Source organism: Ambystoma mexicanum, chromosome 6q (genome assembly GCF_040938575.1).
Source record: "Ambystoma mexicanum isolate Mex_15411 chromosome 6q, UKY_AmexF1_1, whole genome shotgun sequence".
In the NCBI taxonomy this organism is placed as follows: domain Eukaryota; kingdom Metazoa; phylum Chordata; class Amphibia; order Caudata; family Ambystomatidae; genus Ambystoma; species Ambystoma mexicanum.
The window spans coordinates 1,188,574,854-1,188,646,942 of NC_090937.1; positions in this window are offsets into that span (position 1 = coordinate 1,188,574,854).

A 72,089-nucleotide genomic window follows, 5' to 3' on the forward strand; every position below is an offset into this window, starting at 1 on the left:
GATTAGGGTCTCTGGTAGGATCTGTCTCGGCTCAGCTCCACTCGTTCAGCCCAGCCTGTGCCTTTGCTGCGGTGGAGCAGGCTCCGCCTCTCCTCGCTCCTGCCGAATTCTCTGTCCGCACCGGCACCTCCTGAGATGGTTATTACAGGTGATATAATTTGCGGTTTTGCACCAAGTTTGCTGCGGAGGTTCTCAATCGGTTCCTCTGCGTCGCTGAATGCACCAAAGTCAGAATAAATGTCTGACAGTGACGAGATAAGTGCAGGATTAATTCTGGGCACAGAGCTCTTCTTCTAGGTAGCCACCATGTTGGCTGCTCAACAGCGCCCCCATAAAAATAACTTTTTAAAAGAAATAAAACACAGACACTTAAAAAAGTATAGTCGTGGGCACGGAACACCTCTTACCCGTGGTTATAGCCAAGCATATAGGAATAACGGCGACATAGAAAATGCTTTTCTGCCCTCCAGGCCCTCACCAAGTACCCCCGAGGCCCTCACCAAGTGCCCCTTCATCTCTTCCAACTGCTGCCACTCCCCAGAGGGCCTCCTCACCTCCCCACCCCTCTCCCTTACCCCCCCCACAACACACACTGTTTTTGTGATGCAATTTGCTTTGAGATGTCAGCTATTCGAGGCTATAGTCGTGTCTAAATAAAGCTTTGTGTTGCAAACTCAGTCCCTGGACCTCCTATAACTCCCAAATTTCACTTGGTGTCCTCCAGCAGCCTCCTCACCTCTAGGCTAAACTCATTTGCAATTATTTCAACCTGCAAATAGCTTTTTAACTACTTTTCCTTTACCGTTATCCTTGGCTATAACCACGGTTATCTCTCGCACAGGGAGGAAAAGAAAATGGTGGCTGTTTCATTTCTAAACACACCTGGTGTTGGGTAAATCCCTGAGCTGTCAAATATTTAAATAACTACTGCACAGAATAACGCCAACCCATGCATTGCGTGCTTCGTACCCAAGTTGTTTCGGACATGATCCAAATCTGCCCAGCGGTTTGGGATGTGCGCTGTGACAAATATTGACCGTGTTTGTCTATGGGGAAATGAATGGGAGTAGACTGCACTTTTGGAAAAAAAAATGTTTTTTTGTCTTCTTAATAACTTTACGAAACTTTGCGGTCGGGGGCAGCAGGGGCACGATTCCTTAATCACTTTTGAGGTTTCGGTCAAATACGTTACTTGAATCAAAAGTTAGAATTTTGAGGTGTTCCTACGGGAGTCAGACTCGCCTTTACTACAGGGCGGCTATAGCCGCCCTATAATACATAATGACTACTAATATTGGCTATTCTTTAACTGATGGCTCAGCCTACTAAAAGTGTTTACACTCTGTTCTGCTACCATATTGGTTGAGACCTTTCTCCGGTGGCCAACCTGATGGACAGAGTTCTAATTGACTGGCGCTTTGCTCATCCTACCGTGGACACTTTAATGTGATGCCAGGATGCGTAGTGGGAAAGGAGAGATGGGCGGAATGCTTTGATTCCTTTTAAAGAAGTTGTCTCCTTTCCTATTCTCAGGCCAAGACCTTCATCTGCCTATTTGCTTGTGGCCTGACACTACCCCTATGTCTGGCTGCACCACGGAAATAGCAGCTGTGCCATCTAGTTGTGCCAGGAATAAATAGTCATTGTTCCGATCACCTGGTAGGGAACCACTACTTCAGACCTCATTTTCATCTATTTATTGAGTTTTCTGCTATTCAAACCCATATGTGATGCTCTGTGTGTTTATTTATTAGGAGGATGTTTGGCACAGTAGCCTCTTGCACCTGAAGATCAAAAGCTATCTGTATCTTCTCACTGCTACCAATAGACACTCATTTACTTTTAGAGTTGCATGTTGAGTACTTCTGGGAAATGTTATCCAGTGGTTTTGATTCCCTGTTGGCGCCCCCTGTCTTATAACCTATATGCCCAAGCGTCTATCTGGATTTGTGAGGTTTGGGACTCTGTGTGTAAACAGTTTCAGGATTCAGTATTTCAGAAAGAAGGCCTTTTACAGTTCAATATAAAATGGCGGTACATTGGCTCACTCTCTGCCATGTTAATTTTCTTCATGTCTATTTTATGTTCTTTGTGTATCTTGCATCGCATATTGCCATGAGTTTAGTCCCTGCCCATGTATGCTACCTTCCACTTTTACCTCTATTCGTGTCTATGCCATTTTGTGTAACCCTAGCTGGGTCTGCTCCATCCTTTTTAAGCTTCAATGTGCTCTCTACTTAGGTAGGCCCTACATTGTGTGACGCACCCTATTCTACTCTTTGTGGCAGCTTAATTTTACCTAATGTTTTTAGGTCACTTGTCATATTTGTCAACTTATACGTACATTCACCCCTGTGAACATCTGAGGGCAGGGCCACACATGGTGCTGATTTTATCTTCACCATAACAAGTGCTCCAAGAAATCCTTCCTAAATTTAAGCACAGTGATTGCCGCCTCTCCTATAGAAAAGAGGCGTACACCCATAACGTGTGCCACCTGACAGATAACCTGTAATTGAGGGGCCAGTAATGCCTTATATTTTGTATAACATTCTGTGACAGTCCATCTCTGCTGGGGGCCTCATGACTCTTCGATGAGTCAATCCCATGTTCAATCTCTTTTTTCCTTATGGGTGTGTAGAAAGCAACTCTGTAGTCAGCATATAGTTTCCTAAAGGAGTCACTCCTTGTTTCTTCAAGCATTTGTTTATCATCTGCATAGAGGGATTGGCCAGAATAGCCCCGAAAAGCACTATCAATATCCTGTTGTGTCTGTACCATTGACCCAACTGCTTCACAAATTGATGTAATCATATGGCGCCATGTCTTGTTTTCAAATTTTTCCTAAATCATCTTGTGTTGCCACATGTTATTTCTATATAAAACAGCTTCAATGCCATAAACTGTGGCAAGAGGTGACTCGCTATACAAATGCAAGTTAACATAACATATATTAGCCAACGTTGCCAGCTGGTCTAGAGTAAATATGTTTTCAACCTTTCTTTAGATAACGTGTCTTTGAACCTATGCAACTTGGCATGCAGTTTTTTCTGCATGCTATGCACCTGGGAAAGGCAGCATCAATGTTTTAACCACCTTGAAGTCCTCCCATAAAGTAATTTTAGTTCCCACTGAGCATTTTACTTGTAAAATACCCCAGTATATATGTTTAAATGTCCTCTCTAAATGCCACAATTTCATAAGACTCTGCTCTGTTAATTACCAGAAGAGAGAATTAGAGAGTGATCAGAAAAGTCCCTTTCCTGATAATGCATGGATGTAAACCTACGTGTGTGTGATTGTGTTACAAATATATAATCTAATATATGATGCAATTCACACGTAAGCTGTTATTATGAATATGCTCTCTCTGTCCCGTGCTGAGTTCTCCAAACATTGCTTCTATGAAGCTGCCTCAAAGTTTCCATCAGGGAGCTGCCTGTTATTTCTCTAGATGAGCAAGCTAACCTTGATCTGTTCAATCTCCTTTTAATTGTACAATTAAAATCCACCACCAAAATCACAAACTCATCTAGGTATTGAGCAGATTTACTTGTCAAATCAGGATAAGAGGTCTTGCATGTCTTGCTGTCAAAAATCCAGGCATTAATATTCACTATGCACATGCTCAACATCTCTAATCTCCCTATTAGAATCATATTTCAGACAAGCAAGTCCTTATCTACTGTAGCTTTAATGATGGATATTGCATTCACCACTCAAATTAAAACACCTATTCAATAGGACAAGTGTGTTGTTCCAAACTCTCTACAGTTCCGAAAAAGCATGCAACAACATACCCACACACTCATAAAAACTGTGTGATGGCCTTGCAGACCACTTCAAAACAAAATAACAAACAATCAGCAAGAGCATGCCCAAAAACACCAACAACGCGCCTAACCAGCCAATGCCGGAACCATCTACAAGACTAAACAATCTACCAATTTCGACAAACAATTCAACAGCCTAGTGAACACAAGCAACAGAGCCGACTCTCCAGTAGACCTCTGCCCACCAGACAAATACAAGACTATCTTCACCCAAAAAAACACCTGCAGAATATTTTCTCAACCCCTTCAATCATTTACTAGCAACAGGAAATGTGCCACAAGCTTTCAAATCAGCATACATCAAGCCACTCATTAAAGACCCATCGGGAAACACTGAAGCCCTAACCAACTAAATACAAATTTCAAACATCCCATATCTGGCAATACTCGTAGAAACTACATTTACAAACAAATCCTGGAACATGTAGAAAACACTTGCATACTAGACCATGCACAAGTCAGCTTCAGACCCATGACAGGAACGGAAACAGCCTTATTATCACTATGGGATGATATAAATACCAACGCACACTGCAATGGAAAATCAACACTAATACTGCTTGATCTATCAGCAGCTTTTGACACAGGCCACCACAAAACACTTATCAAAAGACTTGGAGATCTAGGAATCAGCAAAACAGTGCTACTTTGGATAGAATCCTTTATGGAAGAAAGAACAGAAACAACATGGCTAACTCCATTCAACTCAAGACCCCGCAAAACAACTTGCAGAGTGCCACAATCCTCATCCCTGTCACCACTGCTATTCAACATCTACAGAACCAATCTCATCAACCTCATGAAAAGACATGGACTCACATGCTACAATTATGCAGGCAACACACAAATCATCTACAAAATCAACACTATTGGAGAAGAAGACCCAACCTTTATCAGCCGCCTCACAGAAATAAACCACTGATGAGTATCAATAGCCTTAAACTCAACCCGGACAAAACAGAAATCATAATCATGCCCAACGACCCGTCAAACCAACACTACATTCCATGGCCTACTAAAATTGGAAATCGACTGAACCATCCAAAGTGGTTAAAAATCTAAAAATATTAATGGAGAATGACTTAACACTCGAATTGCAAGTCAATGCCGTAATAAAAAAGTGCTTCTTCCAACTACATACAATCAATCGGATACTACCCTTTTTCACCTTCCCACATAGAACACTTAGGGCCTCATTACACGGTAGGCGGTAGGGATTTACCGGCACCGGTAAAATACCGGTACCGGTAAATCCCTGCCGCCTTACTACGAGGTCCCTTAGCGGGTTGGAGTTTTAACGCCTGCTTTTTGCAGGCGTTAAATACCAACCCGCTAAGGGACCTCGGAGCTAATTACGGCACCGCAAAATTGCGGTGCCGTAATTAGCGCCTTCCCCATTCCCATAGAGCCCTATGGGGCAGAAATGGGAATGGGGAAGGGCAATGGCGGAAGGGGGATTTACCGCCCCTCCAACCTTGGAATGGGGCGGTAATTCCTTTTTCGGTATTTTACCGGCATGAGCCATGGCGCTAATAGCGCCATGGCTCACCACCTACCGTGTAATGAGGCCCTTAGTGTCATTCCTCTCGTCATGTCGAGAACAGACTGCGCCAACAGCGTCTATCTCGGAATGCCAGACTACCTTACCAAAAAACTACAATGAATACTTAACACAGCAGCAAGACTACTCCTCAGACTCACTAAGAGAGAACACATCACACCAGCACAGAGAACCCTACATTGGATACCATTCAACAAACAAATTGGGCCTCATTACGAGATGGGCAGAATGAGATTAAGGGTGCCGGTAATGGTGCTAGCGTCGTTAATCCCATTCCACCCTATTACGATGTTCCCTCGCGGGACCCGCTCTGGACGTCTGGTTTTACCAGACGTCCAGAGCGGATCCCGCGTTTGGGGACCAGGGAGATAACAACGGGCCCCTTGTTAGCTCCCTCCCCATTCCCATTGAGCCCTATGGGGGTTCGAATGGGAATGGGGAAGGACCGGGCCCGGGTTCCCTGAAGGAGGAATACCGGGCCCTCCAAAGTCTGAATGGCCCGGTATTTCCCCATTCAGGGAGCCCAGACCCGGACAAGATTTTTGGAGGCAGCCATGGCGCTAATAGCACCATGGCTATGTAGTATAATTTATTGTGTTTTGAAGTACAGCGCCACTGAATGTGATAACATTATTGCCAGCAATAATGTGGCACAGATAGCCAGCCCTATGTTGCTAGCATAACATATGGGTATGCAAATGGAGACAGGCTGCAGATTTAAAAGTACATTTTTTTTCTTATTTGAAATGCCTCATTTACAGGAGACTACATTAGCTGCCTAATTGACTGACTTAATTAACAAATACTAACACTAGTACTAACTCAATAACATTATAATGTGCTCTCCATGCGGAAAAAGAGGCAGAAAAGACATGCTCCGAGAGTCATTTTAAACGTGCATTTAGATTTTTTTTGTTTGCTCTCTCTGTTCACTGTGTTTGCAGGAGGCAAAATCTGCATGCCAGGAAATGAGTTTAGATACAGTTCCTTACTGTAAAAATCAAGCTATTGTGGAAGGAAGGGGGATATGTTTTTTTTAAATTTGATTGGTGCAGAGTATCTGCAGATAGGATGCGTAAGCAACGGAGGTCTGCTGGACAAAGTCTAACAGAAAAAAGATCAGATCGCTTTGGCTGAGCTGCCGTGAGGAGTTTGCTTTGGCTGAGCTGCTGACACAGACCTTCAGAGACTAGGCATTCCTGGTGTCACTTGCACCGGCTTGAGAACTGCAGATGAACTGCATGTTCTTGCTGTGCACTTCAAACTTCAAGATTACGAGGGCAACCCTGGGCCCATTTCTCGGAGACGGCGAGCTAAGGGAGGTCGCGTGTAGGAGAGCTACAGATAGCTGGTAATTATCTAAGTGAATTGAGGTTGTGTGCAGCATGGATGATTTTCTATAAATATCAGTCAGGGAGAGTAGCGATAGGGAATCCCCTGTGTTTAATTGCCACGTTATAATGTGCAAAGTGAATGTTGTTCTATTGCTGTAATTGTTTTTCCTTCCTATTGTTACAAATAATGTGGAGTGAATTTCGTTTTATAGCTGCATTTGTTTCTCTTCTGTTTGTTACAGACAAGGTGGCAGCCAGAAGGGTAAGGTGTTATTTTGAAATGTAACTGTTATAATACAAGTGTAATGTACACAAACTGTGTAGAGTGTTTTTGCTTTTGTCTTTTTCTTTGGTGCATTTAGAATAATATTTTGGGAGAAAGGGAAGATTTTTTTTTTTAGGGAATACCTGTGTCATGTTTCCCATACAGATGGAATAATATCACTAGCAATGAAAAATAGCTGTGTGCGTGTTTCCACTCAGTGTGTGTGTGGTGTCTGAGTGGAATCTAATACAATAGACATTGCTGGGCGTACATGAATCAGCAAAAAGAGGCCTATGGAAACATAGTTCACTAATGTATATAAATTAGTGATAATACCACAGGTTATTGATAATGCTATATGTGAAATTGTGGTATTTCTGAATGTAGGTCCGAGGCCTCTAGAGATCACATGAACAGTCTAAGCAAAAGAAGGGGGGTTTGTATGTTGGGGCCACAAATAAAACAGAACAAATATGCTCACCAAAATACCACCAACAAAAATGTATACCACCAAAATGATCCTGTGTACTGTAATAAGGAATGGTCCCCAAAAGGAAATAAGGCCAAAACCAATCTAAATGCAAGGAGTAGTCATTGCCAAGTTACCATTATTTTTGGCGGTAAGAAAATACCGCCAGGCCCCAAATCTACACAAAATACCCAACAGCTACCTCCAAACTCGTAATTAGGTCCATTGTATTTAAAACACTCTGCATAACACATAGAGCAATCCATGACCTAGGAGCGGTATACATGCAGGGAATATTGTCCATCTACAAACCGAACACTGAGGTCCAGCAACAACATTCACCTTGAACCTAAACAATGCGCAAAGTGGAAATTTGGTCAAACAGCGTTGGAACTTGATCCCAGAGCAAATATGATTAACAGAAGATCATCTAAAGTTAAATAAATTGCTAAAAACATGTCTCTTTAACTCACACAGCTAGACAAAAACATAATTAAAGGGAAACTGCCAACATATCACAATAAAAGCACCAAAAACAAACGAAACCTGATGAACTGAAACATGGCCACCCAACAAAATAAAATATTCTTCCACAAATCACCATAGAATAATATGAACGTGACAGATTAACATAAACATGGAACAAAAGGACACAGACGACTCTCCAGTAACCCTACTAAAAACTCTCCAATATCTTGCATATTCACCCTCAAACACCAAACAAAACACACTGATACCGGCACCGCAACAAAATCCTTAACACCACCATAAACTGCACACACTCCACAATATCCTACAGGAAATGTAACCAATTACACATGAATCACCCCATACATGCTCATAGACCAAACAGCATGTAACGTTTACCAACTAGAAACAAACCAGCGCACAGTGTCTGTTTTTTCAGAACTGAAATAACTAACAGCACATCAAAGCGCTCTTCTGCTTTCCTTCCCCTGACTAACTAAGCCATGCCAGACCCCTTCCTTTTCCGATTCACCAGAGCGCCTGGAGAGCATGCAAATGGCAGTGGTGCACGGTATAAATCACAATAACACATCATAGCACATAATACATGTTTTTTTTTGTATTAGTGCAATATGTATTAACAAAAGAATCAATGTGTGACCTGTTCACATATCTGGCTAGACCTCAGATGTTCCACATTAATACTTTTTTTTATTTTGATGTGATATTATATGATAAGGCATTCATAACGCGCGTATACACAAATGTTTGAGGCGCGACACAGCAAGGGAGGGGGAACAGAGGCAAGACAGAGGAAGCGATCCAACTAGGCCAAGTGTCATTCAGATTGTGCAAGTGCAGGGGAAGTGGGAAGAGGAAAAGTGTGGAGAGGGTGGGGGCAGTGCAGTACATGGGGTAATAGAATAAATAAAACAATAAGAGAAGTAGGGGCAGCTGATGGCAGGTGCAAGGGTAAGTGCAGACATCAGGTGTCAAGTGCTGGTGGGGGGACTGTAGGGATACAGAAAACAGTCCCCAAGTGCGGGGGTTTGCCAGGGAGGCAGTGCAGGTGTGTAGCTAGTGGGGAAGCGGACCTGGGCCCGAGATCAGGAGGTGGCCAGGTAACCTGTACAGTTTCAGCCAGGAATTCAACAGGTGAGAGGAGTAGAGAAAGCAGAAGAAAACAGAAAGGTTTTGAGGTGCTTCCGGAACCGGAGATGGTTCTCCTCAAGATTCCGGGAGGCAGGGAGGCTGTTCCAGAGGGAGGCCTCTTCTGAAGAAAGAGATCTACCACCAACTCGTTGCTTGGAGAAGCATCTGACCCTGAAGGAGTTGGAGGCGTATGAGCGAAGAGTTCGAGAAGGAAGATATTTAGGAAGAGAGAGTTGAAGGTATTGAGGCTCCAGGCCCCAGAAAGCCTTGTGAACAATGCAGAGGGCTTTGAACTTAATCCTCGTAGCCCCTAAGAGCCAGTGCAGAGATTTCAGTCCTGGAGAGATACGATCCCTGGGCTTGAGGCCAAGGACAAGTCTCACAGTCCTGTTCTGGATGAGTTGCAGAGGGCGGAGAGTAAAAGGATTTAGAAAGAGGCTGTTGCAGTAGTCCAGCCTAGAGAGAACCAGAGCTCTGAAGACAGTGAGCTTCTGGGAGAAGGAGAGGAAAGGAAGAATACCTCTGAGGCGGTGCCGCTGGTAGTGTGACTTCTTAGAGACGTCAGAGATGTGAGGAGAGAAGGAGAGTGTGGAAGATGACCCTGAGGTTTTTAGCCTCACCGGTGGGAGCAGGAAGAGGGCCAAGAGAGGCCGGCCAGAGAGTGACAGAAAAGGAGGGAGCAGGTGTGCCGATGAGGAGAATCTTGGTCTTACTGGCATTAAGGCAGAGATCATTGGCGGCATACCACTCTTGGATAGCAGACAGACAGTCAGAGATGAGAGATGGAGAAGAGGAGGCCGAAGGTAGCCTGAAAATGAGATGAGTGTCATTCGCATAGCACTCGAAGTTGGGGCAGAGAGCGGCGATGCAGTGGCAAGAAGTGCCAGGTATTGGTTGAACAGCCAGGGAGAGAGGTTAGACCCCTGGGGGACACCACAGGTAGAGATAGAGATAGGGGAGAGGAAGGACCCAAGTTGGACCCGGGAGGGTCGATCAGAGAGGAAAGAAGTTAGCACGCCAGGGCCTGACCGGTGATACCCACATTATCATGGAGACGGTTGAGCAGGATGGCATGGTTGACCGTATCAAAGGCAGAAGAGAGATCAAGTAAGATGAGGACACAGGGGATGTTGGAATCAAACTTTAAGAGCAGGTCTTCACGGATGTTCAGGAGAGAAGTTTCCATGCTTCTGGCAGCTGTGAAGCCAGACTGATGGTTATGAAGACAACTAACAGATTCAGTATGAATAATAAGCTGGGAGATGGCCAGCTTTTCCAGGAGTTTGCCCAGGAAGGGAGTGTTGGATATTGGGCAATAGCAGGGTAGGACGGGTTGGCAGAGGGTTTCTTAAGAAGAAGGTCCACACGGGAGTACTTGAGGGGGGATGGGAAGACTCCATTGCCAAAGGAGTGGTTGCAGAAGTCAGCCAGAGCAGGAGCCAGGGAGACAATGCGGTCCTTGATAGTTTTGGAGGAACAGGGATAAACCTGTTTTGATGAGACTTTCATAGATCAGACTTGCCTAGAAACCTTGTCTGGGGAGAACAGGGGAAAGGCAGAGAAGGAGGGAGGAGAGGTGGCAGAAGAAGGGCCAGTGGAAGCTGATTAACTAACAAAGACAAAATCCACATTTGAAACAATTTTCATTTCATTGTTATTTTTAAACATACATTTAGGGATGAGGGCTTAAATTGGTGCTTGAAGAGTCACTAAGGGAACAAAACAGTGAGAGTAAACTACAATGAACTCAAAGTTTATTGTTAATACAATTAATCAAAGAAAGAGAAACCGAAGGACAAAATCATACATCATGGTTTGTTAAAGGCACATAGATAATTGAAACATACACGTGTATTTAGATTGATTCAAAAATAAAAAAAGAAGAATATAACACATTCAAAAACAAAGTTTATAGAACAATAATTTCTCAGGCAAAGGAAACAAAGTAATTGAAGTAGTCATAGCAATCATCTAACAAAGTCGTCTGAATTGCATAGTGGAACAATTCCTACTATTAGAAACAAAAATCAGGGTATTATTTTGTGTTAATCCTGATAAAATATAGTCATTTACTCTAAACTATGGACCTGTTCAGTTTATGGACAAGTCTCTTGATCTGCCAAACTGCCAACGTGTGATGATTTTATATCTAATTGAAATTACGCAGTGCTATACAGAGAGTACTGTTGGAGCGTAATCCTAAATTAGATGGGTGAGCACTGGAAACACGTTTCGGCTTTGCCAAAATAGGTGGCACATATTTACAGCCTTCCTCAGGGCGAAGGAACTTCTTATCCCTATATAAGAGGGAGGCAGAAAGGAGATACATATATGTATCAGTATTCTGTGTTGAATACCGACACTCGTTAGAAAAAACCCTACACCAGTTAGACTGCCTGAGATTAAAAACTCAGAAGAGAGTCCACTGAATACTTACCCTGTCGTTTAGGCAAGGATAAGTGGGATGTTTGACTTCTTTTGTGTATGTAGAGAGACCTGGGGCCATTCTCAAAGACACTTCTGCATTGCTGGATAAACAGGTAGCTGGAATGGGATTCATTTATGATGGACAGTATAAGTAGTACTGTTGGTGGTTGATACACCCGCACACAGACGGAGAGGGGGCGAGGATGGGAAAGAGCTAAATTCTTGCCAGTGTAGGTGTCCACATACAAATGTCTAAGGTAGTTGGAATCCTCGGGTTGGAGGGCCAAAATCAGAGCCTAGTGGTCTCGGACCCACGTGTATTTCATTATTCAGCACGTGTGGAACTGGAATAAACCGAAATACCTTAGTAAAAAAGGGGGGGTCCGTGTTGGCCACCTTTGTAAAGCTGTGGCTGACAAGTCTAGATACCCCGAGAAAGCCGTGTTTCATAATGAAGTGTGGGAAAATAAACTTTGGAGGTATTTGTTTCAGCGAGGGTGACATGCCAGTGACTAGAGTAACATGCACTAGTCAATGCCACATCTCATAATGATGTGTGCCGTGTGTGGTACATGCTCGGTGCCAGGCTGTTTTCATCATGCAGTGAAGGGTGTAAATTTGGTAAAGCATGCATGGACTGCTGGGCACAGGATCACATACCTTAGAGTTTGTGGCGTCCCTGTTATTCCAGATGGTTGTGGTTTGTCTCTTCCTCATAGAGGTAAGTAGGACAAGAGGGCTTGTGTGGGCTCAAATGACAGGGATCAAGTTTTCGTCCATCTAGGCATAAACAAGCAGAGGAAGCTGGGAATGCCATAAGATGGCGGCATTTAATGTTAAAAAGCAAAAAGCTCAATTTCCTAAATCAGGCCTCCAAAGTACTTGCTGGAATCTTGCCGAGGAGCGTGCCCGGATACCTGCTGGAAGCTGAAAGCAGCTGCTTCTCTATTGGACGTGTGAGCTCGCTGCTGCTCGCAAGTGAATGCAGCGCGTTCTGCAGAAAATGCCTGGTCCAAGTTGGCAAAGAAGCTTGGACTGTCGCTATAGCTACCTCTCAGGCTCCCGGCCGGCCTGTACCAAGTAGTGGTTGACCAGAGGGGGGTTAGAAATGGGAGGAAATCAGAACATAAGAAGCGCGGAATGAGGCGCCCGTGTATATTGAGCCCATATGTTGTGGGGCTGATGTTGGCAGCCCCGTTATGTGGAAAGCGGGTGCTGCCAAGAAGGATTATTAAAGGTTTAACGATGAATCATTGGACCCAAATAGAGGCGTCCAACAAAGGGAACATAATGGTAGGTTCCCATGCTTGGTCGCCATCGCAACTGGTGGGGCGTCTGGACCCGCCGGAGCCAGTGTGATGATCTGTAGGTGTAATCTGCCGGGGCGAAATCCCAGCTTACAAAAAAATTAAGATAAAAAAGTAAAATAAACGATGATTCAGAACGGAGAACCACTGTAAAGTGTGGGTCTGCAACTAAGCAGAAGGCAGCCCCTTGCTCCGGGGTGTCCCAGAAAGGAGTGCGACAGGTGCAGGGGGAGCTGGGTCCAGTAGTCCAACCAATTGACTGGGTGCAAAGAAACAAATCAGGCACAGAAGGACCATAATGCTGGTCGGAATGTTCAACTGCGGAGTGGCAAGGCAACTGGTAAAGTAAAGATTTATGATATGTAATAAAATATGTGGTCCAAAGATACAATTTCAACCTGCCTCAACTTGTCTTTGGTACATGATGCATTTCTGGGGTTGTTTCATGGCTGCCAACAAACAGAAAAAGAAAAAGGGGGGTCAGTGGAGTCAGTGGATGGATGGGTATTACATAGGCCATATACATTCCTCATTAAGACTGTTGTAATAACTGTCTAGACGATGGACCCATCTCGCTTCTTTTTGCAGGAGGCTTCTTGTGATGTTAGTGGAACTTCCAATGGTATCGACAGCCTACCACAGCATGTCATCTGCTGTGTTTTGTGCTTCAATGTGGGGCTGGAGGAAGAGCAGAAAGTAGAGGAGAGTACAGGGGTTAGGAGAAGAGGAAGCGAGATAGTACAGGATGTCCTGTGTTTTAGAGATGAAATGAGAAGCCAGAGCCGTGCAGAGGGCCTGGGAAGGGACAGGAGAGGTAGAGACTGCAGCAGGATTGGACAGTTCAGCTGAGTTGTTAGATGCTGCAGAGATGCAGGCTTGGATGTGAGCTCTCTTCTTGGTGTGGACACAGAGCCGGAATTGCCTTTGGAGCAGGCATCAGGCCAGTTTGTCAGAGGGTGTACCAGAAGCACGCCATTTCCACTCAGCCACCCAGCACTTGTGTTTGAGGGTGATGAGGTCTGAGTCATACCAAGAATTGCACTTGTCTTTGGGCTTCAAGCGGATCCTCATGACAGGGGCAAGAACATTGAGAGTATCAGATATAGCAGAGTAGAGTATAGAAAGGGCTGCGCAAGGGTGTGAGTCAGCCAAAGGGGAGAGCGGGGTGAGAAAGTGGTGGCGAAAGCCTCAACTGGCTTGATGGGTTGGATAACCAAGAAGGTGGGTGGCAGTGCTGGAATTGGCTTAGCCTGGGGGGAAGAGAAGGTGAGCTGGGAGGAAAGGAGAAAGTGATCCAGGAGAGAGGAGTGGTGAGAGCGATAGAAAGGGGAAGGTCTGAGTAAATCAGAACATCAAGAGTGTGCCCTGCAGAGTGAATCGGGCCAGAGGGGAGAGTAGAGAGTGAGAGAGAGTCGCAGATGTCACAAATGAATCCAGAGGAAGGACAGAAAGCATCCAGGTGGATGTTAAAGTCTCCAAGAAGAAGGAGTTGAGTGGTCGAGACCAGAAGAGAAGAGGCAAGTTCTGCCCATTCAGAGTGGAAGGAGGAGATCTGACCAGGGGGCCATTAGATAGTAGCCAGAGGAAGGGAATGGCTAGGAGAGAGAGAGCCTGCATATGAGGCATTCAAAAGAGGAGTAGGCCTGTGCAGGAATGACAGAGGGAGGAATCCACTCAGGGAAGATCAGGGCTACACCCCCTCCCGAGCGGTTGGACCTGGGCACAAAGAGGATCTTGTAGCCGTCAGGGAGGAGAGTGTCAAAGCTCGTGACAGAGCTGGCCATGAACGATGTCTCTGTGCGACTGAGCACATCAAGGTTAAGTTCCTCCAGGAGGCAGCAGATGTCAGAGGAGTGTTTGACAGCTGAGCGAGAGTTAAGAGGGGCAATATGGAGAAGGTTGCTGTCCTTGAAAGATTTCCAGGGAGGGGTACAAATCAGAGGTACACCCTGCAAAGGTGTAGAAGAGGAATGAGGAGAGGGCAAGGTAGCCAAGGAGGAGAGAGCAGGGGAAGGCGAGGAAGCCGTGGAGGTAAGAGAGGGGACAGCAGAAGCAAGGAAATTGATGAGGCGCGAGAAGCGTTTATCATAGAGAAGATTGGCCTGAGGGCCTTGAACCAGGATGGTACCATTCAAGTAAACATTAATGATGACCTTAGAGGAGTGGAAGGAGGCCAGGAGGGCTTCCCACCGGGTGCCACCATTGATGGGAGAAGAAGTGAAAGGAGAAAGCATAGAGACCATGTAAAGAGTACATAGGTCTGGCGAGGGAACGACAAAGAGGATGTCAGTGAAGGTTTGCCTAGAGGCGGCACTGGTATAGGTGTCAGCGATAGGGAGGCCTGAGTTGGAGACCAGGATATCCTTTTTAAACTTCTTCCTACCAGATTTAGTGAGGAGAGCATGATAGTCAATAGAAAAGGAGTTGAAAAGATAGGAAAGACAGAGAGCACCATAGAGCAGGTAGGGAGAGGAGAGAAGAGGAAGGGAGTGGTAGGAGAGAACACGAGGAAAGGACAAAGGGCGAGGTGCAATCGGACGAGACAGAGAGAGACGAGATAAGTTGACAATTGGACAAGACAACAGGCATTCAGACAATGGTAGACAGTTGATAGATGAGTGCTTAGCTAAGAAGTCGACCACAGAATGGCACTACTATCACAGTGATATTTAGATACTGGAGAAACACACCTAAGTCTGAGAAAAAGGCCTAGGCTTTGCAATGCAAGTTTAAATACTTTCACACTGCAATTTTGTTTGAGAACACCTAGAAAACACACCTAAGTCTGAGAGTCCTGTAAGGGGGAAAAAGGCCTAAGCTTACCAATGCAATTTTAAATACTTTCACAATGCAATTTTGTTTGAACACACCTAGAAAACATACTTAAGTTTGAGTGTCTGCTACATGGAGAGGAATGCAGGGTAGAGTGAGGTTCTAAGCCTAACCCACGCCCCTCTTACCTTCCGTGGTGGCTACTGGTAGGCGCATGACAACTGGCTTCCCCTGCTGACACCTGCAGACACTGGCTGGAGCCGCCAGTGCTAGCCATCCTTTGCCTTGGGGCCCTTAGCCACAGGGGCTGCCGGGCAACCTGGGAGGGTCAGGGATGACTAAAAGAACACCAATCAGGGGTGGTGGGCGGGCTGGGAGGTGCTGGGAGCTGGAGCGCCGAAATGGAAGCAGGCGAGGGGTGGGGAGGGCGGACGTGATCCGGCGCTGCAAGCACGAAGATTCCAAGCAGAAATACAACAATTAACAGTATGAGGCCCAGGAAGGTCTCACATCACGCTGCTGCTCTCACATGAAATGCCAAAGTGGCGAGCGGGAGGCTCTACAGGCAGCTAGGCCTGGGACACAAGGATCTGCTGCCAATCAGTGGAGGTGGGCGGGCTGGGAGGCGGGAGGGAGCTGGGGCGGGGAAATGGAAGCAGGGGAGGGCTGGAGTGGGAGGGAATGATCAGCACTGTGAGCGCAATGATTACAAGTAGAAATACAAAAATGTACAGTATGAGGCGCAGGAAGGTCTCACATCATGCTGCTGCTCTCAACTGAAATGCCGCTGTGGCAAGCAGGAGAATCTGCAGGCTGCTAGGGCAGGGACACGAGGATCTGCTGCCAATCAGGGGCGGTGGGCGGCTGGGAGGCGGGAGGGAGCTGGAGTGGGGAAATGGAAGCAGTGGTCGAGTGGGGAGGGAGGGAGTGATCTGGTGCTGCGAGCGCTAAGATTCCAAGCAGAAATAAAAAAATTCACAGCATGATGTCCATGTGTTTGGTTGTACAATACAATTATTTAATGTGGTTGGTTTTACAATACAATTAACCTTTCACATCTTAAACAAATAACAATTTCATATCCTTAGCCATTCAATTCATATGATAAAACACAATACCTATTCGAGTTGCACACACTTTTTCTCATTACTTTAAAAAATGTATAAAACTAAAATGTATGCAGTTCAATTCAACATACATCTAAAGCTTCAGAGATTTCTAAAATATCTTGTGGGAAATTCAAAGTTACTATACTTATAGAAATCTGGTTTCCACTCATAAGATAATTACAAATATTGATAGGATTTCTGTGACTGACTGACTGACTTTAAAAATCTAGAAAAGTGCATAATGTGTTTTTGCAGTTGCTCGGGACAGAACACTTATAAGTGTTCCAAAGTTTCAATCACAGACTCATCGGTGCAATATCTAAAGGTATTAAAACTATCAATTATCGCCAAGCAGGTGCTGGACATTTCTTGAGTGGAAGGAGATTAAGTCTTAAGTGTAGGAAATCATATCTCCAACACTTATTATGCAATTGCCTCAAATACATATTTAAGAAGCCTATGCATTTCTTTGGTACATGGGTAAATTTAAATAACTTATAACCAAGACAATAGTCTCTAGATGAAATCCAATCCCATTGATACCGCTGTTTTCTACTTGTTGGGAGAAGTCTCTCAGTTTGCAATCAAAGCTATCAGTACTATTCAATATATTATGTATTTCCCTGACCAAGGTATTAAAAACACAACATGGCTGTTTGGACATCAACTCTTGTAATTTTATAAAGAGAGATCAGTCTGGAGGATGGAGGATATTGTTGAATAGGAGGAGCGACTTCCACTTAGAGATTTCAGACCCAATTCATACCAAATACATGCTATAGTAATCCCTTTGGGCAAATGCAAGTTACCTTTCCATAGCATTTCATCAATTTTGTCCCAACAGATCTCGGTGATTTTGGATTCCCCCTCCATATTCTAAACTTGGCTAAAAAAAATTATAATTTTTTATTACCGGTAAAATGGAAACTGTACCAAATGTATTATCAATTTTTTCGTCTGAGCAACAACTGGTAAACATTTCATTTGCAGTTCTTTAAACACTTCAGCTGATGAAGGATTCTAATAATAGTTATTCCCTAAATATTTCCATAAAGTGCGCCTGGGGTGGCAACTCTTTAGCTGATTGATGTGGACCCACGTTTCTTCTGTCAAGTCGCCCTTGGGGATGCAGATTCTGTAGGAGACTAGTGAGATTTTGTCCACAATTTTAAAAGGTCCCCCACCAGCTGGGCAAACATTTTCGCTCTTTGGTTTGGTTCCTTTGGAAATTGTAAAGGTAGTCCCTGTCTCCTACTTCGTATTCCTTTCTGGTTGTCTTTAGATCATAGTGGGTCTTCATGCTGTCTGCAGATCTTTCTAGATTCCGCTGAGAATACGCAAAAGCATGTTGAAAGTGTTTACTCAGATTCTCAACATACTCATGAGTGGAGGCATTTATTAGTGTCTGCTCTTGTGTTCTGTAGAACAGATGCTGAGGTAGCACCATCCTTCGTCCAGTCATCAGCTCAAATGGAGACATTTTAGTTGCAGAAGAAGGGGTAGATCTGATGGCCATCAGGACAAGTGGTGATCGAATGTCCCAACTTGGCCTAGAGTCTGCCACACATTTATTGTACCTCTCAACTCCACCACCAGAGGACCGGCGGTATGCAATGTGTAGTTTCCTTTTTACCCCAAGTAGCTCCCATATTTTTGTCATCATTTCGCGTGTGAACTGACTACCTCGGTCTGACTCAATCTTTTGGGGTAGTCCAAAACGCAAGAAGATGTGATTGATCATCAGGGCAGCTGCTGTTTCTGCCTTGCAATTTGGGGCTGGGAGACATTCCACCCATTTAGTAAACAAGCATATTACGGTTAACATGTACTTGTTCCCCCTAGAGGAGCGAATCATGGGCCCGATGAAATCTACTTGTAAATCTGACAAAGGCAGTGTCAACCCCCTCTTTTGGAGGGAAGCTCGGTGTGTGAGTGATGTTGGCTGAAATTGTGCACACCCAAGACACCCCTTCAAGTATTGGTCAAGATATTGCCCCATGTGTGGCCAGTATGCAACCTCTCGGAAGATTTCTAATGTAGTATGAAACCCCTGATGACTGGGTGTGGCCGCATCATGGCTGTGACTTAGCATCAGGCTTCAAAATGAGGTAGGGACCACCCACTGGTCATAGCCAGATATGGATCTCCTCATCAACAAACCGTCTTGGATTTAGAACATTTTTGGACATTTCATCAACACTCTCTCCCAATGCAATCGGTATCCATCAGGGGAAAGTTCACAGGGTCCTCAATGTGTTGATAAAACTTACCGATGACTGGATCCCCTTTTTGAGCCGTGATTAAATCAGCATCTGGGGTCTCCTTACTCCACTGGGCAGTTGAGAGTTCATTGTGAGCATTTGTCTGGGACCTAGTGATAGCAGTGACCTGGATTTCCCCCAATAGGGACTCAATCTCAAGGAGATCCCCTTGGATGGCTCTTGTTTTGGCCAGCTGATCGGCTAGGTCATTTCCAGTTTTGTCTGGTCCCTCTATTTTGGAATGACCCTTGATCTTTTTCCAGTAGATGGTCATCCCACTAGAGGTGACCAGGTCATTAATATTTTGTATAAGCTTGCCATGCTTGAGTGGTTTGTTGTTAGCACATAGCATGCCTCTGGTTTTCCAATTTACCAGGTACTCCACGAACCCATTACGGAGATAGGGCCTCATTACGAGTGGGGCGGTAAAGGATACCGGGCACTGGTAAGGAGACTGGTGCCGCTAATCCCTTACCGCCCTACTATGAGTTCCCCTAACGGGTCCCTCCTTTAACGCCTTGTCTGACCAGGCGTTATGCACGGGACCCGTTAAGGGAATTCAGAGCCAATAACAGTACCGCAATTTGCGGTACCGTTATTAGCGCCTTCCCCATTCCCATTGAGCCCTATGGGGGCTCAAATGGAAATTGGGAATGGCTTTTTCAATGGGGACTTACCGGTCCCGCAAAGGTCGGACTACACCGGTAAGTCCCCATTGAACGAGACCGGTGCCGGACACGTTATTGGTGGCAGTCATGGGGCAAATAGCGCCATGACTACCACCAATCTTGTAATGAGGCCCATAATCTGAATCAGTGATTATGACCAGTTTGTGGAGTTGGTGTTGGACTGCAGTGAGGATGGCTTGATGAACTGCCATCAGCTCTGCCACCTGACTACTAAGGGGACCGATTTTGTACCCAGTGGAGGGTTCCGGGGTATCATTCACCCAGGCATTCCCAACGCCGGCCACCAGTTCATTTTCCCTGTTGTTGTCAACATGGTACGAGCACGAACCCATATAAACAGTGGGCATTCCCTCGCACTTGTCTTCTTCATAGATTTTGTGCTGGGAATTCAGGTACACCTCCATGTTGTCCTGGGTTTGGAAAGTGTGGGTAAACCTCCACCCTTGGCCTCCCCTCTCCTGGATTGGGCTGTCGGGGCTCTGGAAAATAGGGAAAGAAGGAGGGTCGTTCTGTAGGTTGAAGTTTTGAGGGTACCAGGGATGAAACTGAACCCGGCATTTGGGGGATTACTGCCCTCCTGGGGAAAGTTAGGAGGGAAGTTACCTGGGGTGGTACCTACCTGGTTGGATCCCCCCTTGGGCTGAGGGAATCCACAAATACCCCAGGATGGGTTTGTTGCCCTTGTATTGGGAGCTGATGTAATCAGGGGAGTTAGGGGTCCCATTCGTGGGATGACCTCCCTGATTACCGCCCGATCTGGGATTGGCCCAAGGGCCTTTTGGTTCTTTGGCTGGATGGATTTTGTACAGGTATATTTTTAGGCCCTCCCATCTCCAGATCTAAAATGGGGTCAACCTTCACCTCCGCCACCTTAGCAGCAGCAGGGGTGTTGGCTGGTTTGGGGGTTTTATTTGTGTTTTTGCTATCTACAGGTTTTTGTACCTCATAAATACGGGTCACCTGTTTTATGACCCAGTCCAGTGATCTCTTCTTTTGAAAGTCCCTCACCAGCTGGGTCATTATATATTTGGGGAGTGCATGGAAGAAGGTGGTGATGAACTCCCAACTATCTGTGCGTACCCTCCTGGTGGTCTGCGCAAAGGCACGTTTGAGCTCCTGCACAAATTCTTGTGGAGCCTGATCTTCTCCGTACTGCAGATTTGTAGGCTGCCTTGCAGGCCTCTTGGGGGTTTCTACGTGCAGAGAAATGTTTTAAGATGGTCGCCCTGTAGGTGGACCATCTTGAGTGGTTCTGATCCTCCAGTCCTGCAAAGAAGAGTATTGAGGAGAGAATGTCCACTTCACATACTGTATGCAATTCTGGCTGTCCTTCAGATGAAAAGTGTCCATCATCTGTTCATATAACTCTAGGTGTTCCCAGACAGAATACTTTGCGTTTTTATGATATGGAGTTATAACACTCCTAATGGCATTGATCTACTTAAGGGGATCTTTTTGCATAGCTCTCTTAATGTTGCTTGCCTTTTTGGTTTTAGTCACCCGAGTCGACTCGTCCTCAGACTCAGAGGCACTGCTACTGTAGGTGGCTTCTTGATCCTCTAGGCACTCCTTGATTCGGTGAGCTTGGGAAGGGATTGCAGAATGTTGGGGCCTAGTTTCCTTATTCCTGTGGTGTTCAGAAGAGTTTTCTGACTCTCCCCAGCTCCCAGGATTGGCGGAGTACCCCCCCCCCCCACTGCCCTAACTGGGTAGAGGTCTTCAGGATACTCTTTGTGGGATTTATTTCCTGGGGTACCCCACCAAATTTCACAAACTGATCTTTTGGAAGGCAGTGTTTTTGTGGATCCAGTTCCCTGACTCTCCACTCATAGGAGTCTTCCTGGTCAGAGAAATTAGCCCTAACATTTGGGGATCTGTACAGAGATGCCCATCAATCAATTTCTCAGGGGCGCTGATCTGTCAGTCCCATCTTACCAACTCTATTGGATTCTACCATCCCCATGGCCCCTGGTTCATATTCATATCAGCCAGTAGACATGAAGCTGGCAGAGTTCATGGTATTGAAGGGGTTAGAGTCCCTTAGTACAGGTGTCCTTATGTTATGATCAGGGGTTGCTCTGTTCCTCTCTAGCTTTTCTTTTTCAGCCCCTATTTCCTGATGATAAGCACAAATCTGCACCTTTTGTTCCTTTATAAAGGCATTACTGATTTCAATGATGTGCTCTTGCATTGATACTTGTTGATGGAGCCCATCATTCTTTTCACAGAGAACCTCATTGTCTCTGTGCTTCCTACATGGTCTGGGAATATTGGGCCAATTTCTGCTGCAGGAGACTTACCTCCCGAGTTTTAGCATCTTTGGTCTCGGTGTTCTCTCCCATATTCTATCTTTAATTCATTGAGCTCTTGGAGGGCCAGCTTTCTTCCCTCTAGCTTGGATTTTAATTGGCCTACTTCCTGGCCTAAGGCGTCTCTCTCCTGACTTAGGGTGCCCCTCTATTCAGCCAGGTCATCCCTTTGTTTTCTTATAGTATGGGATTTCTGGCGCTCCTGATCAAATTGCTCATGAGAGTGGAGGTCTTTCACAGTTTATTATTTTCCTCTATCAATTTGTCTATCTGGACATGTAGGATAACCATCTGCTCTGCGCAGGCTCTATTAAACTGTAATTGTTGCACCAGCTTGTATTGACTCTGTTGAAGAGAGTCAAACCTTTCCTGATACTCCTCTTTTAGTGCCTGTAATTGGGTGTCTTGCTTGGCATTCTCTTTCTGTAGGAGAGCCAGATCCTCTTTTAATTTTGTGACATAATCTCTAGATTCTGCCTCTAATTCGTGGCTCTTCAGTAGCCTTTGTTCTGCAGAGTCTAGGTCATTCTGTATTCTCTCTAGTGATTCAATTTGATTCTGTGCCAGAACTATGTTTTCAGCGTGCTTTTCCCGCATCACTCCTATGTGGAGGTATAGGTAGGCTGCAATTCTGGCAATTTTGCTTTGCTCCTCTTTAACTTTTGGAGCCATGTACAATTCACTGATAGCTTGGTGTAATAGGCCCTTGTCCTGCCAAGTATCCAGGTTCATGGTAGTGACCTGTTCTGTGATTTCCTGCAGCCAGACATGTTCATTCTCTTCCAGCCAAAAAAGCTTGTGCAGGGGGTGCTCCCTAGCCATACTGATTGCTACAGGAACAGCCATTTTGGAAATATCAATTTCTTTATTAACTATTTTGGTGTTGATTGACTGGCCTGGTCTTGGAGTATTTATTTTGGGAGGCGCTTGTACGGTATAGCACAGTACACCAACCAAGCAAGGTGTCACTACCCTGAAGGGTATTCCGCTGTGCTAGACTGTCACAGTTGGTAACTCAAACTTAAAATCCCGGATGAGCCCCCAAATCTGTAAAGTATTTCAATCAGGCGATACACCCTGGTCTCAGCCTATTATGCAGCTCACAGCTGAAATGCATATTTTATTATATATATATATATATATATATATATATATATATATATATATATATATATATATATATATATGGGTTCAATATTCTGAGTGATATGCTACTCACCCTTCTCAAATACCCCAGGTCACGATGGACCAGGAATCAGGCTGGTTGGTAAAGGTAATATTCATGTATTTATTAAAATTCAAATCAAACATATATTTTTAATAGGGAGCAGCAATCACCAATGTGGTGACAATAACAGATAGGAAGGTATGTAATGCACTTAAATTCACTCTTTAGCAACACAGAAGGAAAACACCAGAGAAAATAACACTTTTGGCTTGTTTGGAAAGATAGCACTTACATTAGGATTTCCCTCTGCAATATTCCTTAACCCACAAATAAACGATTGTAGCTAGATATAAGCAAGCAGCAGGCAATCAGGAATAAGGAATAGAAAACAGAATCCGAATCCAACCTTCCCTCCCCAAACAAGAGAGAAAAAATGGATTTGAAATCTTACACTTTAAAATTACATTCGGAAATGGCTGGGTAAAACACTGAATATGTGCGAAAATCCTTAAATCAGTAAAAATTTCTATGGGAGCAACATTGGAAAGATACTAACAATCATTACTAACCACACCCATTATGCTAGGATTGGGCAAGAGCATTGTTTTCGCCCTGCTCTTCACTTATTGGATCACAGAAAAGGATGTCATGTTTATGGGATGATTTTTAAAATGGCTAGAAACCTCCCCTAGCTACTGGAACCAAAATCTTATTTTACCACAAATATACATTTATACAGAAATAACCTGTGAGAAAATCGGATACTCAGGTTACATATTTTGTGGGTCACATTTCAATCCAAACCCCAAGTCTGTGGGACCTGGTTTTGCCTTTCTGCTACATTTTGGCAATTTTAACCATAAATTATTTGGCCTAAATTTTCCTAACTTTGTACACAGAGGCGCATTTACCACTGGCATGTGTGTACAAAATGTTATGTTTGCAATATCAATACTTTCCCCACAATCTGTTATTCTTTACAACTTCTGTCCCCTTTGCAGTACTGTGTTCTATAAAGTTTTCAAAGGAAGAGCATAACATAAGATTTAAAACTGCAAACGTTTCATATTTTCCTCATTCTTGCTGCAAAGTTAAATGTCTGGAAGTTCAGCTACAAAATAGGCTTTTTAAAACAAAAAGGAAGTCTATTGTCACTTCATCCATTTTGTTTCTTTTCCCCAACTGCAAACAAATGTCAAATCCTTTGAAGCAGGATGAGGGGCCTCTCTCTTCATTGCAGTTTACTGCCCCTCCCACTTAAAAGGTGAGAGTCTCAGCCTGCTATTGTCTCAGTATGGGGCAAAGACGAATGTCTGATACGACTTGGGAAGTCCCTTTGTCCTGGGTATTCAAAGCCTCCAGGCTAGCAATTAGCCACGTTCCTGTTCCAGAAGTTTATGAGGTGTCACCCTTTCTCAGGGCTAACAACTGGCAGAGCAAGTTTTTTTTTGTTGCCAACTCAGCCTGGGTTTTAACTTTGATTTTATCCATTTAACTCTTGACTTTAAACCTATATAATTAAAACAGTGTATAAGTGTATTTTTAACAGCATCAAATCCTTTTACATTTCTAAATAAGCAACCCTTCACACAACAATGTACTTTAAAATAATGTTTCCCCTTCAGTCAGGGAAAAGCACATTTTACTATTTCTTTAAATCTGGTTTTCATCTCCAGCAAAAATGCACTTTGTGCAGCTATCGTTCTTTTCTTGAGTACTGGAGTTGTTTTGCAGCATGAATACAGTAACAGACATCTATTTAGAGTCTTTCTCTGGACAGCTAATTATTGATACTGTTGCAAAGAAACTAAAATTAAAACAAAGCCCCTGGTTGGTTTTTCAAAGATACATTGGACAGGAGTTGTCATTCAAATGAGGCCTGGTTCCTCTGAGACACACTGAATGATCCTGGGCATTGCAGGGCCTTTTTAATCACTGTGGTTCATGAGAAATTGATGAATTTAGTGCCAAGCAGCACTTTTAAGTTTGGAAAAGTGTCATTTTAAAGAGGCATTCTAGGTTTTCAGCAAAATAATGCTGCCTCTTTCACTTCACTCCATGTTAATTTTGCAGAGCACACTGGCACATTCCTGCAGTGAGTACTCTTTCCCCCCACCTGAAATGTTTGTGGCAGGGGGTGCAGCCATTTTCTGGTTGTTACAAAATGCAGTTTAGAGATCTTAGCGCGCACAGAAGTAAGCGCGGACATTTTTCTGTTTCTTGCACCTAAATGCAGCAAAGTGATGTAGCATATCTCACAGATTGAATATTTTTGCTCTTCTATGGACTGAATGGTATTGATTCATTTTAATTTACATTACAATACTCCCTTCCTAGTCCTAAGTTCCTTGTCAAAGCTATGACATCTCTCTAAGGGAGCATCAGTATGTTTATAATTAGCTTTTAAAAGTAATATAGTACAAGATTCCACATTAGAATACAAGGACATAAAGCCAAACATTTCACATTTATCATATCATATTTATGTAAAGCCATCATAATTTAAAAATGAAAAATACGAATAGTCCTAGGGGACCACTTAATCCATGTTCCTTGCCTATTTGCACTCAAATCTGCATGCATGACAGAATGCTCTTTCAGACACTTTTTTGTGTGTAATGCGGCGTGGTCACTTTTTTCCATAGAAATAACCTTAAAAAATATGCATTTATAATGCAGGTTTCAAGAGGCAAATAAATAATCAATTCTGGAGAAGTTGTTACCCGAATGAGCAGGAATATCATTCCCCAGCAGGCCATTTGCCATTTGTAAACCCCATGATTTCATACAATCCACAATTAAATCCCTGCTACGTTTTGTTTCCTTAGCATGTTTGCTATGGCCCAAAGATTTGGGATCCATGCAGTTGGAATTAAAATCACCTGCAATTATTATGTCACCATCAAGTTTTTCAGACCATAAATACAACACTTCAGCTAGGTCCCGACTAACAGTAGCAATGTTTCCTGCCCAAGAATTATAATAAATGTTAACAATCAAACACTCATGTAGCATAACTCCATCGGAGCACTGGAACATCTTTACGGCCAATGAAGCTTTAGAGTTCATAGAAAATAAATTGTTCATATTTCCTAATGCAAGATATATTAATAGCAGTTAATAAACCCCCATTTGAATGGCCCATATTGCCCTTTACAGCAGGAAAGTGGAAAATCAGGAAGCTGTCCAATAAGGACTTGTGTTGAAGCCATGTTTCCTGCAAGAGGAGGATGTCAATTTGTTCTTGAAAAGGTTTTTTTAAATCTGCATTAAGGATATGTGAGTGGCCCCTTGAGTTCCAGGTTTTTTGTCCAGAAACTATTTCAATTGAGAATGGAGAGCAGACGTTAGGTCTGATCAATCACTTCTTTCATTACATTGATGCAGTTTAGAGGTTGGTTTTATCACCTTCCTTCTGGAAGGCCAGCACCCCCATTGACTACTATCTGTAAAAACTGCTCCCCTCCCTTCATTCATTCTGGAACAAGTTCTTGTTACCTATATGAGTATCCAAAGCAAGAGGCCCATAGTGAACTAGTGGAGTAAAAATGTCATAACCTAACGAGAGAAACAACTGTGTCTCTTCCAACAATGATGCTATAACATCCAATCGCTTGTCCGATAAAAATGCCGTTGGCTAGTGATCGTTCAAGGATATAGCTTAGAGCCTAGGAATCTCTTTCATTTAGACAATACTATGATATCTGTTTAGCATAGTCTGAACCAAAGAGCCTTTCCAAGCAAATATACCAACAGCTGTCACAGCTTGTTTGTGGAACCTTGCTTTTTCAAGTGATTATTTGGAATGCTTACACACCTGTTCAGCTTGTTTCTTTTTTCTTTGAGTGTGAGGAAGCGCTTTTCACGCATGTTGCCATTCCTCAAAATCTCCTTATCAACCGCAACTCTATAACCAACTGATAGAGAACATTTTGATTGCTGTGGGGCACACTGATGATAAGATGCTATTGATTTTCGGTTGGCATTAGTAAACTCGCTAGCTTCTGGCATAGCCCCCGATGATGATACGTCCTCCTAATAAACATAAAGTTGACTAAGGTTAAGGACGCCACACCATTGATTCTGCACCACACCCTTAGATATCATATAGTGTTCTATCAGAGACGTAGGGTTTGCAGGCATAGTGACAAATTTTGATCTTGTCGGGGGCAATTTGTTGAAAACAGTTTCCGCCAGTGAAGAAATCTGGCCAACGATTTCCGCAATTGACTTTTCTTTCTTTCTCTTTTTTTTAGGTTGTTTGGAATTTGCCTTGGGCATTTCCAACAAGGAGTGTTCAAGTTTTTGTAGAAATGTTTTTGACCCCTATTATTTACTCCTACCAGGTCTTTCTGGTTTCTTCCAAGGATTTGGAAGATTAACCTCGATGATCTTTGGCTTTTCTATCAAAAGGACAGATTCTTCTTCCGTTGTTGACTTCCCGTTAGAAGTTGCTATTTCTTTACTCGTATGGGATTTCCCACTATTAGAGACTGAGACAAAATCTGTGGGAGGTAAAACTAAAGAACCGGAAGCTGCTACTCTCGAGACTGTAGGGGCCAAGGTTTTTTGTAGCTTAATGGCACACATATATCCCTAAAAATAATGTAACTTTGCACTTATTCAGGTGAGAGCAACCCTCCGATCTTTAAACTCCCCGTGGATGTTTTTTTCTTTTTTAAACTTTATTTATTATTAGCTTGGCAATGCAACAGAGAACAACTGTAACATTTTGGATCAGTGAGCCCTTATGTGGTACACATACAAGTACATGATTCAACCAAAGCATTAGAATAACATTGGAATATACAGAGGGGAACAAGCATTGAATCTGCCATACAGCTGTAACACATATAGTCTAACTGGTCACGGGAAGAGGGGAAGGTGGCGCACCGGCCTCTTCTTCCGAGTCGACAGATAAGGAAGAGATATATAGACGGAAGGGGCCCCAAATGTTCCTTGGTCTAGATCTACTCGGTTGTAGCAGCAGCCAACACTCCTCGGCGTACCACGCCCACGTGAGGGCACAGAGCTACTGTTCATGCGTGGGGGATCTGTGTCGGAGTCTTAACAGTAGGATACAGCAGGTTGCAAGAAGAAGTCCCAGGCTTGCCAATCTCTTGAAGTCCCGGCTAAATACAGGGAGTTTGTAGAAGAGACAAGTCAGTGGGGATGGGGTGATGGTACACTCCAACATTTCTGACAGGGATGCACATATTGTAGCCCATAACCGAGTGAGCCGAGGGCAAGACCACAACATGTGGATGTAGTCTGCATTGTTGGAATTGCAACTTGGGCATGTAGGTGGATGATCATGTGACATCCTGTGTAACCTGACCGGTTTGTGGTGGAACCTATGCAGTATCTTGAATTGAATTAGTTTAAAACGGGAGTTAAATGAGATTGTCTATGGGCGGGTACACATGTCTTTGAATGTGATGTATAGTCTAGAGACCTTACTCCTAGGGGTCATAGTGTTAATAATTTCATCTTGTGAGGTGGTGGGGAAATCAGGGAGCCTGGCTTTTAGGATGCGTCAAAGACCCGCGTATTGTAGCCAGCGCGAGGGTCCACTCTGTAGTTGTCTACAGCTGTTTAGGGAGGTCGCACCACTCTATGAAGGCGCCCTGCTCAAACACATCTCAGACAGTAAGCAGCCTGGCCGTCGCCCAATGGTCCACGGTTGCAGCGTCCACCCAGGGGTAGTTAAGGAGGAAGTTCCAGAGTGGGAAATCCCAGTGGAATGGATGTATGTTGCTAGTTTATTTTCATAACCTGGCTAGCGCCTGGACAGTGGCACCAACGGGATCAGAAGGTTTGAATTTGGCAGCACAGGGGGTGGGACCAAAAAGCGGATCTCATAGTCATCTGCAGCAAGGAGCTCTAGTTTGACATGAAGGGGTGGGCTGGTGGGCATAAACCAGAATGATGCTAAATGGACATGGGCAGCTATCTAGTACCCCTCCTCAAAGTTGGGAGCACTGAGACCCCCCTCACCATTGGGGCTGTCAATGTTGTCAGCTTTAGGCGGACCGCACAAGAGTGCCAGAAGAAAACGTTGGTAGTTCGAGCGAGTGTTGTAAAGAATTTGCAGCCCGGCCACATTGGGACATTGAGAAATCTGTATAGCAGTTGAGGCAGTACCACCATGTTAAGAACAGCGATCCTACCCGATCCTGCACACTTCCGAGCCAAATTGGTTAAGTATTTGCCATAGTTTACGGTGTACAATGTGGCTGGGTCTCGCGTAATCCCTACACCTAAGTATGTGATCTTAGACTGTGCCCATGCAAATTCCTGGAGGTTCGAGGGGGGGATGGTGGCCTCCGTCAACAGAAAGAGAATTGATTTAGTGCAGTTTACTTGAAGGTCTGATAGTTCACCGAAGTGAATAACCTCCTCCAGTATTGGGGAAATATTTAATTCAGGTTGGCGGATGAAAAGTAGAGCGTCATCCGCATACAAAGAGATGTTCTTGGGGGAGCCAGATAACCGCAAGCCTCTGTGTGCGTGTTGTTGTCGTATGTTGTCGGTTAATGGCTCTATGGCCAGAGCGAAAATCAGTGGCGAGAAGGGGCACCCCTGTCTCGTGCCCCTTGCTATCGGAAATTGAGTCGAACCCAAGTTATTGGTGCAGACCCGTGCTACGGGGGAGGAGTATAGTAAATTTACCCAGGTTCTGAATTGAAGACCGAAGTTACATTTCTCAAGTACCTGCCATAGAAATCCCCATGAAACAGAATCTAAGGCTTTTTGCATATCCAGGGTTGCTGCGACTGCTTGTGCATTAGGATCTATACGGGTTAGTACGTTAAATAGTTGGTGCAACCTTATAAGAGGTAGAGCGGCCCGGGATGAACCCTGATTGGTAGGAGCCACACTGTGTGGTAGGTTTACTTGGTTTAGGTAGTACTGTTATTATCACTTCACGGAGGGAGGGGGGTAGAGTACCTATACGGCATGCCTCGTTCCAGAGGGCCCATAATGGAGGGATGAGGCGGGATTTGTAATTCTTATAGAACTCGATTGGAAATCCGTCGGATCCCAGAGTCTTCCCAGAAGCCAATGAGTCTATGGCTTTTGATATTTCATTGGCTGTGATCGGGACATCTAGGGCGTCCCTAGTTTCTGAGGACAGGACCGAGAGTGGAAGACCATCGAAGGGTCAGGGTTCCGTCAGCTTTTTCTATCGCCGGGATATGTGATATACCCTTTTCGAGCCAGATCAATCTAGCGAGGGTCCGGCCAGGGTGTTCGTCCTCACCATATCTTCACGCAGCCTAGGGGGTATCTAGGAATTTCCGCTTGCGTTCCGCATGGGTGCAGAACTCATCTAGTTCGGTACCTATATCGGCGAGTGTATCAGCTGATTGTGTAGTAGCATAGTGTGTCTCGAGAAAGGCGAGTTTAGTTTCACTTTCAGCTATGTCCCTCCTGATAGTTCAAAGTACCCCCTGAGATGTGACAGTGGCAGAATTTAAAGTAAAGAAGTCGTCAATATCAGTGCCCAGTTCAGATTCGAAGGCGACATCTAACAGGGAGTGTGGCTTTATTCTCCATGACCGGGTCTTAGGTTCATCTGCAGTCCATCTCAGGGATATTGACACTGGTAAGTGATCAGAGAATGTCCTAGCAAGGATGGAGGCATGTGTGATAGTTGTGAGTAAAGTGTCTGTAATAAGCCATCTGTCGATGAAGGAATGAGAGTCATGTACTGACGAATAGAAGAAAAACGTGTGGGATTTGGGGTGAAGTACTCGCCATGCGTCGGCAAGTTCAAATTTGGCCTGCCGATCACACAGGGAAGTGCTCCTCGATTAACTTGGTTGCCTCTTCTGGGATAGTAAAGAAGAAGACCTGCTTTGCATGTTCAATCCTAAGCTTAGCAGGATACAACATAGAGTATTTGACTCCCAGGTCCTGCAGTCTATTCTTCACGGATAAGAATGTTTTCCGTTCCTGCTGGATGGCAGTGGAAAAATCGGGTAGAGATGGAGCCTGGATGATCCCAGGAAAAGGTTGCCTTTGATCCTTTCAGCACGTAGCAGGGCATCCCTGTCACAGTAGTTCAACACCTTTGCTATAATCAGGCTGGGAGGGGCCCCCGGTTTGGGCTTAGCCGTTAGAGATCGATGGCCCCTTTCAATGGCAAATTGTGGAGACAATTTCGGGGAGTCCAGCAGGGATAGCAGGGTTTGCTCTATGTAGTCCTCCATGGGGCTCTCGACATTGTCCTCGGGAATGTCATGATGCAAATGTTATTGCGTCTAGAGAGTGATTCGAGATCCTTGTTTTTCTTGCTGATCTCTTGGACTCATCTGGACAGAGTATTCATTTCGGCCCGGAGGGAGCCAATGTCACCCTCAGCAAAACTCATTCTATTTTCAACCTCTGTCATTCGGTTGTCTGTGTTTAACTTTGAATGAAGGGTGGCAAACCCTTCACGCATATACTCAAACATTTTTGATGTTTCTGGGTTATCAGTGGGCAACGACATGGTTGCCCCTTGCTCTGTCTGTGGTTCTACTGGTTTCTGCATTGCCTTCGTGTACATATTAATAGAGCTCTGTTTTTTGTTGGCCCCTTTAGTCATGCTGTCTGAGTGTATACTTGTGGGCAGGGAATTCAGTTGGTAGTCTTCAACAGGTGTTAAGTTGCCCTCACAGGCACAGTCTATCTGAAATAGGGTGCGTCCCTCATGGTGGCCTTCCGTTGGGCCCAGTAGACAGCGGTATACTGCACAGAAGAAGGGCACCGCCATCCCTGACTCTGAGGTTTAGCCTATGAGAGCTCGACCTGAGTTCACTGGGCGGCAGAGGGAGGCAGATTATTCAGTTCAAGCAAGAGAAAGGGGGTCTTGCTATACCGGCCGAGTCTCACAGCGGCTGGCTTAGGGGTCGTCCTGCATCGCACACCACCTCGGGGCCTGATAGCTTCGATGGGCAAGGGGGGGTGCACCTGGTTGCAGCAAGTAGTCCCCTGTCTTCCAAATGGACTGTGGCCTCTCCTGTGAGTGTGTATATTAGGTGTGCAACCACGAGGTTCCCGCTAGCAAAGGTTATTACCACCTCATAGGATACAACCAATTAAGCAGTGTGAAGCAGGTTACCAGTGCTTACTGGAGACTGAAAAGCTTAGGTCCTGTAGGTGTTGATGTGTGATTTCAAACTCCTGATTGCCAAATGTTGCCTAATGCTCCAGTGTCTCTGTAATTAGGCGGGAGAAGGAAAGCACATAGGTATGTTCCGTCAGGTTTGAGGATTATAGGTAGTTTGGCAAAGCGCGCGGTGCAGCATGAGTTTGTTGTCTCACGGTCCTGTAAAACAATGGTTGTGATACCACAGGGAGTGGGGAGTCGTTATACTGTGCAAGTCCTTGTGCAGATGGAGTTAAGCGCTCCCTTCGGTGCACACCGTTTTAGAGGCAAAAAGCTGTAGTGGGACAAGAGGGTGTAGTCTGTTGTTATGCAGGTTGCCTGGGTCCTCTCAAGTGGGTTGTGGCCTCCGACGTAGATCAAGCAATCAGGTCATACAACTAAATAGGCTCAACTATTAGGGGCTATCACAGCAGTTAGCGTCCGCTTCTGCATGCCACTGTATCGGTTGGGATTTGTATTGTTCGTGTGCGGGTGCCGACCATACAGTGCACTCAATGAGTACAACGTGGACGAGAAGGTGAAGCCAGGTACATGGTTATGTCTAGGCACGCAGCCCTTTGGTGTGCACAGATTGTCATATAGGCCTCTCCGCCACCATTAACCCCCGATAACCTTCAGATTCTGTGAGAAGTTCAATGGAGTTCCTGAGCCCGGCAGCAGTGTGGGTGACCAGAGTACCCCCCTGTGTGAGCGAGGGTAGAGGCCCTACCCTAGAGGCTCTAGAGAAGGGTTCACCGGAGACTGCAGCGCGACCCAGCTGGCGCCCACGGGCATGTGGCGCAGAGCGAGATCGCCTCTGCAACAGCCAGGCACAGGTGCGGCAGCTGCCCTCTCCGTTTCGGGCAATTGGTAAGTAAATGAGGAGATTCGTCCATGACATGCAGCCGTTGTATTTGGGATGCTCCGGTGAGCAGCCGTGTGGCCGGTCCGCGCCGTGGGTACCCTCCGGCACCCACCTGCAGCGCAGCCGGAAAAAGTCCTACCTTATATCAAGTTGACCGAAGTCAGGTCGGCAGCGGTTGGCAGGATGAATGTCACAGGAGTCCCAGGCCGCACCCTGACCCCATTCTGCAGGGTCCTCAGGTGTGTTCGATCAGGCACACCGCAGCCACGGGCAATGTCCCGGGGGTCTTAAGACACCACTCCAGCCAGGGGTGAGCGCCGGGGACCGCACCGGTTGACCGCAGGTGGAGTTGAGGCAGTAGCAGAGTTGGTGACGTTGGGCGCTCGGACCCCATCCCAGGTGGCACGGCGGTGTCAGCCGAAGCCCTGCTGATGTTTAACTGTTGCCGCATCTAGGGCGTCTGCTCTCTGTTAAGAGCTGGATGGCGCGGGCGAAGTGCGCATCTGGGCCAGTGGCACCCCTCCCCCACGTGGAGCTGTGTCGCGGCTAACCTTAGGAGGTTCCGGCGGAGATCCTTAAGCAGGAATATCTTCACAGAGGCAGCACTCCCGAGGCCAGGAGTCAGCTGGCGGCCACAGGTGCTCTATATGTTGTAGTCAGATCAATATTGGTGAAATTAGTAGCACCACACTGGATTAATCAGCAGTAAGGATATACCCAGCACGGAGCTCTCGTTTATGCAGCCATCCTCGATCAAGCGCAACAGCGCCCCCTCCTCATGGATGTTTTTATATAACTTAAGAAGCAAGTTTAGTACAAAGTTTAGAGCGAGCAATGGAAGGTGGCTTGACTCGAGCAATGGACATAAAGGGGTCACATGATGGGGTGAGTGAAGCAGGTGTGCATTAGGTTCGTAGGCAAATCTAGATGATTCAAATGAGTCTGTAATATTGCTTTGATTGGTCAAAAATACATTTGGTGAGGCAGACAAATTTGGAACTCTAACATGGCTGACTTCAGTAAAGAAAAATAAATCCTACCCACTAATAGCTTGGCTTGGTAGGCCAGTCTGTGTTCCCATCAGAGTATGAGAGTCTGCAAGGCGGATTTGCTAATTCTAGTGGTTCCTTCCATCTTCATTCAAAGGAAGGCTCCATATCGCAGTTCTGCAATTCTGACATTAAAGTACAACCTGCATTCTGTAGGTAGGAGGTGATCTTATCTTGTGTTTTGCACCCTCTGTTGTTCTTTGTAGGGGGGTTGCCCTTGGTCTTTTTAGTACAAACCGGTACTTTATTTGACGTTGGGCAGGGCAGCTGTAAGGAGAGATCTTGTATGCCGCCCTCCACCAATGTAACCGTTTTTATAGAGAGGTTTCTGCATTAGTTACAAATTGGGAGTTTAGCAAACACAAGAACGAAATGAGTTGGTCTTTCAAATGAAAAGGCAGCATGCATGCAACTCACATTGTAGAGGTTCCTCACTGTTACAAAAGCCACCTAGAGGGAAGGAACAGAGTGATAAAGGGACATGGAGCCAAATGTCAAATGCACTGATGCTACTGTGTAACTGTGCTGGACCCGATACTCCAGACACTCCATGCGAGCGCTATGTGCTCTCACCGTGTATAAACTTGCCAGCTAGGCTCACATGACAATAGCGCCTCATCGTCAATAAAAATGAACTCAATTCTCGTATTCTCATTGAAAATGGAGAACCCTTTCAGTCACTTACAGCCGTGTAAGTGTGCTGGCCCCGGAAATCTGCAGACACTCTGCATGAGCGATACACACTCCTAGCACGTATAAACACGCCAGCTGGGCTCAAGTGACAGTAACTCCTCCTCATCAATAAAAACAAACAAAATGTGTGTATTATCGTAGGAAAACGGAAAAGCCTTTTAGTCACTCACAACCGTTTAACTGTGCTGGCCCAGACACTCTGCAGAGACTCTGTTTCACAAACATTGATTCAACCCCTTTATACCAGCACAGAAACCCTCACCCCCTGTTGCAACATCCCACCATCTCCTTACACAAGACATATCATCAGCATTACTCTGCAAATTAGAACTGACCCCAAGACACCCCATCCATATTCCTGTAAACCAACCCAAACTAAGATCAACTGCCAACTTACGCAATCACTATTGAGTTCCCTTCCCTTGCTCCCTCCTCACAAAAATACAGTACTTGCAATGGCTGGAAAAGAAGTATGCAATGACACTTTATCTGCCAGACATCACATATAATGTTAGGTTTTGCTATTTTACTGTGATTTATGCCATGCACCGCTACTATTCTCATGGTCCTCAGGAGCTCGGGCAGATCTGAAAAGGAAGGAAGGGTGGGAGGGCTTTAGCTAGTGGGATAGAGAGGGAAATGTGCTGTTGAGAGCTTCACTGCAGAAAAAAACAGTCACTTTGTGCTGTTATTTTTTAGCTGTTAAGGTTTAGATTGTGTTTGTTAGATGAGTGTGTGTGGGATGATTTATGTGTAATTGGTTACGTTTTCTGTGGCTTGTTGTGTTTTGTTACGTGTTGTGATTTTGTAGTGGTTTTAGGTTTCTGCTGTGGTAGAGGTATGTGTGTGTTTTGTTTGGTGTTTGAGGGTAAGTATGCAGGACATCGAAAGGTTTTTAGTATAGTTAGTTAGTGATTTTTTTTTATTTTAATTTCACAGATTTATATGGTTTTCTTATTTTAAACCTTTAATCTGTTGTAGACCAAGTTACCGTGATTTGTCTACCGCCTTTGTTTAGCTCACACGTCTTTGGTAATTGTCCCTTTGCCTGTGTCACTACGTAGCACCTTCCAATTTTTTAAGTATTAAAATCACCAGTCTTACAAGCACTATATTGATTTTCATTATTTCTCCTTCTATGAGGATCTTCCACCAGTCTTCCGCGCTCCTTGTGACGAAGCTTCTCAGGGCATTGCCCAAACATTTCTCACGAGCTTCTCGTAGTCCCGTGCAATGGAGTGTGAGATGTTTCAGGGTTTCTTTTTCTCCTTCGAGTTCACACACTCTGCATTTTGCGTCTCTGTTCATGACTTTCCTCCTTTGTAATATTTCTCCCGTTGGCAGGATGTTCAGTCTGAATCTTAAAAAGAGAGCTCGAAAGTACCAGTTCGGGAATAAAGTCAAATAGCTCGGAATCTGATTCAATTTTCGCAGTTGTGCCCAGAAGTCTTCATAGCCTTTGTATTTGCCGATGGTTTCCTGGGTTTCTATCCAGTCTGCCATGTATAATTCTTTCTTGGTTTTATCTGGATTTATCCACAGATCGTCCTCTGATTCGTTTAAGTTCACCAAGATCTCTCAACACGCTCCTTGCCACTCTGTTAGTATTGCATCTGTTTTTTCTTTTATTGCTCTATTCAACACTTTGAAACCTCCAGTTGCATTTTCCTCCAGGCATTTTCGATAGAAGGTTAGCATTTTCCATACCACTATGGTTTTAAGTGAAGTTAATGCCAACTCTCTCCTTATCAGCTCTATTGGCATAGATTTAGGGAGTTGTAGTACTTTTTACCAAAACAGGCCTTCCAGAATTGACCATGTTTGTGTTGATATGGGTCTTGGTGATTCAACTCCATATGTCAGTGTGGGCACGACTTTCATCCTGTAGAAAGTTAACAATGGTGTTAAGGTAAATCTACAGTATCTTTTCATCAGGATTTTCCCTTGAGACGCTAAGTTGTTTGCTTTCCGTTTTAGCCCTTCGATTATTTATGCAGACTCCCAGGTATGTCAATACCTCCACTTCCAGAATTCTTTTATCGTTTAGAAGCCAACCTGACTTTCTCGTTCTGTTTTGTCTCCCTCCTGGGCGCGGCTTTAGGATCATCGATTTTCCTGGATTAATTACCAAGTCGTTTGTGTCCACATACTGTTGCAACGCCGTCAGCTGTCGTTGGTGGCCTATTTGGGTCTGGTCCATAAGGACGATGTCGTCTGCATATAGCAGTCTCCCTATTGAGGTCCCTGCAATCTTAGGTGGAAAGCAGCGTTCTGGTTCATAGGAGTCCTCGATGTCTGATGTATACAGGTTATAAAGTTCTGGTGCGAGTGGGCACCCTTGTTTTAGGCCCGTTCTTATCGGGATTTGGTCTGTCAATGTTCCTGCTTTGTCCAACCTGACTCTTATGCTTGTGTCTGTGTACCGGTCTTTGATGTTCTCTACCAGTATCTGCGGGCATTTCCAGTTCTCCAGTTTCTCCCACAACTTGGCTTAATTGTGTCAAAGCTTTTGACAAATCGATAAAAGCAACATAGATTTCTTGGTTTTTGTTCCTTATTGTTCTTGCTTTCATCAGGTTGATCAGAAAAATATTGAGTCCAGTACCCCTCCCCCTCACAATTCCAGACTGCCAGAGTTCTCTTCGTCCACTTTGCTGTACCCATGTGGTCAGAGCTTTCAGCAAGGTTGATGCGAAGACATTCCCCCCGACGTCCAGGAGTGCGATCGGTCTGTAGTTGTCTGGCGATGTTCGAAGGCCCTTTTTGAAAATCGGCACCACTACCGCTGTCCTCCAGGAGTCTGGAATTTTATCGGTATGTAGGATGTATTCAAACAGGATGTGTAGGAACTTTGCCCACTCACTGGTATTGCTCTGTAGTATTGTATTCGTCAGCCCGTCAGGTCCCGGAGCTCTTGAGTCTTTTAATTTCATTAATATGTTTTCAATTGCCTCAGTGCTGATGTCTATTATCACATTTTCCTTACTTGGCACCGGTTTTCGCTTGGATGGTGTGTAAGTATCTTCTTGATGCTGTGAGTAATGTTCACACCATAAGGTGGCACTTATTGGGTTTGATAAGCTTGTCTCCTGGGGATGGTCTGCTCCATTGATGGTAGCCCATATTTCTGCAGTATTTTTTGTTCTTATTTTTTCTAACATGGTTTCTGCATCCTGGTTCAGCATGGTTTTCTTATGTAAATAAAGCCAGTTGCGGTACCTCTGATTTAGCTTGTTTATCTCCTTACTCGAGTAGCTGTTTTTGTTTTTTTTTATTTTTAATCTCCTGATGTTTCTTCTTAGTTCTTTTTTCTTTTTCCTTATCTGGCTGTCATATAGATGTTGATGGTTCTTAGTGGGATGATTACTTCCCGGTTTTCTTTCTACAACAAAGGCTCTGACGAGTGGTGTGTAATCAATCCTTTGTATTTCTTGTTCTGTTTCGAGCAGTTGGATCATGCCTTTTAATTTGTTATTTAGCTCATTGATTTTATCTGGTCTGATCCTTATTTTCTTTCCTCCTTGGACTGTGACTATATCCTGGTTGTAGACACAAATCTTGTTGTTACGGATGTTGTTACATGTAAATTTCATCAGATTGTGGTCACTTTCTGTCGTTGTTATGACTTCCAAGGTCTGAATGTTCTCTGACAGATTACTCGAAATGCAGATGTAATCCAAGATTTCTGCTGATTGAGCCCCTTTCCATGTGGGGGTAGCTGGTACATCACCTTTCACTTGTCCATTAAGAATAACACAGTTCCTGATTGCAGTATGTTGTTCCACCTTGTTCCTCTTTTTTCCTTCGCTGTGGCGATTGTTGCCACATACTCTGTTTGGTTGTCTTAGTTCACGCAGGTACAGTTTACGTCCCCCACCAGTATGTATAGCGGATCTATCCACTTCTCTCTCTGTTCGTCTATTAGTTCAGCTATTTCCTCAGGTAACCTTTCACATGCGATGTTAGCTGGGTTCCAGTAAATATTGATCAGTATCAATACTGTCACTGCGTCTTTGTCAAGCTGTAGCACTATCATCTGGATGAATGGGGTTGGATTCGCTGCCTCCAGCACTTTCCAGTTCAAGTCGTTCTTAACGGCTACAAGGAGGCCTGACATCAGTCTGCCTCTTTGACCTTTTACAGCTGGATTTAGTAATACCACATATCCTTCCAGTGCTGGTTCTTGCTGCAACCATGTTTCCTGTAGGCACAAAACTTTCAGATTCTCCTTTTGTATCTCTCCGTTAGTAAAAAGGTGTTTGGAGCCTCTTGTGTTCCAGCTTCCTAGGCTCCACAAACCTACACTTTTTACTGTTTTATGTTATTGAGTGTTCATTTTGTCGTCAATGAAGTTTTTCAACCATTTCCATCTTGCCGCTTCATTTTCTTCTCCTTGTCTTTTATTTCTGTTATCTGGGCTTCAAATGTTTTGTTTACCGCTTTTTCCTTGTATGCAGGATCACCTTATCGGTGCGAGCCTCGTCAACGAACTCCACAATTGCTAAGTCATCTGTATAGATTAGACTTAGTTCTGTAATATGATATAAAAGTCTTATTACGTTGGTTCTATTTAGGATTAAGCCGTCGTCATAATGGAGGATTCTTTCCAAGACTAAACCTGGTTGCTTTTTGGGGTCTACCGTATAGGCTTTGTGTGCTTGGCGAGGTTGGTGCTCTTTTTCAGCCTTGTATGTGTTTGTCTGTTCTCTTCTATCCTCTATCCCCATTTGGTTATTACTATTTCTCGTTTCTCTATCCGACCTGATTCCAATTTTTGAGTTTCCTAATTGGGCAATATTCCTTCCTTGTGCTTGGTCGTTCTTTTGTGCTCTCCCTTTTTTATTAGCTATCATTTCTGGTTGCTCTTGTTGCGTTTGAGTATTTCGTCCTCTTCCACTTTCCCCCTGTTTTTCTTGTTCAACGGATGCTTCCGTTACTATTGAAATATCGCTCTCAGTGTCATCAATACACTCCTCTCTCGTCAATTCGTCTTCCACTGGGTTAATGTTTTCATGTTCGATTGCCCCCTGTTTCTCTTCTACATCTGATATTGTGTATGTCGAGAGGTCCAGCAGATCAGCTTCGGAACATTCATCGTCTCCGAATTCAGGTGTTGCACATTCTATAGTGTTCGATTCTACTCTCATCTTTGCCTTGTTGTTTATCAACTGCTCCATTATACTCGGCTGTTCTTTAGGTATTGTCAGGTTTTTGATGAACGCCCGAGTTTTATTGCTGGTAGAAGTCTTCGATAATGCTTGATTTTTTTGTTTTTTATTGTGACTCCTCTCCTCTGGCCACCCCCTGTTTTTCTTTCTACATTCGCTGTTTGGTTTAGTTTTGTTTGGCTATCCTGTTTTTTTCCTCCATTGTTTGTATCTCTTTTTTTGAAGATTTCACAGACACTCCCATTTTTCTTTTCTTTTTCTGGGGGCTTGTCCAAATATTTGGGTTCGTCTGTCCGTGTTGTTTCCGTGTTATTAGACACCACCTGTGTCTGTAGCAAATTTATTTGGGAGTTGCAGGCAAATCTGTTTGTCGGTCTTTCCAGGTTCTCTGGTTGCTTGGCATTTTCTGTACTCGGATTCAAGGTTTTAGATTGTATTTTTTTTTCTTCTCGCACTGCTCCCTTGCTGGTTGCTTATGTTGTAGCCGCGTTTCTGTCGTCCCACTGTTTTTCCCCATCCGTATCTTCGCTTGGGGCTACCAAGTTGCTCGTTGAAGTTTGACTCTGTATTTCGTTGTTATCGTGTGTTTTTCCCATCACTACTGGGGTCCCTCCACCATTTCGTTCTATCTCTTTTGCTTTTAGATTTTCTACTTCAATTGCAACTGGTAGTGTGTTTGATGTATTGTGTTCTTTACTTGTGGACTCCTTTCCTCTTTGATTCGTTCTTCCTAATTTTCTCTCTTTTAAAATTGGTTCTATTATGTCATGCAGGAGTTGAGTAATGTTTGCTGTACTGTTATCCAGGTTGTTTTGGATTGCTGTGATGAATCCTTCCACGAATATTGTTTTTGAATGAACCATTGCGAGTATTGTGGAGTGATCTCTCGTCGTTAGTTATCTAGTTAGTTATCGACAAGTTATCTTCCTCTGAGTGTTTGGACTGTTCACCAGGAGGTGAGGACCCAGGGCCTGAAATCCTGCTCAGACAGCAGGTAAGCACGCACCAACATGTATTTACTCCCACTGTCCGCACGGGCCATCCCCACCATCATCAAGCAACGCCAACGTCAACTTCTCCGATGCTGGGGTGAGGACAGGTGCTCCGGGGGACAGTAAGTTGTGCAAGTTGTGTAACGCTGCCTGCCTCTTGTATTTCGCTGCCCCCCCGTTGTATGCATTTGATGCCTTTATGCTTAAATTCTACATCTTGCTGCCCCCCCCGCAAGGCAGCTCTCTCCTGCTATCCTTGTCTTTCCCCCTATTTCACTAGTTTTTTTTACCTTTTCCAGTTTGAATATTGTGCTACATTAATACAGTATTTTATAATTCTTATTTTATGCTTATACACTCTAGACATTTTCAGGGTAATTCATGGAATAAATGTGCGCCGAAAAGGGGAGCGCAAGCATGAAAATTGCAGCACACGCATGCTAAAACCGCGCACGCAGCCGTTCGTCCTTTCATGGAATGCACTGCACGTGTAAACCCTAGGATGTGCTCCAAATCCGTGGGTGGCACACGTGGGCACAACGTCACCAAACGCTGTGCGCGACGCGCACAGGGAAAGCGCACAATGTGTAGCACACACAAGAAAAGTGGGCATAACACGGGGCGTAAGACGCGGAATGGGGAACAACACATGAAAATGTGGGCTTTACGGGGGAAGTACGGGAGGTAAATGCTCGCAACTCCCACACGCGCGCTAACAACGCGTATTCATGGAATCGAACAGGGGAAACCTGTGCGCCAGAAAAGACGCGCTAATCCGAAAACACGTACGCCAGCAGGAAGCAGACGTAAGTGGCCCAGCGCAGTATAAAAGTGCATGCAAACAACAAACAAGCACATATGCTACGATGAATATACCGTTCCTCACAGCCGTGGTCATGGGACACCTCAGGAGGAGGAGGATAGGCAGGCCCCGCATTTTCTTACCCAGGACCAGCCTTTTTGGGATGCCTGATGACCAGGTCTATGGGAGGCACAGGTTTCCACAAGTAATAATCCTAGAACTGGTCAGGGAGTGGGAGGATGGCCTCACATCACTCACCCTCTGCTCCCAAGCACTGAGCCTCTTGGAAAAGGTGCTCAAGTGCTCAATGTGCTGCACTTCTTGGCAACTAGGTCATTTCAGTGGACAAGTGCTATAGTTGGGGGTGTCTCACAGGCCACGCAGTCATGCTGCCTACACCAGGTGTTGCGATCATGACTGCACGCCCCTCAGTCCGCAGGCGCATATACATGCCCAGAACACCTGCAGAAAGGCAGGCCGTCGTCCAGGACTTTTACAGGGTGCCACACTTCCCCTGCCATTGATTGCACCCATGTTGTTCTACGTCCTCCCAGGGACACTGAGCACATCTATTGAAACCGCAAGCACTGGCATTCCAGCAATGTGCAGGTTGTATGTGATGCCAAGGGAATCCTCACCTCAGTATATGCCAACTATCCGGGTCCAGCCATGATAGCTTCATATTCCGAATGTCACCCCTAAACCGGGACCTTGAAGCTGGGAGGCATGGCGACACATGGCTAATTGGTGAGTATAAATGCCTCTGCACATGCATGCATGTCTGACACGGAGAAATGGGAAAACCCCACTAATCAAAACCATTATCACCTCCCCAGGACACAGTGCCTACCCTCTGAGCACCTACATGATGACACCAATATGGAACCCCACCAGACCACCCGAGGTAAGATACAACACAGCCCATATTGCAACCAGGGGCATAGTGGAGCGCACATTCGGAGTGCTGAAGTCTCGCTTTCGCTCCCTTTATTGCTCTGGTGGGAAGCTGCTATATGCGCCCCCAGTAGTGTGCAGGATCATAGTGGCAGCATGTGTCTTGCACAACGTTGCAACCCGACGGGTCGTGCCGGTGGACATGGTGGTGCCCCCACATCCCCAACCACATGCACGCCCGCTGCACATGGGAGGTGAAAGGGCATGTGGTGAGGCAGCCCTTACCCAGCTTGTGGCAAATTTCTTCACCAAAAATCCCACCCCTGCGGAGTGCACACAGGCCTGGCACATACCAGCTGACAATTTATGATGATGACAAAACTGTCACAACCATACCACCCTGAGATGGTTTATCTTGAAGTGCTACATTGTGTGCATCCCTAGCTACTTAAACACACCCAATGCTGTGTCAGTAAAAGGGACACATTCGTGCAGCATGAAGGACTACCCCCTTGCAAAACACTACAACCAAATAGTGGCATGTCACCCAACCCCTCCCTAACCCCATCTCAGCTACCCAACACACCATGGCATGGCATGCGATGTGAAAGCAACCAAATGAATGCACATCACACGACACAAGTGTCACAACGTGCACCGTCCCAAATGGAAACAAGCCACAGACAATTGCCTCTCACCAGTGAAAAAAAAAACAGCACACATGAACAAATACTTACTAGCAAGACAAAACACCAGTACAGGATCCAACAGTGGCAACATATGACAGTAAAAATGAAAGTAGTGCAAATGTCACAACCTGACAAAGGCAGCACATCGACCCCTTGGAACTGCAGTGTGTTGCTGGTAGGCAAATGTGGCAGTGTACGGCATACAAGATGAACTGCATCTGCAATGGAGATGGGCTTGTTAAGACATGAAGAAGCTACATGTATATATGCAAAAAGTCTTGTATGTAAAACCATATACAAATCCACCATGCAGTGGAGAACTGAACAACAATCCCCACTAGGGATGTATACACAGTTTGGACTACAGACAGCCCACACAACTTATGGGAGCCCAATGCCTCTGTGTAAGTTACTGTCACTTGGTCACACCCTTTGCGAGCCCATGGAAAGGGGAAGCAGGAGAGGTGTGTGTTGCAGGAACCCAAGTTTCTAACCCAAAGACAGGACAAGCCTGCATGTTCCCAGCTCGAATACACAGTAGATGCCTACGGGAGCCACACAAAGCAACACACTGTAACATGAATTCACAATCTGAAACAAAAAAGTAAATGCAAATTAAATAAAGAAAAAGAAAAAGTAAATGTAAAGTAAACCAAATAAATCAAATAATAAAGTAAAAATCATAATCCAAATGAAATAAAAATAAATGTATGCAAATTAAAATAACAAATTTAAAATTAAAATTAAATGAAAATAATGAATAGAAAAATGAAGATGAAATAAAGAGAACAAATTAATCAAATACCAATTACATTTTGCAATTCTTAATGAAATATCAAAAAAACAAAAGAAAAGAAAAAAAAAGAAAAATCCAAAATGGCCATGTGTGGACCGGGGGGGGCACCCAGGAGGGAGGAGGTACAGGGTGCACCCCACCACCGACATGCGTGGATGTTGAGAAAAAAAAACAAAAAAACTTTCATGGGCTCATGGCCTGCACGGCGACCCAACAGTGGGAGAACTGCCGTCGCTGTCATCACCCTCTGGTGGTACATCAGAAGGTGGCATGATATGGGAGGCAGACCACATAAAGCTGTGGCATGCTCCTCCATAGCAGCAAACATGCGGGTCTGAAAGGTTTGGTTCTGCAGGATGATGGTACGGAGATCCCCATGCAGCACCTCACGGGTAGCACGCATTTCTGCCTGCAAGGCCTCACGTGATACCCGGATATCCTCACGGGTTGCCTGGAGCTCAGCTGAGAGTGTGCGTGTTAGCTTCTCCAGCTGATGTTCTGACCTTGTACTCTGGGACACCTCAAGTGCACCCAGAGTATCTCTGAGGGACCAGTGTTCTAACCTCAGGGCATCCCTGTGGGCCTGTGACTCTGCATATATGGCTGTGCGCAGAGTCTCCATTCCAGCCCGTCGGTCCCTGTTGGACGCCAACATGTCCTCCCTGTGTGAGCGGCACATGGACTTTGTTGCCTGCTGCTGGAGCTCCACCTGCCTTTCAGGGCGGAGAATGGAAGTGGCCACCCTATCCACGGCCTGAGCCATCATCTCACACGATGCCCCCTGTTGTGCTGTAATAGTGTACATTGAGCTCTCCCACAAAGTATTGCCTGGTGGCGCACGGCCACCGCGTTGGCGGGCACCACACCTGTTTGGGACAAGGTGATGTGCACCTTGCTGTGCTTGCACTGCCTGAGGCTGCAGGATTGCATTCCTCCTGTGATCTGCTGGCCCAGGAACAGAAGCAAATATTTTGGAGTGTGACCCTGCATCCGTAACCACCACAGGCAGACTTTCCAACACTGAATGCCCCATAGAGGGGTCTACCCCCAATGCAGGTGGATTGGACAGAACAGCATCCCTGCCAGAAACACTCACCTGCGACGGGACATATGTCTCAATGTCAAATTCAGTACTTGATTCATAGAGGTCTCCGGAGGTGTACCCAGAGACATCCGTGGGCAGGATCTGTAGGAGTAATGGATTTTCACCCACCACCACCCCACGTCCTCCACTGGTGCCTGGTTGTGGCTATGAGTACTCCTGCCTCTGTGCCATCTCCTCCTCCTCAACAGCATCTAGTGCCTCATCACCTGCAAAAACATAAAAGAAAAGTAATGAAAACAGGCATGAGCAGCATAGCCCACACACATAGGCATGAAGAGGTAGACATCGAATACATAAATGACACATGTCACACATGAGAATAACTCTGGCATGCATGCACTGGCAATGAAGTAGAAGGGGAGCCAAAGAGCAGACACTGAGGACTCCAAGATGGAAAAGCAACACATGTGCTTCATGCTGCAACAAAGCCAGGGTTCAGTAATGCAGTGATGGTAGGCACATGGATACATCAATGGTTGGTCACTTGGACATGACAGAGGGCAATTGTCATGTTGAACATTCAAACAGGGCCCTGAAGTGATTGTGTGCAGGGCATGTGTAGGTGCACAATACTCAATCAGCCTGATTGATGAAATCATTCCCATAGTAAGTAAAGAAATGTGGGGCATTGTGGGGTGTAATGTATGCCTGAAGTATGTTAAATTTGGGGCACAACGGGACAGAAATGTGTATTAAACATGCAAAGGATTCCATCAATCAGGCAGAATGAATAGGAAAACAGTATGAGCAATGTGTGGCATGACTGCAGTTGAAGGGCAAGGGCAGTAATCAGGTAGAAATTGTTAACTGCGGTCAGAAGGGATACTGTAAAACCCAAACCCAAAGCCAGGGGATGTTTTGGAGGCACCACATGGGTGACCCATAGCAGTCATGACTTCACAGCCTCACCTAGCACTGAATCAGAACACACCACCCAAGCAAAATACACATGGTTTGCACACACATGCATGGCCACTCACCGGACATTTCCTCAAGATCTGGTAGGTCTCCCACGCCTTGGATCTGATCCTCTGTGAGGAACGCTCCAGCAATTGAATGTTCTGTGAGCGCTTCCTCCTCTGTTGGAGACCCACTGCCAGTCACCAGAGTAGAGGCATGATTGGAAGCCAGCTTGTTCTTTGCTCTGCATTTGAGGTCATTCCACCACTTAGAACAATCATCAGCTGTGCGCCTCACAAATCCAAGGGGACTAATCTTGTCCGCGATGCACAGCAGTGGGCCCTACGTTGAGCAGTCGTAGTCTTGCACCCTGCAGTCACCAGCATTTCGCGGCCATGGGCCGACACGTAGTCCACAAGTGTGTCTAGTTAAACATCATTGAAACTACGCTTCCTTGACGTGCCGGAGAAGGGAACCGTGTCTGGGGTCCTAGGCTGTACCGCAAGAGCACCCGTCTTCCTCTTGAGAGGTGGTGCGGACCCTGAGTGGCTTACGCTGCTCAGGTTGGTAGGGGCTGAAGCGCAGGTGGACTGGGCACTGGAAGTAGCCAAAGGCACGATGATCAAAGGTCTCACTGCAGACATTGGATGCTGGGTGATGTTGGCAGGACCAACCTCAGTGTGATGGACTTGGACCAACACTGTCCCGGCTGGGTGACTCGGAGTTGGGGTGGATTGAGCTGCAGCTGCCCCTGCAGCCTCCTCACCCTGGCTACTTGGGGCAGCAGATGACATTGCTGCCCCAGATCCATGTGGCCTGGTGACAGCAACTTTCACCGCCACACGTGGCTTTGACTTGGTGACACGGAAGTCTGCCTGGGAGTCATCTTGTGCCGGTTCGGTTGACAATAAGTGCTGGGTTAAGAAGGCCTGAGCTGGGATGGTGTCAGCTGCATCTCCCCGACCCATTGGGGGGCAAAGGTGTCCCTGATTGGTCCTTCACACACTGGCCTCTTGGGCCACCTTGCACATTCTGGCCACGTCCCCTACCGCAGACACCTCTTGTAGGTCGGCCACCTTTGCCTCCCTTTCCACTTGGTCGCCTCCCAACCATGGCACTGATGTTATTGTGCGAATGGGAGGTGCAGTAAGCAATTGTCCAAGGCAATTGGGGTCAAAGGGCAGGGTACTAGATGGAATACGTACCCTAGTAAGGCTGTCTGTGAGCCCTGGGGGAAGATGACGGGTCATGCAATGCTCAGGCACCCCAAAAACAAAATTTAACATGCACGCAACCCCTGGTAGCCCACGTGCGTGGAATAAAGAACCCGCACTACGCTGTGGCACCCAGAAACACAAAAATGAGCGTACGCGTGGTACACGCAGGCTACAATGACCTCTGAATGGGAACGCGACACATGGGGGCAACCACAATTGAAAAATACGTGCGTGACTCACCATCTGCCTGGAAAAAGAACGTGAAAAAGACGTGCGTGTGCGCGTTGGCAACACCCACGCCAAAAGAAGAATTGAACGCTGTCTGAGTATACAAGGAGTACGAACTGGAACCGTTGTGAAGTAATCACATGTAAACCGACAAGAAGTACAAGAATCACCCGCTCGCTATCCACAAAAAGCACGTACAAGAAAATGGCCTCCTATGCGTACCTTTTAACTCAGCCTACATGTGCAACGTCACTTATGCGCGTACGCGCTAAGGGCCTTTTCACCAATTACATGCAGTGACACCCAGATGTGCAGTTTTTGCACGTGCAATCAACATGCACCCATGTGGAGGGAAATGCCCGTGTGCGTTACGTCACAGACAGGCTTACGCGCTAAGGGCCTTTCCTCGAATTACACGCTGACGTGCAATTTTTTCACATGTCAATTCAATCCGTATCAAGCTTGCCACGTGACAACACATGGAAGACCACTCTTCTGCTGGCCACCTGCCCTGCTATTTGGTGCCTGCACGTCAACCATCTGCAGGGGTCCAGTTGCTGTGACCACCCCTGCTGGAACAGGAGACTCCCAACTGGTATTCCATCGCTCCACACAACAGCCCCAGGACCCAGTTACCCACCCACACCTGCCTCGGGGGTTGCCATGTCCGACACAACACCATCTGGCACCAGTGGCAACCCCCCAGCAGAGAGGCAGAGGGCTGCCAGCTTCACTGCCAATGAAGTTGGCATCCTGGTGGAGCAAGTCCTGAGGAATTATGATGCCCTCTTTGGAAGTTCACGCGCCGACAATGAACGACGGAAGAGAATCTGGAAGGACATTGTGGCTGACATCAACGTGGGGGGGTGGCAGCCCACAACATGCAACACGTCCGGAAGCGCTGGGAGGACTTCAGGTCCAGGACCCTCAGCAAGGCCCAGCACCTCTTGAAGGCAAAGCATGCAGAGGGGTGCCGGGTCCGCCTTACCAACATCCAGATGAGGGTACTGGAACGCATACACCCAGCGCTCCACCTCCACGTCCTTCAGAGGCAGACCCGTCTGAAGCCAAGCGGTAAGTGTCCATGCATACTGATTGGACGCAGTGTATGTTGAGGTGTGCCAGGAGTGTGCAGGTTGGACATATGTCGTGAAAGGCCCATGTATGGATGTGTATGTACAGGGACATGAGCCTGCCGCACGTAAGTCTAGCCATGTGTGAGGCACATCAATGGTGTATGCGTTAAAATGCATGATGGCTAAATGCATGTGTAGGTGCACACATGTATACATTTCTGTGTATGTACTGTGGCATGGTTGTGGTGTGACACATGGATGCTGGTTCCACCTTCATGTATGTGCACAATGTACATGTGCGTGTGTGTGTATTTGACATGTGTGCCACTGTGATACACCATGGATGCATGTGACACCGACATGTAGGAGGCTGATTGGCAGATGTGACATGGATGCTGATGATTTCACTGCAACAGGTGGTGGAGATGTATAGATGCATGTATGTCTGGTGACGTGTGTGCATGTGTTTGGCACTCCCCGTTTTGCATGTGACGTCAGGCTAACCTTGGGATGCTCATGCTGTTGTATGTGTATGGATGGTGCTGCCTGCTGCAACATTCCTGTTAATTTGCGCATGTGTGTGAGTTGAAATGATATGTGTGTTGGGGAGTGTGATGTCATGTGTGAAGTTTGACACTGCCACTCATGTGCGCCTGTCCTGTATGTATCAGACCATTGTACAGTGCCTGTGTTCTGTCTCTCCATGTCTGCAGCGTCAACTGATGAAGAGGGCGGAGACGGTGCTGTGGAGCATAGCGGCAGGGATCCCACCGCCAGCCAGAGACGCAAGGCCCAGCTCCCCTCCCATGTTGTCATCTCGTCGGGGAGTGAGGAGTCTGGTACTGCGTCAGCGGCCGCAGCTGCCGAGGGTAAGTCCAAGAGGCGGAAGTCGGAGGTGGACTCCTTGACAGCAGAAGGGGCAGCTGAGACCCCACAGGGACCTATGGAGGAAGATGGCACAGAGTCATCCAGGTTGTTGGGGGGTTTGGTTGAGGAGGAGGCTGTGGAAGGCCCACGCAACGGGTTTGGAGGGCGGGATTCCACTGGTGCCAGTGGTGCAGTCCAGGGTCAGGGACAGGAGGCAGCACAGGCAGCCACGGAGGTGCCTGTGTGTAATCATGTCCCCAATCCTGTGGCTGCATCATCCCGCACCAGCAGGGATGCCTTCGTCCAGACCTGTTTTCAGGGAGGGGATGTGCGAACAACAACTGGCCTTCCTCCACCTACGGATCCGGGACCGTGTTGAGCCTGCCCTGGCTGGGGTGGCGTTGCGTCAACGTGGCATTCGGGAAGACGTGCAGGGTTCCCGTGTGGACAATGCATGTTTTTTCAGATGCCTCATTGACCGCGTCGACCTTCTGGGACGGGTCACCAGTTCTGGGTTTCTCTGTGTGCTGGACCTTCTACCGACCCCCTCCTCAACTGAACCCCATATGCGCCAGTCGTCCTCCATGCCATCTTCCTGGCTATGTATCACCTGCCCACCCTGTGGAGCTGCCCCTGACCGAGCGGCCAGGCTGGTGGAGGACACATCCCTGCCACAGTCGGGAGTCGGAGGTCCAGCAGGGGTGGCCACCACAACAACTGGACCCCAGCAGGAGGAGGACGTGCAGGCATCGACAGGCAGGGCACATGCACGGCGGCAGCAGGCTCAAGGTGGGAGCGATGATGGCTCAGGGCCATCAACATCACAGGGGCAGGCATCAGCCAGAGGGCAGGAGGACCCTGGATTGGGAGTGTCTTCCGTGTGGCAGCGGTTGGGCCAGCAAATAGATGCCGAGCGGCGGTGGGTGGAAGAGGCACGGCTCACTATGGTCATGCGCAGGGCGTTGAGGCGGGCTGAGTACTTCGAGGAAATTCACAGGGAGTTGGAGGTGGACATGGCTTTATCCCTGCGAGACCTCGGGGACAGGGAAGAGGCCCGCCTCCAGGATGTTGAAGAGGAGTTTGATGATGCCCTGGCCCGGGACATCAATAAGTGAGCTGTTGGACTTGCCTGCCGCCTTTGTGAATAGTTCTGTAGGTGTAAGTTTCCTTTCTATTTTTTTTTCCTTTGGGTCGCATGGACTATGCCCGCCTTTTTGTATATAGTTATTTATTAGGTAGGCTTTTTGGTAGGTTTCCTTTGGATTGTTGGGCTCATGTACCCTGGATTTTTACATTGTATATAGTTCTGGACTGGATTTGACTTCATTGATTTTTTTCACCATGGAGCAATGGTTTTCTTATTTTTTAAACTTTGGATTTGGTTTAATGGACGAACGCTTTGGAGCCATTTCATTTGGATTTAATTGGATTCAGCATTCACATTTTTTCATTAATTTTGGACATCCAGCCTTTTGTTTATTATTTCTTTTCTTGTGTGATTTTCTTTCATTCCTTCAATTTTGTATATAATACATTTTTATTTCATACTTCATTTGTGTGGTATTCTCTCATTGGTTTCATTGCATGTCACGATGTGGGTTTTCTCATTCACGTGCCCCCATTGTGTGTATCTGATGGACATGTATTGATGTGCATACTTGTCATTTGGGATTTATCATGACATGGGGATTTCAATATGGAGATGATGGAATGATTGGTTGGGTTTTTGGACTGGGGTGGCGTGGTGTGGGATTTGGGTGGCCATAATGAGTGTGGATCGTGATGACGTGTTGGGTGGGGGGACATGAGTCGGGGCCTGCTGGAAGGTGCCAGACAATGGGTGGGGGACATGAGCTGGGCCTGCTGGCAGGTGCCCGTCACTGGGGGCGGGGTAAGGAGACATGAGTCGGGGCCTGCTGGCAGGTGCCCGTCACTGGGGGTGGGGTGGGGGGACATGAGTTGGGGCCTGCTGGCAGGTGCCCGTCTCTGGGGGTGGGGTGGGGGACATGAGTCGGGGCCTGCTGGCAGGTGCCTGTCAATGGTGGGTGGGTGTGTGTGTGGGGGGACATGAGTCGGGTCCTGCTGGCAGGTGCCTGTCAATGGTGGGTGCCTGTCAATGGTGACACGAGTCGGGGCTCACAAGTGCGCTCACAAGTGCATGGTGCCATGTGGGCTGCCTGCAGGGCATGGTGTGGGTTGTAGGTTAGTCCGCTGTGGTGTGGTCTGCCTCAGGCCATGGGGAGGGGGTAAATGGCACACCCAGGAGGGCCCACGATGATAAATCGCGTGTAAAACTTCCCGCACACCCCTGAAATACATGTATCCCGCTCGCACAAGGCCTATAGCGTGTCAAACTCCCTGCCTACCCACAAATACATGTACCCCGCTCGTACAAGGCCTATCGCGTGTGAAACTCCCTGCGTACCCCCAAATAAACGCACCCCACTCTTGCCTGGAGTATCGCGTGTGAAACTTCCCGCACACCCCACAAATACAAGTACCCCGCTCGCACAAGGCCTACTGTGTGTGAAACTCCCCGCGTACCCCCCAAATACACGTACTCCTCTCTCGCCTGGAGTATCGTGTGTGAAACTTCCCACGCATCCCCCAAATACACGTACCCCGCTCACACAAGGCATATCGCGTGTGAAACTCCCCATGTACCCCCCAAATACACATACCCCGCTCTCACCTGGAGTATCGCGTGTGAAACTTCCCGCGCACCCCCCAAATACACGTACCCCTGCTCGCACAAGGCCTATTGCATGTGAAACTCCCCACGTACCCCCAAATACACGTACCCTGCTCTCGCCTGGAGTATCACGTGTGAAATTTCCCGCGCACCCCCCAAATACACGTACCCCACTGCACAAGTCCTATTGTGTGTGAAACTCCCCGCGTACCCCCAAATACATGTACCTCGCTCTCGCCTGGAGTATCGTGTGTGAAACTTCCTGCGCACCCCCGAAATACACGTGCGCCAGAATGCTGTTTAGCGCACACGGCTGGCCCACACTCCCTCTCTGCGCTGCTCACGTGCGCTGCCTCTGAGCTGAAATCAATGAATTACCCCCTTTGTTATGATCAACTGCATCTGTGTACTCGTGGCCGCAAAAGCACTGAGACATGACATCCAGACAGGGTCACATGCACTCTCACTTTAAGTCAATAAGCTTTGTATTACCTTGACGTGAAAGAACTCACACGTGACTTCTTTGCGTCCAAGTTACATGACTTACTGGAGCATCAAGTGATCTCCAACGGCAGAGCTCCTGCCGCTGCGTATCGTACCAGACATGCCGGATTGAGGCGTGCCTTTTGGGTTTCCACTTACTTTCTAGATTCATTGGTAAGTCCCTCAACGGGTTTCCTTTCTCGTTTCTCTGACACATTTTGCTGAAACTGATGGCTATATTTATTTCCTGCATCGGGACCAAGCATACTCTGTGCATTTACTTTTCAGCATTAGCATTATGCTATATATATGTATTCAGTAAAAAAACTTTGTTAAAGGGACGTTATGGTTAAGTTGCGCTACTAAAAACCTATGAAATTCAGTAAAAAAACTTTGTTAAAGGGACGTTATGGTTAAGTTGCGCTACTAAAAACCTATGAAATTCTGTGAAAAAATGTTGTTAAAGGGACGTTATGGTTCCAAGTAAAACCGAAAAACCCTTGAAATTTGCCAGTTATGGTAAGCTAAGCAACCATAACTCGCGCCACCACCGTGCACTACTAAGACTAACACCCACGAGATCAACGATGACATCACAAATGTAATTGATGACATCACTGATGACATCACATGTGTATGTCCTTTTCATGAAATATGTGTACAAGGGATTCTTATTATAATGTTGAGAAAAAAGTGTCAAGGATCATTGCAATAAATATCATACCCTAATTAGTGCATTGAACGATGCATTGATATAAATAGCATTCTATTATGGGGTTCTATCTAGTATACTAAGCTACTAATCCAGAAACATAGCATTGTGTGTAGCGTACAAGATGAAGGTATAATATGAGAAAGCTTTGAAACAGAGCAATCATTTAATAATGTTAATATGTTGAATAATGAAATGATAATTGTTTTCTTAATAGATTTTTGTGTACTGTGAAATATGTAATAAGTAGCTAATAAAACCCATGTATTACATAATTGCATTACTATAGACAAAACACAAAGAGACAAGAACACATAATAATATGGGTATATACAGGGAAAATGAAGTCAGCAAAAAAGCACAAGTAGTAGCACAAACAATTCATAACCTAACTGATTATTTTCATGCAAATAAATGATTGCTCTGTTTCAAAGCTGCTATTTACCCTATGTATATGTATCACTTGATGTGATTGGACCCTAAGGAAAGTAGTGTGATTACAATGTATACAAATATGACCATATACAGGGAAAGTACAGCCATAAAAAAAACAACAGAACTATCAGAAAGTGCTGATAAGTCTATTGATTGTCTTTATGCACAAAAAGGATTGCTGTCTTTAAAGCTTGTGTCTTCCCCTATGTATATGTTTCATATGATGTGACTGGACTCTAAGGGAATTACTATAAGAACCTACTTGTAGGATACGTCTACAAATCAAATACAAATTTTAGTTTCTGACTGTTACTGAAGAAAACCATGTGGCCTAGATATGTCAGCAAAAGAAAAAAGAGTGAGCCAGGCATGTGATGTCATCAGTGATGTCATCAATGACATTTGTGATGTCATCTTTGATGTTGTGGGTGTTAGTCTTTGCAGTGCACGGTGGTGGCGTGAGTTATGGTTGCTTAGCTTCCCATAACTGGCGAATTTCAAGGGTTTTTCGGTTTTACTTGGAACCATAACGTCCCTTTAACAACGTTTTTTCACTGAATTTCATAGGTTTTTAGTAGCGCAATTTAACCATAACGTCCCTTTAACAACGTTTTTTTACTGAATTTCATAGGTTTTTAGTAGCGCAACTTAACCATAACGTCCCTTTAACAAAGTTTTTTTACTGAATTTCATAGGTTTTTAATAGCAAAACTTAACCATAACGTCCCTTCAACAAAGTTTTTTTACTGAATTTCATAGGTTTTTAGTAGCGCAACTTAACCATAACGTCCCTTTAACAAAGTTTTTTTTACTGAATTTCATAGGTTTTTAGTAGCGCAACTTAACCATAACATCCTTTTAACAAAGTTTTTTTACTGAATTTCATAGGTTTTTATTAGTGCAACTTAACCATAAAGTCACTTTAACACATTTTTTTTACTGAATTTCATAGTTTTTTATTAGTGCAACGTAACCATAAGGTCCTTTTCAATGGAGGAAGACCACTAGCATCCTAGGTTCTCAAAGTGGGAACCCGGGGTGGTAAAAAAAGATTTTTGTTCCCAAACCGGGACGCCGCAGGCAGGCGTCCCAGTGTAGGAAGGAAAATCTTTGACCAAGATGGACACCATCGAAAGGGAAGGCGGGGTGTATAAAGAGAACACAACAGGGCATGGGTGGGGAGTCGGGAAGACCAGGAGAGAGACACGGGGCATGAGTGGGGGGTAACACGAGGGAAACACGGGGCATGAGCGGGGGGGTGGGGGGGAAAGAAGGCAGACACGGGGCATGAGTGGGGGGTGAGGGGAAAGAAGGGAGACATGGGGCATGAGCGGGGGGTGGGGGGGTGAAGGAAGACACAGGGCATGAGCGGGGGGTGGGGGTTAAGAAAGGAGACACGGGCATGAGCGGGGGGTGGGTGGGGAAGAAGGAAGAAAGGAGACACAGGGCATGAGCGGGGGTGGGGGGAAAGAAGGGAGACACGGGGCATAAGCGGTGGGTGGGGGGAAAGATGGGAGACACGGGGGATGAGCGAGGGTGGGGGGGAAGGAGGGAGACACGGGGCATGATCGGGGGGTGGGGGGAAGAAGGGAGACACGGGGCATGAACGGGGGTGGGGAAGGAAGACATTGGGCATGAGCGGGGGGTGGGGGGGAGAAGGAAGACACGGGGCATGAGTGGGGGGTGGGGGAAAGAAGGGAGACACGGGGCATGAGCGGGGGTTGGGGGTGAAGGAAGACACAGGGCATGAGCGGGGGGTGGGGGGTAAGAAGGGAGACACGGGGCATGAGCGGGGGTGGGGGGAAAGAAGGAAGACACGGGGCATGAGCGGGGGCTGGGGGGAAGGAAGACACAGGGCATGAGCGGGGGGTGGGGGGTAAGAAGGGAGACACGGGGCATGAGCGAGGGTGGGGGGAAAGAAGGAAGACACGGGGCATGAGCGGGGGTGGGTGGGGAAGAAGGAAGAAGGGAGACACAGGGCATGAGCGGGGGGTGAGGGGGAAGAAGGGAGACACGGGGCATGAGCGGTGGGTGGGGGGAAAGATGGGAGACACGGGGGATGAGCGGGGGTGGGGGGAAGGAGTGAGACACGGGGCATGAGCAAGGGGTGGGGGGAAGAAGGGAGACACGGGGCATGAGCGGGGGTTGGGGGTGAAGGAAGACACAGGGCATGAGCGGGGGGTGGGGGGTAAGAAGGGAGACACGGGGCATGAGCGGGGGTGGGGGGAAAGAAGGAAGACACGGGGCATGAGCGGGGGCTGGGGGGAAGGAAGACACAGGGCATGAGCGGGGGGTGGGGGGTAAGAAGGGAGACACGGGGCATGAGCGAGGGTGGGGGGAAAGAAGGAAGACACGGGGCATGAGCGGGGGTGGGTGGGGAAGAAGGAAGAAGGGAGACACAGGGCATGAGCGGGGGGTGAGGGGGAAGAAGGGAGACACGGGGCATGAGCGGTGGGTGGGGGGAAAGATGGGAGACACGGGGGATGAGCGGGGGTGGGGGGAAGGAGTGAGACACGGGGCATGAGCAAGGGGTGGGGGGAAGAAGGGAGACATGGGGCATGAGCGGGGGGTGGGAGGGAAAGAAGGGAGACACGAGGCATGAGCGGGGGGTGGGGGGGAGAAGGAAGACACGGGGCATGAGCAGGGGGTGGGGGGAAAGATGGGAGACACGGGGGATGAGCGGGGGTGGGGGGGAAGGAGGGAGACACGGGGCATGAGTGGGGGGTGGGGGGAACACAAGGGAGACACGGGGCATGAGCGGGGGGTGGGGGGGAAACAGGGCACACACAGGGCATGAGTGGGGGTGGGGGGAACAGGGCACACACGGGGCATGAGCGGGGGTTGGGGGAATGGGAGCAACACACAGAGCATCAGCGTGGGTGTGGGGAGGAACAGGGGAGACACAGTACATGAGCGGGGGGTGGGGGGAAACAGGGCACACACGGGGCATGAGAGGGGGTGGGGAGCGAAGTTATAAGCCGCCCAAAAAGTGCTCTTCCTATGGAAACAGCAACTTAACCATAACTACATGGCCACTACCGTGGCCATGTAATATATATATATATCGGGGGTGGGGCGGCCCCCACCCCCTCTCATGCCCTGTGTCTGCCCTGTTCCAACAGGACAGACACGGGGCATGAGCGGGGGGCGGGGGGGAAGAAGGGAGACACAGGGCATGAGCGGGGGGTGGGGGAGGAGAAGGAAGACATGGGGCATGAGCGGGGGATGGGGGGTGGAAAGAAGGGAGATACGGGGCATGAGCGGGGGGTGGGGGGGAAGAAGGGAAACACTGTATATGAGCGGGGGGTGGGGGGGAAAGAAGGAAGACACGGGGCATGAGCGGGGGGTGGGGGGACGAAGGGAGACTCGGGGCATGAGCGGGGGGTAGGGGGTACAGGAGGGAGACACGGGGCAAGAGCGGGGGGTAGGAGGGTACAGGAGGGAGACACGGGGCATGAGCGGGGGGTGGGGGAAAGGTGGGAGACACGGGGCATGAGCGGGGGGTGGGGGGGAAGAAGGGAGACATGGGGCATGAACGGGGGGTGGGGGGAAGAAGGGAGACATGGGGCATGAGCAAGGGATGGGGGGAAGAAGGGAGACATGGGGCATGAGCGGGGGAAAGAAGGGAGACATGGGGCATGAGCGGGGGTGGGGGGAAGAAGGTAGACACGGGGCATCAACGGGAGGTGGGGGGGAGGTGGGGGGAAGAAGGGAGACACGGGGCATGAGGGGCCCCCACCCCTGCTCATGCCCCATGTCTGCCCTGTTCCAACAGGACAGACACGGGCATGAGCGGGGGGGTGGGGGGAAGAAGGGAGACAAGGGGCGTGAACGGGAGGAGGGGGGAAGAAGGAAGACATGGGGCATGAGCGGGGGCATGGTGGGGAGAAGGAAGACACGGGGCATGAGCAGGGGGGGTGAAGGGGGGAACAGGAGACAGACACGGGGCATGAGCGGGGGGGCAACAGGAGAGAGACACGGGGCATGAGCGGGTGGGGGCAACAGGAGACAGACACGGGGCATGAGCGGGGGGTGGGGGGAACAGGAGACAGACACGGGGCATGAGCGGGGGGTGGGGGGAACAGAAGACAGACACGGGGCATGAGCGGGGGTGGGGGGCAACAGGAGAGAGACACTGGGCATGAGCGGGGGGTGGGGGGTACAGGAGACAGACACGGGGCATGAGCAGGGAGTGGGGGGCAACAGGAGAGAGACACGGGGCATGAGCAGGGGGGTGAAGGGGGAACAGGAGACAGACATGGGGCATGAGCGGGGGGGAAACAGGAGGGAGACACGGGGCATGAGCGGGTGGGGAAACAGGAGACAGACACGGGGCATGAGGGTGGGGTGGGGGGGTACAGGAGAGAGACACGGGGCATGAGCGGGGGTGGGGGGAACAGGAGACAGACACGGGGCATGAGCGGGGGGTGGGGGGAACAGGAGACAGACACGGGGCATGAGCAGGGGGTGGGGGGAACAACAGAAACAGACACGGGGCATGAGCGCGGGGTGGGGGGCAACAGGAGACAAACACGGGGCATGAGCGGGGGGCAACAGGAGACAGACACAGGGCATGAGCGGGGGGCAACAGGAGACAGACACGGGGCATGAGCGGGGGTGGGGGCAACAAGAGACAGACACGGGGCATGAGCGGGGGTGGGGGGAACAGCAGACAGACACGGAGCATGAGCGGGGGGTGGGGAGAACAGGAGACAGACACGGGCATGAGCGGGGAGTGTGGGGCCAACAGGAGAGACACGGGGCGTGAGCGGGGGTGGGGGAACAGGAGACATACACGGGGCATGAGCTGGGGGTGGGGGACACAACAGACACGGGGCATGAGCGGGGGTGGGGAGAACAGACACAGGGCATGAGCGGGGGGTGGAGGGCAACAGGAGACAGACACGGGGCATGAGCGGGAGGTGGGGAGAACAGGAGACAGACACGGGGCATGAGCGGGGGAGTGGGGGCAACAAGAGAGAGACACGGGGCATGAGCGGGTGGGGGGAACAGGAGACAGACACGGGACATGAGTATGTGGGGGGAACAGGAGACAGACACGGGGCATGAGCGGGGGGGTGGGGGTAACAGGAGATAGACACGGGCATGAGCGGGGGGTGGGGGGAACAAGACACAGACACGGGGCATGAGCGGGGGATGGGGAGAACAGGAGACAGACACGGGGCATGAGCGGGGGGCGTGGGGGCAACAGGAGACAGACACGGCACATGAGGGGAACAGGAGACAGATACGGGGCATGAGTGGGGGGTAGGGAGAACAGGAGACAGACACAGAGCATGAGAGGGGGGAACAGAAGACAGACACGGGGCATGAGCGGGGGTGGGGGAAGGGGAGAGAGACACACGGGGCATGAGCGGGGGTGGGGGAGGGAGAAAGACACACGGGGCATGAGCAGGGGTGGGCGGGAAGGACGAGAGACACACGGGGCATGAGTGGGGGTGGGCGGGAGGGAGAGAGACACACGGGGGCATGATCAGGGGGTGGGCGGGAGGGTGAGAGACACACGGGGCATGAGCGGGGGTGGGGGGGAGGGAGAGAGACCGACGGGGCATGAGCGAGGGTGGGGGGAAGGGGAGAGAGACACACGGGCATGAGCGGGGGGTGGGGGGGAGGGAGAGAGACACACGGGGCATGAGCAGGGGGTGGGGGGGAGGGAGAGAGACACACGGGGCATGAGCGGGGGGTGGGGGGAAGGGGAGAGAGACACACGGGCATGAGCGGGGGGTGGAGGGAGGGAGAGAGACACACGCGGCATAAGCGGGGGGTGGGGGGGTGGGAGAGAGACACACAGGGCATGAGCGGGGGTTGGGCGGGAGGGGGAGAGACACACAGGGCATGAGCGGGGGTGGGCGGGAGGGGGAGAGACACACGGGGCATGAGCGGGGGTGGACGGGAGGGGGAGAGACACACAGGGCATGAGCGGGGGGTGCCGGGGAGGGGGAGAGACTCACTGGGCATGAGCGGGGGTGGGCAGGAGGGGGGAAGACACACGGGGCATGAGCGGGGGGTGGGCGGGAGGGGGAGAGACACACGGGGCATGAACAGGGGGTGGGCGGGAGGGAGAGAGACACACGGGGCATGAGCGGGGGTGGGCAGGAGGGGGAGAGACGCACGGGGCATGAGCGGGGGGTGGGGGGAAGGGGAGAGAGACACACGGGCATGAGCGGGGGGTGGGGAGAGGGAGAGAGACACACGGGGCATGAGCGGGGGGTGGGGGGGTGGGAGAGAGACACACAGGGCATGAGCGGGGGTTGGGCAGGAGGGGGAGAGACACACAGGGCATGAGCGGGGGGTGGGAGGGAGGGGGAGAGACACACGGGCATGAGCGGGGGTGGACGGGAGGGGGAGAGACACACAGGGCATGAGCGTGGGGTGGGCGGGAGGGGGAGAGACTCACTGGGCATGAGCGGCGGGTGGGCAGGAGGGGGAGAGAGACACACGGGCATGAGCGGGGGGTGGGGGGAGAGAGAGAGACACACGGGGCATGAGCAGGGGGTGGGCGGCTGGGAGAGAGACACACAGGGCAAGAGCGGGGGTTGGGCGGGAGGGGGAGAGACACACAGGGCATGAGCGGGGGGTGGGCGGGAGGGGTAGAGACACACAGGGCATGAGCGGGGGGTGGGCGGGAGGGGGAGAGACACACGGGGCATGAGCGGGGGCGGACGGGAAGGGGAGAGACACACAGGGCATGAGCGGGGGGTGCGCGGGAGGGGGAGAGACTCACTGGGCATGAGCGGGGGGTGGGCAGGAGGGGGGAAGACACACGGGGCATGAACAGGGGGTGGGCGGGAGGGAGAGAGACACACGGGGCATGAATGGGGGTGGGCAGGAGGGGGAGAGACACACGGGGCATGAGCGGGGGGTGGGGGGAAGGGGAGAGAGACACACGGGCATGAGCGGGGGGTGGGGGGAGGGAGAGAGACACACGGGGCATGAGCAGGGGGTGGGAGGGTGGGAGAGAGACACACAGGGCATGAGCGGGGGTTGGGCGGGAGGGGGAGAGACACACAGGGCATGAGCGGGGGGTGGGCGGGAGGGCGAGAGACACACGGGGCATGAGCGGGGGTGGGCAGGAGGGGGAGAGACACACGGGGCATGAGCGGGGTGGGCAGGAGGGGGAGAGACACACAGGGCATGAGCGGGGGGTGGGTGGAAGGGGAGAGAGACACACAGGCATGAGCAGGGGGTGGGGGGTGGGAGAGAGACACACAGGGCATGAGCAGGGGTTAGGCGGGAGGGGGAGAGACACACAGGGCATGAGCGGGGGGTGGGCGGGAGGGGGAGAGACACACGGGGCATGAGCGGGGGGTGGACGGGAGGGGGAGAGACACACAGGGCATGAGCGGGGGGTGGGCGGGAGGGGGAGAGACACACGGGGCATGAGCGGGGGGTGGGCGGGAGGGGGAGAGACACACGGGGCATGAGCGGGGGTGGGCGGGAGGGTGAGAGACACACGGGGCATGAGGGGGGGTGGGGGTGAGGGAGAGAGACATATGGGGCATGAGCGGGGGTGGGCGGGAGGGAGAGAGACACACGGGGCATCTGCAGGGGGTGGGGGAAGGGCAGAGAGACACACGGGGAATGAGCGGGGGTGGAGGGGAGGGAGAGAGACACACGGGCATGAGCGGGGGTGGGGGGGAGAGAGACACACGGGGCATGAGCGGGTGGTGGGGGGAGGAAGAGAGACACACAGGGCATGAGCGGGGGGTGTGGGAAGGGGGAGAGACACACGGGGCATGAGCGGGGGTGGGGGGAGGGAGAGAGACACACGGGGCATGAGTGGGGGGTGGGGCGGAGGGGGAGAGACACACAGGGCATGAGCGGGGGTGGGGGGTAGGGAGAGAGACACACGGGGCATGAGCGGGGGGTGGGCGGGAGGGGGAGAGACACACTGGGCATGAGCGGGGGGTGGGGGGAAGGGGAGAGAGACACACGGGGCATGAGCGGGGGTGAGGGGGAGGGAGAGAGACACACGGGGCATGAGCGGTGTTAGGCAGAAGCCTGTGCAGTTCCCTTAGGGAGCACTGCAAAAGATTTAAGACTACAGGTATAGCAGTAAACCCACTTGGTAGCAGTCCGCACCACCCAGATTTACCTGGTAGCTGTGGCTGAGCAGTCAGACTCCCCTCAAGAAGAGTTAGGCAGTATGTAAAGTATACACCATAGGTACTCAAATACAATAGCACAAGCAACCACTGACCAGAGCTTGGTCTCAAAAGTATATAGTTATTAATTATTAATTTATTAAACACACATAAGTTGAAATCACTCTGCAAAATATAGTAAAAAACACTTCAAACACAGTTACAATGAAAGCAGTTTTAACCCTTACTCCTATCTAGACAACTCTAGGTTAACACCACATAATTAAAACAGAGGTGAGCGCTTAACGTTAGATGACACTCTAGTAGGTTCAAGAAAGGGATAAAAAGAAACAGAAATGGGTTAAACACACCACTCTAAGGTCTAGAACACTTGCAATAGGCTCAAAGAAGCACAAAATCACAGGTGAGCAAAAGTCACTAGGCAGGGCACACTCTTAGAGTAGCCGGAGCGAAAAGGTGCCCAAGATCACACTGTTATTAGGGATTCGAAGTCTTGCAAAGAGTTAGAAAGAGTTTAGGGTGACTTAGAAAGTGTAGCCAGGGTGTTCCAGGCACTCCCAGGTTCGAAAGCCGGGGGCTAAATCTACCCCGTACAGTCGGTGGCAAGGGAAGCCAGGCGGAACACGATACCTTAAGTGGAAAAGATCCTCCAGCGGTGGCAGTTGTTCCAGGCAGTGGCAGCAAGGCTCGACGTCGGTCAGGGGAGAAGAAGTTCTCGCTGAAGAGCAGAAGAAGAAGGTCGTTGCACTGCCCGGGAAGAAACCAGCCGCGGAGTCCTCCAGTTAAAGGGTTGTACCGACTTTCGCGGATAGGGGTAAAAGTGTGGTATGCCGGTTGCCGGGGTGCTTGGCACGGGCAAGGCGGCCACGAGATACCTCGAGAAGCGAAAAGAAGGTGAAAACTGGTTGTCCCCACCAGTCAAGGGAAGGAGCCACTCCGTTAAGAGTTCTCCTCGGTCGTCGGGAAAAGTGGTGAGACGGTTCAGCAGGGCTCCACCGGGTGGTGTCGTCGAAGCAGGTCGGCTCAGCTCTTCCCTCGTCGGATTCTTGGTCCTGTGGCGACTTCTGAAGTTCCAGTCCCCAAAGCCCTGCTTTTATGCAGCAAACCCCCATTCACCCAGCCTAGCTGTCACTCAAACATGCTAAGTGGTGAGCCGGCCGGCTCACCACTTGGGCCAATCAGGACGGAGTGCGACTTGAGTTACCAAGGTAACTCAGTCCAGGGTGCCTAAATCCCCCTCCACCCCCCCTAAGTACCCCAGACAGAGTGGCACCACTTTGGAGGGCTTCTGTGGAGAAGCCCGCCAAAAGTGGAACAAAGGGCTCCACTTTGGGTCAGAGTTACAGAGGCGAACGCCAACGCCATTTTAGAATCAAGTTTTGGCAAAAAGTCCCAACCGGAGTTATAATAATAAATATATAAACCGGCGGTATGTTTAAGGCTACTGTAAATAAATAATTAAATGTGTTAGCCTAAAACAATGGGAAATCCCATAGGGAAATATTCGCGGTCGAATATAAAAAGTAGTTTCCACTGCCACCAGCCAAAACTCGATCAGGGGGGACGGAGACGTGCCCCCTTGACTAACAGACCCTGGGGCAATCGAATTGCCCCAGCCAGTACGTCCACAATGTGATGGTTTGTACTGGTTCTGTTCAGGATTCAAGACTAGCAAAGTCTTTGGTGACTTTACATGCCCTGGGAGACAGTAGTCAGTCCCAGGGTATGGAGTCTATGTTGGGGAGTCCCTAGGACCCCCCTGGGTCACGGCACAGAGGGTGCGGTGTAACCCACATCACAAAAATACATGAGGCCCTATGGAGTAAAAGACCCCATAGCCCATTCAACACAAGGTTTCACCAAGAAAACACACTTCAACATGTCCAAGAGTGAGGGTAAAAGAGTCTCACTCTTGGCAGGAGAAAAAAAAGAAACCCCAGAAATCCAGCAAAGCTGCTGGGGGACTCACTAGGTAGGGAAATTCAGCCTAAACAGAGAATTCTCCCTAACACTCGCCCCCCCCAGACTAAGGGACAGGAGGATTTAATCCACTCCTGGATGAACCTCATACCTCTAGTCGATGATATACATCCTAGAGAGTCCATCAGCATTTTGATGGTGACACCCTGACCTGTGCTCAATGGTGAAATCAAACCCTTGCAGGCAGATTGACCATCTCAATAGTTTTGGATTTTCCCCTTTCATTTGCATTAACCATCTCAAGGGTTGGTGGTCAGTCTGAATAACAAAAGTAGAACCATACAAGTATGGCCTAAACTTCTTCAGTGCCCACACAATAGCAAAGCATTCTCTTTCGATAGTTGCCCACCTTGTCTCAGGATCCTTCAGTTTCCTACTGATGAAGCAAATGGGGTGCTCCCTACCCTTCTCATCCAGTTGGCTTAGAACTGCACCTATACCTACATTGGAAGCATCAGTTTGTACAATGAAAGGTTGGTGGTAGTCAGGAGCTCTTAATACTGGAGCTTGGCAAAGAGCTCTCTTCAGTTTTTCAAAGGCCTGATTGCACTCCTCATTCCATTTTACCTTTTTAGGGAATTTGGGAGAGGAGATTACATTCAGTGGAGAAGCTATGGTCCCATAGTTCTCAATGAAATTCCTGTAATATCCAGTGAGGCCTAGAAAAGCTCTCACTTGGGTTTGAGTAGTTGGTGTTGTCCAATTTTGCACAGCTTCAATCTTGCTGGGCAAAGGCCTTATTTCTCCACCTCCTACCTCATGTCCAAGGTAGACCACTTTACTTTGACCAATCTGGCACTTACTGGCTTTGATTGTCAAATGGGCCTGTTTCAGAGCCTGCAACACATGTCCTAGGTGGTTCACATGTTCTTCCCAGGAGTGGCTGAAGACTGCAATGTCATCCAAGTATGCCATGCAGAAATCTTCCATTCCAGCCAGAACTTGGTTCACCATCCTTTGGAATGTGGCAGGTGCATTTTTTAGTCCAAAAGGCATGACCTTAAACTGGTACAAGCCAACTGGGGTTGAAAATGCAGTTTTCTCCTTGGCATGGTCTGTCAGGGCTATTTGCCAATAGCCTGACGTCAGGTCAAATGTGCTGAGGTACTTGGCTGCACCAAGTTTATCCACCAACTCATCTGTCCTGGGCAAAGGGTGGGCATCAGTCTTGGTGACTGCATTTAGAGCTCTATAGTCCACACAGAATCTCAAGTCTTTGGATCCTGCCTTTGGTACTAACACAACGGGGCTAGACCATGGACTGGTAGAGGGCTCTATTACCCCGAGATCAAGCATCTTCTTGACCTCTCCTTTGATGTGGGTTCTGATATGTTCTGACATTCTGTACCCTCTGCTTTTGACTGGCAGACAGTCACCAGTGAGTATCTCATGCTGGCCCCAAGGGGTCAAGCCTGGTGACAGTGAGAACAGGGAGGCAAACTGATTTAACATAGATTTGCACTCCTCTTGTTGCTCAGGTGTCAGGTCTGAAGAGAGATTGACTCCTTCAACTTTTTCATCTAAGGGCACACCTCTGAGGAGATCAGGGAGAGATTCACTCTCTTCTTCCTCTGCAGCTGAAGCTAGAAGCAAGGCTCCTACATCAGGCCTGGAGATGTATGCCTTTAGTCGGTTGGTGTGGAAGACTCTAGGAGCTTCCCTGGGTCTGCCCAGATCCACCAGATAGTTGACCTCTCCAAGTTTTCCCACAATCTTGAAGGGTCCCATCCATTTGTCTTGCAAGGCCCTCTGCCTTGTTGGGAGCATAACTAGAACTAGCTGGTCTTGAGTAAACTCAACCATGTTAGCCTTCTGGTCATGCCAATGTTTGACCAGAGCTTGACCAGCTTTCAAGTTGTCACTTGCTTCTGCCATCATGTGTGACATTCTCCTCCGGAGCCCTATCACATAGTCAGTCACTCTGACTGGCTTGAGGGGAGGAGCACCTTCCAATCCCTCCTTAATCAGGGCCAAGGGACCTCTGACTGGATGGCCATAGAGAAGCTCAAAGGGAGAATAGCCTACTCCCTCCTGAGGGACTTCTCTATAAGCAAAGAGAAGGCATGGCAGTAGAAGGTCCCACTTTTTCTTAAGGGGTTCCTCTAAAGCACCTATCATGCTCTTCATGGTTCTGTTAAACCTTTCAACCAACCCGTTTGTCTGAGGGTGGTATGCTGTTGAGAACTTGTAAGTAACTCCACAAGTTTTCCACATGGCTTTCATGTAGTGGGACATAAAGTTTGATCCCCGGTCAGAGATTACTTCCTTAGGAAACCCAACCCTGGTGAAAATACCAAGGAGGGCCTTAGCCACAGCCGGAGCTGTAACAGTCCTCATAGGAATTACCTCAGGGTACCTAGTAGCATGGTCTACTACAACAAGTATAAATCTGTTGCCTGAGGAGGTTGGAGGATCAAGGGGACCAACAATGTCAATCCCTACCCTCTCAAATGGGACTCCCACAACTGGGAGAGGCACTAAAGGTGCCACATTCTTGGAACCAACCTTACCAGAAGTCTGGCAGGTATGGCAGCTCTTACAATATCTATCTACTTCAGCCCCCATCTTTGGCCAATAAAAGTAGAGTGAGAGCCTTTCCTTGGTCTTCTTGAAACTCAAGTGACCAGCCAAAGGTATCTCATGGGCTAGTTGTAAGAACTGTTGTCTGTTCTCTTGTGGGACTACAAGGCGTTTGTAGTCTCCAGGTTCAGACTCAGTGGGTTCACTGTAGAAGAGGCCATCTTCCCAGTGCAACCTGTACTTCCCAGGCTCTTGCCCATCAGCTTGAGAAGCTGCCTGGTGGCGGAGACCTTCCAGAGTTGGACATTCTCTTTGCCCCTTACGAAAAGCTGCCCTGCTAGGCCCCCCTTCTGCCAGTAAAGACTGCAGCTCAGGATGGTCCTCAGGGTCCAAATCTCCAATAAGGTTGGGGCCTCCTTCTAGCTCTTCCTCAGAGTCTAGCTCAACCACACAGGGTTGTACCTCCCTCTCAGCCTCAGCTGGAGGTGGAGTTACAGGTGTAACTTTGGACAACCTAGGGGAAGTCCTTGTTGGAAGCACTGGAGTGCTTGCTGCTGGCTTTTTCCTAGGAGTCTTGGGTTGCCCCTTTGCTCCTGATCTGGTAGTTACTGCAGTAAGTTGCTCCAGGGGGAGAGGAGTGATTTCTGTCATCATCTCCTGAGATAACCCTCGCAGGGTTTTCTCTCTTGCAGGCCTGGTGAGCTCCTGTAACCTTTTGCTAGGTGGTCTGGGGGTATGTGACACAACTCCAAGAGCTTTGAGGTCATTACCCAACAGAACCCTACCTGGCACTTCACTTTGTACACTGACAGGTATTTTTACAGCCATATCATTACATTGGATGAGAACTGGTAACTGGGGACACATCTGCACAGGCCCACCAGCTAACTTGGTGAGGCATTTGGGTGCCTTAGCAACATCCTCTGCCTTGAAAAATGATTCATCCACCACAGTTATGCTGGCTCCAGTGTCCCTAATGGCAGGAGTCTCCTGACCATTCACCTGGACACTGTCCTTATAATACTCTTTAGTATTATCTGGGATAGAGTTATAGACATCTAAATTCTGTTGTTCCCACAACCCCAGAGAGACTAAAGAAACACTAGCTGAGACTCCAGTGGGTTCATCAGCTAGTAATAGAAAGTTTCCACTTGCCATATGTACTTCCTCTTCTGGAGCGAAGGCTAAGGAGGCAAGCTGGACCCCTGAAGGTTTACCCTTACATCTGGGATCTCCTTTCACATGGTCAGTAGCCTTACAAACAAAGCATGAGCCAAAGGCTCGCTGGAATGGAGGCTTGTTCTGACCTCCTTCTGGTCTGGGACCAGGAGGTACACTAGCCTGATTTGGTTTCCCTTGTGGCTTACCCTTATAGTTTTGTTTGGGGCCCTCTTTGGAATTTGTAGTATTAGAATTCCCTTTGGAGTCCTTTTTTGGCTGTTTCTCCCCATCCTTCTTCTGAGTTACCCCAGAATCCTTGTGTTGGCCCTGTTGGCAACCCACAAGTCAGCAGCCTTAGCTAGCTTCCGGGAATCTAATTCCCTGGAATCAGCCAAGTGTTGTCTGAGCTCAGGAGAGCAGGCATCATAAATAGTCTCCAACATAAACAAATTCTTCATACCTTCATAAGTGTTCACCTTGTAACCCTTAATCCATCCCTCTAAGTTTTTCAAACATTCACTCACCCAGGTAGCCCAAGGGGTACCATCATGCTTTTTGAGGCTCCTAAACCTCTTAAGATACTGGGAAGGGGTCTTCCCAAACCTAGCTATCAAAGCTAGTTTCACACATTCATAGTCCTTCCTATCCTCCTCCCCCATCTCCATTACCACATCAGTTGCAACAGGGGGAAGCCTAGAGAACAACCAGGTGAGTAAGTCATTTCCTGTGATGTTCTGGAGCCCATGATTATATTCAAACAGAGACAACCAATCCAACACATCCAACTTAGGCTCATACATACCAATCAATTCTTTAGGCATCCGGGGTCTTTTAGGACTGGAACTTCTAGAGGAGCCAGAGAGAGAAACATTCTCAACAGATAATTTCTTCATTTCTAAGTCATACTTGAGCTCCATTTCCCTTAGCCTTAGTTCTTTGTCAGTTTGAGCATTAAGTTTCTTATACTCCAATTCTAGTTTCATTTTCTCCAGTTCAAAGTACTGAGGACTAAATGTGGGACCTGGTAAAGGTCCAGTAGGTACAGCAGGTAGAGCAGGCAGAGGCCTAGGGGGGACAGTCACAACAGCCTCACCCTCCTCCTCTGACTCTTCCTCAGAATCATCAACATTTTGCTCCATGTTAACTTCAATACTGTCATCTACAGTTGCTGGAGTGGTAGGTTCCTCTGAACCATCACCCAGACTTTGGTTAGCTAACAATCTTTCAATCAGCTCCATTTTCTTGCCCTTAGTCAGGAGATCCTTATGTTTACAGAGCACTCTTAAACAATCAGCAGTTTTGGCTGCAAGGGACTCTTGACTATAGCTTTCTATAACTGACATGTTAGAGGTTTACTTTTACAGTGCTAAGCTTTGTGGTTAGTTGCACTAAGGTATTCAAGCACAATAAAATGTATACTCAATACAGATCCCACCGCTGTACACCAGTGTTAGGCAGAAGCCTGTGCAGTTCCCTTAGGGAGCACTGCAAAAGATTTAAGACTACAGGTATAGCAGTAAACCCACTTGGTAGCAGTCCGCACCACCCAGATTTACCTGGTAGCTGTGGCTGAGCAGTCAGACTCCCCTCAAGAAGAGTTAGGCAGTATGTAAAGTATACACCATAGGTACTCAAATACAATAGCACAAGCAACCACTGACCAGAGCTTGGTCTCAAAAGTATATAGTTATTAATTTATTAAACACACATAAGTTGAAATCACTCTGCAAAATATAGTAAAAAACACTTCAAACACAGTTACAATGAAAGCAGTTTTAACCCTTACTCCTATCTAGACAACTCTAGGTTAACACCACATAATTAAAACAGAGGTGAGCGCTTAACGTTAGATGACACTCTAGTAGGTTCAAGAAAGGGATAAAAAGAAACAGAAATGGGTTAAACACACCACTCTAAGGTCTAGAACACTTGCAATAGGCTCAAAGAAGCACAAAATCACAGGTGAGCAAAAGTCACTAGGCAGGGCCCACTCTTAGAGTAGCCGGAGCGAAAAAGTGCCCAAGATCACACTGTTATTAGGGATTCGAAGTCTTGCAAAGAGTTAGAAAGAGTTTAGGGTGACTTAGAAAGTGTAGCCAGGGTGTTCCAGGCACTCCCAGGTTCGAAAGCCGGGGGCTAAATCTACCCCGTACAGTCGGTGGCAAGGGAAGCCAGGCGGAACACGATACCTTAAGTGGAAAAGATCCTCCAGCGGTGGCAGTTGTTCCAGGCAGTGGCAGCAAGGCTCGACGTCGGTCAGGGGAGAAGAAGTTCTCGCTGAAGAGCAGAAGAAGAAGGTCGTTGCACTGCCCGGGAAGAAACCAGCCGCGGAGTCCTCCGGTTAAAGGGTTGTACCGACTTTCGCGGATAGGGGTAAAAGTGTGGTATGCCGGTTGCCGGGGTGCTTGGCACGGGCAAGGCGGCCACGAGATACCTCGAGAAGCGAAAAGAAGGTGAAAACTGGTTGTCCCCACCAGTCAAGGGAAGGAGCCACTCCGTTAAGAGTTCTCCTCGGTCGTCGGGAAAAGTGGTGAGACGGTTCAGCAGGGCTCCACCGGGTGGTGTCGTCGAAGCAGGTCGGCTCAGCTCTTCCCTCGTCGGATTCTTGGTCCTGTGGCGACTTCTGAAGTTCCAGTCCCCAAAGCCCTGCTTTTATGCAGCAAACCCCCATTCACCCAGCCTAGCTGTCACTCAAACATGCTAAGTGGTGAGCCGGCCGGCTCACCACTTGGGCCAATCAGGACGGAGTGCGACTTGAGTTACCAAGGTAACTCAGTCCAGGGTGCCTAAATCCCCCTCCACCCCCCCTAAGTACCCCAGACAGAGTGGCACCACTTTGGAGGGCTTCTGTGGAGAAGCCCGCCAAAAGTGGAACAAAGGGCTCCACTTTGGGTCAGAGTTACAGAGGCGAACGCCAACGCCATTTTAGAATCAAGTTTTGGCAAAAAGTCCCAACCGGAGTTATAATAATAAATATATAAACCGGCGGTATGTTTAAGGCTACTGTAAATAAATAATTAAATGTGTTAGCCTAAATCAATGGGAAATCCCATAGGGAAATATTCGCGGTCGAATATAAAAAGTAGTTTCCACTGCCACCAGCCAAAACTCGATCAGGGGGGACGGGGGGACGGAGACGTGCCCCCTTGACTAACAGACCCTGGGGCAATCGAATTGCCCCAGCCAGTATGTCCACAATGTGATGGTTTGTACTGGTTCTGTTCAGGATTCAAGACTAGCAAAGTCTTTGGTGACTTTACATGCCCTGGGAGACAGTAGTCAGTCCCAGGGTATGGAGTCTATGTTGGGGAGTCCCTAGGACCCCCCTGGGTCACGGCACAGAGGGTGCGGTGTAACCCACATCACAAAAATACATGAGGCCCTATGGAGTAAAAGACCCCATAGCCCATTCAACACAAGGTTTCACCAAGAAAACACACTTCAACATGTCCAAGAGTGAGGGTAAAAGAGTCTCACTCTTGGCAGGAGAAAAAAAAGAAACCCCAGAAATCCAGCAAAGCTGCTGGGGGACTCACTAGGTAGGGAAATTCAGCCTAAACAGAGAATTCTCCCTAACAAGCGGGGGGTGGGCGGGAGGGGGAGAGACACATGGGGCATGAGCGGGGGGTGGGCGGGAGGGGGAGAGACACACGGGGCATGAGCGGGGGTGGGCGGGAGGGTGAGAGACACACGGGGCATGAGGGGGGGTGGGGGTGAGGGAGAGAGACATATGGGGCATGAGCCGGGGTGGGCGGGAGGGAGAGAGACACACGGGGCATCTGCAGGGGGTGGGGGGAAGGGCAGAGAGACACACGGGGCATGAGCGGGTGGTGGGGGGAGGGAGAGAGACACACAGGGCATGAGCGGGGGGTGTGGGAAGGGGGAGAGACACACGGGGCATGAGCGGGGGTGGGGGGAGGGAGAGAGACACACGGGGCATGAGTGGGGGGTGGGGGGGAGGGGGAGAGACACACAGGGCATGAGCGGGGGTGGGGGGTAGGGAGAGAGACACACGGGGCATGAGCGGGGTGTGGGCGGGAGGGGGAGAGACACACTGGGCATGAGCGGGGGGTGGGGGGAAGGGGAGAGAGACACACGGGCATGAGCGGGGGTGGAGGGGTGGGAGAGAGACACACGGGGCATGAGCTGGGGGTGAGGGGGAGGGAGAGAGACACACGGGGCATGAGCGGGGGGTGGGCGGGAGGGGGAGAGACACATGGGGCATGAGCGGGGGTGGGGGGGAGGGAGAGAGACACACGGGGCATGAGCTGGGGGTGGGGGGGAGAGAGCGAGACACACGGGTCATGCGCAGGGGGTGGGGGAAGGGGAGAGAGACACATGGGGCATGAGCGTGGGGGTGGGGGGAGTTTAGAGAGACA